This window comes from Paroedura picta, chromosome 2, assembly GCF_049243985.1.
Source record: "Paroedura picta isolate Pp20150507F chromosome 2, Ppicta_v3.0, whole genome shotgun sequence".
Lineage (NCBI taxonomy): Eukaryota > Metazoa > Chordata > Lepidosauria > Squamata > Gekkonidae > Paroedura > Paroedura picta.
Window position 1 is genome coordinate 164,661,797 of NC_135370.1, and position 60,948 is coordinate 164,722,744.

At 45.4% G+C, this 60,948-nt stretch overlaps 1 long non-coding RNA gene across 1 annotated transcript; it reads left to right on the plus strand.

The window, feature by feature from the left end:
* The first annotated feature begins 31,101 nt into the window (after nt 1-31,101).
* LOC143830729 (uncharacterized) lies at nt 31,102-41,931 on the plus strand. Its single transcript, XR_013228587.1, has 3 exons — nt 31,102-31,131; nt 33,044-33,263; nt 40,426-41,931. It is a non-coding gene; the product is annotated as an uncharacterized LOC143830729 (long non-coding RNA).
* The last annotated feature ends 19,017 nt before the right edge of the window (nt 41,932-60,948 follow it).

The following is a 60,948-nucleotide window of genomic DNA, read 5'->3' on the forward strand; positions in this document are numbered from 1 at the left end:
TCAGGTCTGCCTCTTGACCCACCATGCTGATCTTGCTCTTTTCTGCTGCTCCAGACAGACAAACGCTCTATCTCAGATTGTTGCGTAGATGAAATGGAAGAGGAGTGATGTCAGCCACTTTGGGACCTCTTGTAGAGAAGGGCTGCTCGCCCTGCCACGTCCCCTGTGAAACTGTTGTTCGACCCCCAAAGGGGTCCCGACCCCCAGGTTGAAATCCACTGGTGTAAAGTGATGTGAAGAGGCCTGGAAGCAAGGAACACTGATATTGTTTTAATGGGTGTATTGATGTTTTTCAAATAATCTCTTCCTGTGTCTTGATTGGCTCAACTGGGGGCTTCCTGCTCCTTTAGAGTGCACTTCCTCTCTGCTTGCCTCCAAAATGAACCCCGAGTCCGTTAGGGTTGTCTCTCTCCTCTTCTCTTTACAAAGTTGTTTCTGTTCTTTAAAAAATTCTTTATTCTTGAAGCAGCACCAGCACTGGACCTTCAAGACCAGCAAAGTTCACAAGTGCAGACTCAGCTAGATTAACAGCACTAGAATAATAGAATCATAGAATCATAGAATCATAGAGTTGGAAGGGGCCATACAGGCCATCTAGTCCAACCCCCTGCTCAACGCAGGATCAGCCCAAAGCATCCTAAAGCATCCAAGAAAAGTGTGTATCCAACCTTTGCTTGAAGACTGCCAGTGAGGGGGAGCTCACCACCTCCTTAGGCAGCCTATTCCACTGCTGAACTACTCTGACTACTAAAGGACACTACTAAAGGACAATAACCTGGAGAAATATTATGAACAGTGGACACCTTTCTGGAACTACACGAAGAAAATCTTTCCAGACTCTGCAAAATTTTCTAAAACATAAAGTGAAGCAGTAGGTAATTCTAATTATTTTTTCTTAGCACAGGAGGAGGGTTTATTTGCCCAGGAGGGTGAGCTGGGTGAAAAGTCAATTTTTAGGTTGTCATTGTGATGTTTGTGTTATTATTGTATGTGTTTTATGTTGTTCTTTTTGTTCAGTGGTGATGTTGTTATTTGTAGATGTTCATAAGCATAATAAAATGTAAAAAAAACCAAAAAAAAAAAAAAGACCAGCAAATTCAAGGGGGTCGCCGTGTTGTTCAGAAGTAGCACAACAAAATTAGAATCCAATAGCACCTTTAAGACCAGCAAAGATTTCTTCAAGGCATGAGTTTTCATGGACTCTAATTTTGTTGAGTAAAACTTTGTTGGCCTTAAAGATGCCACTGGACTCACACACTGTTCTGCTGCTTCAGACCAACATGGCTCCCCCACGTGAATCAATATTGTCGATAGGAAACATCTGCTGAGGGAGAATGGATGGCCTACATGAATTTGTGGCTGAAGCAAGACTCGAACCGGCTGCCTACAAGGTCACAACACCTCCTCTTACCTACCGTCCCAAACCATCTACTGACTTCCATGCAGCATGGGCGTCTCTTGGGGTTTCAGACCCTTGTTCCTAACATGGTTGCAGCAGGGCCTTGTGCCTTGGAACAGATTCTAGATGCTGCCTGATGCAGCCAACGCATCCGACAGCCCCCATTAAGACTTCTCAATCATCCTCGACTTGGGAAGCGTACATGAGCAACTATAAAAAGATAGCGTAACAAGCCAACTGTCCTATGAACCCTTGCAGTCAGATTGCAGATACTGACAACAGACTAGTCCTGTGATGAAAACAATGAAAAATTTGTAATGTATAAGCTGTCAAACACTTCAGGAATCTTAAAAACAGAGCCGGGGGGGGGGGGAATTGATAACTGTTTTTACTGTTGTCATTATTACATATTTTCTCAACATTCCAGCCCTTTTCAGATGTTACCATCCTGCATATTAGGGAGCCTGCCAACAATGCTCATTAGGAACTCATGCTACCCATAATCCTCCTAATAGGCACAGTGGCCATGTTGTCTGAAAGGAGCAACATGCAGATCTTGCATGCATCTGCCCAGGGTATATGCAGGCCTGCAAAATGGAGCTCTTCCATCAGTCTTTTGGTTGGGGTCAGTAAATCAGTGGTCCCCAACCCCTGGTCCGGGGACCGGGACCGGTCCGTAGATCAGTTGTTACTGGTCCGCAACTCCTCCTCATCCTCCTCCCCGGCTGCTGCCTCGGGGGTTGCCCTGCCACTCTGCCACCGACTCACCTTTGGTGCTCTCCGGTGGCTGCCATGGCTGGGGCTCCCCCTCGGTGTGGCACTGCACAGATGCTGCTGGCAGCACCCCCCAGCAGGTGGCGGGAAGTCAGGGGCGTCAGTGGGAAAACAAGTGGAGCAGGGGCTCAGGTGTTGGTGACACCCCTCGGCAAAAGACTACCCCCCCCTGGGGCCTCAGTAAAATTGCCAAACGTTGACCGGTCCCGGGTGATAAAAAGGTTGGGGACCACTGCAGTAAATGACTAGTGATACCATCAAACGGGCTATTCCCAAGACTTATCTCCATCCCAGGAGATTTGGGGGGGGGGGGCAGAAACTAATGGCTTTTAGCTGATGCAGGTTGATGTATTTTTAACTTGCTTTTAAAGGGTTAAATATTTAATTTATTGCTGATTTTAATGATTTAAACTGCCACAAGCAGGTATATACCAGGAGAGGCGGTATCTTTACAACGCTCCGCGGGAGCGGTATAAATAAAACAGTAAGGGGTGTGGGGGAGGGCTTGGTCCGGGATGGGGGGGGGGCAATGATTGGTCCCTTGACCCCAGACTTTCTTCCTACCCTCCCTCCCTCTCAGCAGGGCAAGGGGTCCAGGGAGGGGAACCTCCTGCGCCCACCCACTGCCCGCTAGCGCCCGCTGTATTTTTCAAGTGGGCTAAATTTCTAGTATAAATAAACAAAGTTTTTTGGGAAACAATAGGACTGAAACCTGGTACATTGGTAGGGGGGATTGTTATTTATCCTCTTCTTGGACAAAATGGAGAGGGTTTAGAGTAGAGGAATGAGAATGATCCGGGGCCTGAGGACCGAGCCCTATGAGGAAAGGCTGAGGGACTTGAAAATGTTCAGCCTGGAGAAGAGGAGTGGACATGATGGCTGTCTTTAAGTATTTGAAAGGGAGGAGGGCAGGGAGCAAATCCTGTTAGCAGCAGAGAAGACCCGCAGGAATGGATTTAACGTACGTGGAGGCCAATATCAGTTGGATATCAGGGGGGAGGGGGAATTCACAGTCAGAGTAGTTCAGGAGTGAAATCGACTTCCTAAGGAGGTGGGAAGCTCCCCCTCACTGGCGGTCTTCAAGCAGCAGCTGGACAGATCCTTCTCCTGGATGCTTAAGCTGATCCTGTATTGAGCAGGAGGGTTGGATTAGATGGACTGTCTGGCCCCTCCCAACTTGATGATTCTGATTCTTCAACTATGTGGCTTTTATTATTATGGTGATTTGTATTGAATAGTGCAGAGGTTTGGAGGAAGGACATGCAGATATGGCCATTCCCATTTTTTTGTGATACGCATGTTATCCTTGCCACTTATTTTGGTTCACATTATATTTTGTTGATGATGATTCTTTTTTCTCATGGGCAGCATTTCACACCACTGCTCTGCCTTTTCTACGCATCTATCATTTAAAAAAAATGTGTACATTTTTAACAGGGAAAAAAACTGACGCAAGGAAACCGAAAATGATTTCAAAACAAATGACTCACGGGCTCATTTCTCTCAAAAGCAAGGGAAAAACAGACGATATTTGACTTGAAGCTGCAAGCTTGCAAAATTCAATCTCATCTCTGCTCTGGATCTCTTTTGAAGTTTTCTACATTATGTACAAGGCTGAATGGCATATCCCCTTATATCTCCTTAATATTTCATATGCCTTTTGTCTATATATCTACTCCTGGCTTGGTATTGGTATTGACCTTCAAAGCCCTAAACCAGGGGTAGTCAAACTGCGGCCCTCCAGATGTCTATGGACTACAATTCCCATGGGAATTGTAGTCCACGGACATCTGGAAGGCTGCAGTTTGACTACCCCTGCCCTAAACGATCTGGAACCAGCATATTTGCCTCTCACATTACACCCCCCAAAGGGCCTTATACTCAATGGACCAGAATTTGCTTGGGGTCCCCGGCCCCAAGGAGGTGAAGCTGGCCTCAACCAGAGCCAGGGCTTTTTTTTGCCTGGTGGATTGCTCTGCCAACTGAGTTCTACAGACTATCACTTCTAGGGCTCTAAGCCCTCATTGCCTGACTGGGAAGCAATGAGTCCAGGCAAACCAAAGTCTATGAGAAAGCGGCAAAGAGTTACTTGGGAAGAGAGGAGGCTGGTTTTGCCAATCAGAGGCAGGCAGTGATGTCCAGTTTAATCTCAGCCTTGCCATATCCACTCCAGAGGTCTCTACCTAGGGTTGCCAGCATTGTTGAGAAAGACCTGAAACCACAGAGTTTTGTCCAAATTCTAGAGTATTGAGTATCATAACAATGACATGACATCACTTCCAGGTAGTCAAAGGAAGTGATGTTTCCCCTTTGGTGCAACACTGCTTTTTATAAATAATGGTCTCCTGCTGGCCCACAATGGGCTGGTGGGTGACCGAGAAGGCTGCCAGGCTGCAGGCTAGAGTTTGAGTTGGGGGAGGTTGCCCCGCCTCTTCCTGCTCCTGCACAGGGGAGTATTTGGCCTGGTGCACCTCATCCGCCCTGGATTTGTGCTCCCGCATGGGAGCCAGGGCAGCAAAGTTCCCAGAGCAGAAACGGTCCTGGAGTCCTACCTAATTACCCATCCCAGCCTTCCTCATTATAAGCAAGTATTATAGGAAGGTCACTTTAAAATTCCAGTTCATACCAGCTAGGACCAATGTATTCTCTTCTTATGGCAATAGGGTGCCGCTTTTTGCCTAACTGAGGAAACAAGTTTAATTCACTTCTATGGGGTTCCTGCAGGCATCTTGTACAGCATTAAGCCTTGCTCTGTTGACCTTTCGTGACAGACCCATGCAACAAATCTGCCAGCTCCATGGCTTCACTCAGAGGATCCTGGTTATTGTAGTTCGATGAGAATGCCAAGTGTTAGAAATTAGGGCTATCACAAGACTACAGTTCCCAAGCTCCCCTGGGGAGAGCGAATTAATGACTGGCTTAAATTCCTGGTGCAAATATGCTCTGGGTGTCTCCACACCACAATTAGAATGGGTGTAAAATCAGAAGGGAATTTAACCCCGACTCTGTTCAAGAATGCAAAATGGTGCCATGCAAATTGGTCTCACAGTCCATAATGCTTGGAGCTCCATGGCAGTGAAAGAAGTGACAAATGAAAAAGTGGGAGAAATATAAATAATAGAAATGACTAATTATAATGAGGGGAAGGGGAGGGGAAGAAAAGAGCCGAGAGAAAGAAAAGCTCGCAACAAAGACCTCTAATATTACTGGTTAAAAACCAATTGGACTGTAAACTTTAATTCATCTACTAAATGTCAGGCACGATTGGATGTAGCAGCGGTCGCCTCACCTCTCTACGTTATTAATACATGCTTAGCTACAGTGGAAATTAGAAGGTCGGTAATAATAGCCTTCCAAAAACACTTCAGATGGAAATTTCAGTTTGAAATTTGCCGAGAATTCTATGACTGTCGTAACGAGCTCTATAAAAGCTAAATGTTAGGATAGAAGGCCTTTCATTTAGATCAGCTTAGTTTGTGACATTATACGTTTGTGTTCCTTTTTTCCCCTTTCTTCCTTTCATGCTCCTTTCTTTCCCCCACCCCCCAGGAACACCGGAGACATTGAATTTCACCAGTACGCAGTCCAGTTTGACAAGAAACATTTAACCCAGGGGTCCCCTTTTCTTTGAAACCCGTTTCATTTCCTTAATCTACGGCAAGGAGCTGTTTGACATATGTGCCATACGGCTATGTAACAGCCACCTTTTGTGAAACATGAGCCAAACATTACTGTGGGTATATATATATATATTCTCGCCACTATATTCTCGATGTCCCCTCATCCCCCCCCCCCAAGCCCCCAAAAGGTAATTGAAAGCCACCTAAATTAGGATCGGTACATAAAATTCTCCGCAGTCTCCACAACGGCTTGGGTTTGGGTATCGTGGAAAAGAGGCAGAGACAAGGAAAGCTACGTGTTGATCCAGAATGGATAGCATGCCAAATAAAAATAGTTTCTACGACGTCAAGGTCCCCGTCAGGTTTTTAACCTACAACCTCACAGATTGAAAGAAGATGGTTGACGGAGGTCGGAGGAGGAGGGAAGGGGCCCCCTTACAGCCTCAGCCATAGAGCTGCTTAATCACATCGCAGTCATTGACAGATGGCTCCAGAAGAGAGGGAAATAATAAATAAAAATCCCCTAACTAGAGGAGAGGTAAACAGCATATTGTTTATGATAACTCAGGCATAAAGCAGACCAAAGGGAATATTTCAATTTCATATTGAGGACCGTGCGATGAAAAAAAAATAACCTCACCGTGAAGATCAAACCGGAACAGAAAGATGACTGGAGAGGTGAGCATTTCAATTTTGCACTGTGGGCATGCTTAGGGTTGCCAACCTCCAGACCGCACCCGGAGATCTCCCATGTTACAATTGAGCTCCAAACAACCAATCTGTACCCTTGGAAAAGATGGCTGTTTTGGAGGGTAGACTCCATAGCACTGTACCCTGCCAAGATCCCTCGCCTCCTCAGGATCCACCCTCAAAATCTCCATATATTTCCCAACCTAAAGCTGTCATCCCTGCATATTGGGGAGGTGGGTGATTTAGCACAAGACTACCCTAGGAGCTAGAAGGGGTAGCATTGGCTGTGGTGAGTAATTGCTGTGGTGGGCGATAATAAACCCATTCCTGTGGCTCATAAACTAGAAGAGAATCATGAGGCTGTTACTACCAAAGCAAAGAGCAGCTAGGAAGAGAGACACATCAGAACGAAGTCCCATGGAACCTCTAAGACCAACAATTACTGCTAATTTAATCTCTCCTCATATATGAAAAGGGTGGTTTTTTATACCCTGCTTTCCACTACCCGAAGGAGTCTCAAAGAAGCTTACAATCACCTTCTTTTCCTCTTGCCACAACAGACGCCCTGTGACATAGGTGGGGCTTTGAGAAAACTCTGATAGAACTTCTCTGTGAGAACAGCCCTATCAGGGCTGTGACTAGCCCTGGGGCAGCCAAACTGTGGCTCTCCAGATGTCCATGGACTACAATTCCCATGAAGAAGAGTTGGTTCTCTACCAGAAGGAGCCTCGAAGCGGCTTACAATTGCCTTTCCTTTCCCCACAACTGACACCATGTGAGGTAAGTGAGGCTGAGAGAGCCCTGCTTGGTCAGAACAGCTTTATCAGTACTGTGGCAGGCCCAAGGTCACCCAGCTGACTGCATGTGGGGAAGTGGGGAATCAAACCCAGTTAGCCAGATTATAAGCCACTGCTCCTAACCACTACACCAAGCTGGTTCTGCTAGCATGTGCTGGCAGGGGCTCATGGGAATTGTAGTCCATGTACATCTGGAGAGCCACAGTTTGGCCACCCCTGCACTAGGCCAAGGTCCCCCAGCTGGCTGCATGTGGAGAAGCGGGGAATCAAACCCAGTTCACCAGATTAGAAGCCACTGCTCTTAACCACTACACCAAGCTATGCAGTCTAGTGATTTCCATTTTAATTGTTTGAAGGAGTGTGCATGCACATGAAAGCTTACACTTTGAATAAAACTTTGTTGGTCCTAATGGTGCCATTGAATCCAGACATTGTTCTGCTGCTTCAGGCCAACATGGCAACTCACCTGAATCAATGAATGCATCACTCTGATAGTGGCAGTGATTTTTTTTCACTGAGTTGAGAACAAATGTATGGTTCTGGGGCAAGCTGTATTAAAAACACACACACACAATTATTTAGGCTTCCAATGCAGTAGAAACGGAGTAGGTCAAGTCTACCTGTGAAGAGCACCTCTTGGTTGGTGTCCGATGATGTCTCCCACCCGAGTTTGACTCAAGGGATTAGAGTGCCTGAGCCCCTGGAACTCACCTTGAACCAAGGTGTTATGGTGGCAGGACAATTTTGAGATGTGACAATGGGCATAAGCCACGTTCATTGCCTTGTCCTTTATATGCTGCCCACCACCCAGTTGTGCCTCCCCAAGCAGCCAGTTGGATCTTTTGTGCAGTGAACTTGCCATACCTGCCAGTCCGCTTGGTGTAGTGGTTAAAAGCAGTGGTCTCAAATCTGGAGAACCAGGTTTGATTCCCTACTCCTCCTGCACATCCAGCCACCTGGGTGACCTTGGGCCAGTCACATTTGTCTCCGAGCTTTCTCAGCACCACCTACATCACAGGGTCTCTGTTGTGGTGAAAGGAAGACCATAGTAAGGTGCTTTGGGACTCCTTCGGGTAGGGAAAAGCAGGTTTTGAAAGGATTGTCAGTATTTTGTTTGTTTGTTTGTTCGTTCATTCCTTCGTTCGTTTGTTTGTTAGATTTTTCTCCCACCATTCCTCGCACAGCTGGCTCACAACCCTAAGATCAATACAATCAATAAAAACTATTTCAAATAAAACAGTTCCAATAAAACATCTGTTTACATTTAAAAATATGACATTGGATTCTTAAATTAATAATATATACCATAGTCTCTAGAATCACCAATGATGTTTTGTAACAGGGGGTTGCCGTTATATAGCAAAGGGCCATTAAATGGTGACCCCATCCTGGTCTCAACAAAATGCCCAGCGGAAAAGCTCCATCTTCCAGGCCCTGTGGAACTCAGAGGGCATTTCCGCACAGTGGTCAAAATGGTGACAATAGCGTTATATTAAATCACGCTATCCCCTCCACACTTCAAAGTCTTCCTGACGCATCTTCCCCTCCCCACATGCTGCACAAACAGCAAATGAGTGAGCAACGCACTATTTCACTCACAGCTCCTTGGCCTGTCAATCAACAGGGCCAACCAATCAGTGGTTTGTTGGTCTCGCCCCCCCCTTTTTTTTACTTGAGACTTACATATAGCAATGCATATTTAATTCTATGAAAACACATTGCTGCGTTATTTAAAGCCCCCCCCCGCATGGGGGGAGGGGTGAGTTGGAGAAAGAAGGCATCTAAAGGCAGGAGTAGGTGTCCAGGCAAGATAGCTGTCTGGTCTTGTCTGTCCTCCTGTGATGCAAAAGGTGTGCAGTTTTATGAAAGATTCAAACCTGTTTTCTTTCAGGTGAAGGGAGAAACCCCGGAATGCCGTCGCAATTAGCAGTAGCGCTGAAATTGCATAAACCCTTGCAAGAAAGGCCATAAAACGAAAACCGCACTGACGTTCTGCTTTTAGGGAATAACACCAGCATGGGTTGCAATAATATTCGGGAGCCAGGACTATAATGGGCGATTACATAACGACCTGAAAGCAAGGACTATAGCGATCTGGAGATGAAGTTATGCTTTAGCCCTTCCTGGCCTTCCGAGGCACTGAGTTAATCACACCCACACACTCTTCTGGAGGCTGCATTCCTGCCACATGCTCTCCTTTTCAGAGGTCAACCCCCCAGCCTATAAACATGTGCCAGGAGCTGTAGCTTGGCACTCACAATACTAGCGCAAGAGATGGTTCAGATTATTTGGCAATATTTTTTTGAGGTTACAAGAGTAGCGGGGGGAAAAATGCAAAGCCTTGTGGTTTCACACTTTTAAAAACTGGTTTCGCGAGAAAAATTGCATTTAAAGCCATGTATGTATGGAGAGTGAGGAGGATGATCTGGGGCCAAGGGACCAAGCCCTATGAAGATAGGTTGAGGGACTTGGGAATGTTCAGCCTGGAGAAAAGGAGGTTGAGAGGGGACATGATAGCCCTCTTTAAGTATTTGAAAGGTTGTCACTTGGAGGAGGGCAGGATGTTGTTCCCGTTGGCTGCAGAGGAAAGGACACGCAGTAATGGGTTTAAACTACCAGTACAACGATATAGGCTAGATATCAGGAAAAAAATTTCACAGTCAGAGTAGTTCAGCAGTGGAATAGGCTGCCTAAGGAGGTAGTGAGCTCCCCCACACTGGCAGTCTTCAAGCAAAGGTTGGATACACACTTTTCTTGGATGCTTTAGGATGCTTTGGGCTGATCCTGCGTTGAGCAGGGGGTTGGACTAGATGGCCTGTATGTCCCCTTCCAACTCTATGATTCTATGATTCTATGTTCTCCTAATGTATTGTCTGGTTATTAAGGAGGCTGGATGGGGGAATGGGGAAAACCTGCGTCATTTGCGCCAGGTGCTCCTAAAGTCTCTCTGGTAGGAGTGGATTTTATGAGAAAAGCGGGGCTACCCCCAAAAAGGGTGGTCCTGTGTCATCACTCTCCCCTTCTCTGCTGGGATCAGAATTGCATTAGGCCGTCCACATCACCAGCCCCATTTCATATGATTTGTTCTTGATTGCAGGGGTGTGAAAATAGCCCAAATAATGATACCAAGACAAAAGGTCACCTGTACATAGGGCAATCCTATTTTATGCATTACAAAACTCTGTCCTCTCTGCCCCCATTTGTATTAGATTTCTACAATGCATTCTTAGTGGGGCTGCCCTCCAAAAGTATTGGGAAACTTCAATTTATACAGAATGAGGTCCTCAGGATGTTGAGGGGTAGGTAGTGAGGACCAGTCTTGGTCCCTCTATGGAGGTTCCCAGTTGGTTTCCAGGCCCAATTCAAGATGCTGGTGCTGACCCTTGGAAGTCCTATTCATCTTGGGACCTAGATAGACCATGGTAGCCCTATCTCATTAGAGCTCAAAAAGTGAGCAAGGTCAGACCTCGTTAGGGATAGGAGACTGCCAAGGACATCTAGGGTTGCTACACAGTGGCAACCAATGGAAAGCCACCTCTGTTCTTCTCTGCCCTGGCCTGGATAAGCCCAGGCTAGCCCAGTCTTATCAGATCTAAGAAGTTAAGCGGAGTCAGCCCAGGCTAGCAGTTGTATGGTAGACCACCGAGGAAGTCCATGGTTGCTTTGCAAAGGCAGGGAAACCAGTGTACCTTCAGGACCATCTATGCCCACATCAAGCAAACCAACCCCTATGGACATCTTCCAAGCCCATTCTTTGGGTGCTCCTCTTTTCTGAGCTTAGGCAGGTGGAAACCTGATAGAGGGCCTTCTCGGGTGTGACACCTGGAACTCCTTTCCCACAGGTCCAGTCATCCATGCCTTCTATCACTGTCTTCTGCCAGTGAGCAAACACATTGTTTCACCTGGCACGGCTTCAGCCACAGCAGTTTCAGAAGGCTTCATGGTATACTGCAGGTGAAATCCTCCCCTGAATTGCCTCCACCACAGGCACCACTCTCAAATCTCCCAGGCCAGAGTTGACATCCCTTTGACATAACCCAGTGATCTTTGAACCCAGGATGCTGCTATAATAATGCTCAGCAATGTCAGAAGTGGAAAAAGCTTTGGGATGTATAGCTGTGAGGACTTCAGGCATCCCAACGCTTGCCTACCTCCAGCTCCACTGGTCCAAGCGAAGGTCCCCAAGCTTACCTCAAAGTGGAAGAACACCAGGTTTAAATTATGTATTGACATCATCTAGAAGTGTTGTCAGCACATTGTGTGTGTGTGTGGGTGGGGGGGATGAAGCTCAGGTTTTGGGGCAAACTCTATGGTTAGAAGCAAATTCTACCACAGAGGTTTGCCCAAAAGCTAGAGCGTCAACTCTCAACATCTCCAATGTGCCAACATCACTGTTGGGTGATGTCGGCATAGCACACCATTCCCAGAAAGCTCCCCCCCATCCCCTTCTAGCAGTGTTGATGGACCTGCCAAACTTACCTCTGGAAGGGCTGAAGATCTGGAATTACAACTGATCTCCACACTACATATATACTTGCTTGTTTATTATTGATTGAAGCATTTACTCCTCTTCTTTTAGGGCAAATGACTAGTTTGGAGGGTGGACAGCCCTACTGAGACCCCTCCCCTCTCTAAACCCCATTCTCCCAAGCTCTATCCTCAACCCTAAAGGCATTCCAAACCCAGAGTTGGCAACTTTTAATATCCCTACCAAATTAATCTCTGTTGTATTCCTAATTACGTCCCTGGGAGCACTAGATAATGTCTAGATTTCAGAATGGCCTTGGATCTAATCTGTCTTAGTTTGCATTGGCAATGCCTGTTCTGAATCAGGCATTTGTCCATCACTAGTAAACCTTTTCAGATATTATGCTACAGCAGGGATCCAATTGTGAATACCGGAAGGGCACACTACCTGCAATGCTCCTGACGCACATGGTCACCCAAATATGGAAATCCGGGTTTGATATGTCCACATCTGTTCCCTGGGGGGAAGGGGGGAGGAATAAGGGTAGCTTATTCCAAAGTTTGAAAATATATGTTTCTACTGTCAAAATGGCAATTGAGTAGGGGCAGCTGGATCCCCCACAGATGTAACAACTGCAAAGGTCTACTGATGTAGAGAATAATCCCCAATTTGCACTGAGAACTGGAGAGCCATTTAAAGAAAGGACACACACAAATATACTTGACAACTGATATATTGCATGACCATTGTTCCAGACAATTAGATGGGCTTACATGATGCACGGGCTTGTCAAAGATGCAAATTCCTTTTGCTTAAAAATAAAGCCATGTCATAAACAGTACTGTAGTTTTTATAAGAAACAAAAGAGAATAACCAGGACTAGTGCAAGAAGAAGAAGAAGAAGAAGAAGAAGAAGAAGAAGAAGAAGAAGAAGAAGAAGAAGAAGAAGAAGAAGAAGATTAATAATGATAATGATAATGATAATGATGATGATGATGAAAGATGAAACATATTATTTATGTTCATTGCTTTTTTTATATATATCATAGAATCATAGAATCACAGGCCATCTAGTCCAACCCCCTGCTCAACGCAGGCTCAGGCCAAAGCATCCTAAAGCATCCAAGAAAAGTGTGTATCCAACCTTTGCTTGAAGCCTGCCAGTGATATATATATATGTTATATATATATATATATATATATATATATATATATATATATATATATATATATATATATATATATATATATATATATATATATATATATATGTTTTAAAATAATCTTGAATCTATCCACAAGTGTGCCCTTGCTGAGTATCTTAATCTCTGGCCATGTGCAGAAAACTTTTTAAAAAACCATCCTCCTGACTGAGAGATGGTAACAAGGGTCTCTTAGTGCATGAAAAGAGCTGCCGTGAATGGCACTATGCAGCAGCCTGCATCCGGTGATGTCTGCGTGCCCCGAGAATATTCTGGAAGCTCCTGTCATATAAATGATCTTCATTAACAAGCTGAGGTTGACACTCTGTCCCCGAATTCCACCTCCCTCCCTCCCTCCCTCCCTCCCGCCCGCCCGCCAAGTGAGCATTCTCTCACGCTTTTGTTCCGAAGGCAAAAATAAACAACGAAACATGTTAGTGTTTCTTGGCATTTCTCTCACTTGTAAAAATGATTTCAATTTATGGAAGGATTAAAAACAGATCCGCGAGTCTTCTTCTTCGGAGCCAAGGCGTTTGGCTTGCCCTTTTTGTTTGTTTCTTCCTTTCTTCTCCTCCGACCCCTTGTCTTCAATTATTACCCACACCACGAACAATAACCAATGAAGCAGCAGCAATTCAGTGCAATTGACTGGAAAGAGGCAGGCCGTACTTCGAAGGAGAGCAGGCCGCAGCGTCAACCACTGCACTGCAACTTTATCAACATTTGGAAAAGAAAAAACACACACACACACACACACACAGCCTCCCTGACCTGTCCTCTGGGAAAAGATGGTACGGCTTCCATGTCGTTTTAAAAAACGAGTGCGCGAATATATGTAAAGGTGAAGGCTGAAGAGAGACGGTGTTGAACATCTGGGTCACCTCTGCAAGCGAATGTTCTGTACCATCAGGGTTTGCCTTGTCTCAATTGTTCGAAGTGCGCAGATGCCGAAAGCAAGGCGTAACAAAAGCGGATTGATTTTTGTTTTTGAAAAATATATGTATACTAAAGATCTCAAAGGAAAACATGAGATCAATAGATTCACATCTAAAACGCCAAAGAAAACAACAGGCTAGCATTCCTGTTCTTTCTCCTTGTCTTCTTCCTCTTCCTCATCTACCTCCACCGGTCAATGTTCCTCATTAAGCATAATAATCCTGAGGGGAGAAAAGGTAAGGTTGTTTCGCTGAGGCACAATCTGTGTTTATGGGTCTGGCCAATCTGCGAAATGTCGGGACCTCTCGCTTCAGGATCCAATTGGTTTGCCAGCAAGCCATGCTGATGGTCTTTCCTAAGATTTTTCAGGGTCTCTTTGCACTGCAGCCTTCTAACAGTGGACAGTCAGGTCAAGTGAGTAATTGACATGAGGGGACTACAATTCCCACAAGGCTTTGGGAAGGGGGGATGTGCATATACAAAATAACCTTGATTAACACAAACTTAGATAGTACGATGTTTCTAAAAGACACAGGGTTTACAATCACTGGCTGGCTGGCTGACTGGTTTGCTCACTCTTTATTTAAATGAATGGCTACTGAATAGCAACCGGAAATAACAGCTAGGGATTCAGACTCCAACCTAATGTGAAAACATGCAGGCGTGGAGCACTGATAAGCAAGTCAGCCAGCCAAACAGGCTTCAGCTCCTCACAAACTGCCAAACCTCAACAAGAACCTGCTCCCTGGTTTGCTTCTGGTGAGCAGAAAGTGAGCTGAATTGACAAGTGTTTGGAAATTGTTAGTTGGCCACAGATTAGAGAAGGCGTTCTCAACCAGGGTTTTGTGAAACCCTGGGGTTTCTGGATACATGTATATAAAGGTAAAGGTATCCCCTGTGCAAGCACCGGGTCATGTCTGACCCTTGGGGTGACGCCCTCTAGCGTTTTCATGGCAGACTCAATACGGGGTGGTTTGCCAGTGCCTTCCCCAGTCATTACCGTTTACCCCCCCAGCAAGCTGGGTACTCATTTTACCAACCTTGGAAGGATGGAAGTCTGAGTCAACCTTGAGCTGGCTGCTGGGATAGAACTCCCAGCCTCATGGGCAGAGCTTCAGACTGCATGTCTGCTGCCTTATCACCGTGCGCCACAAGAGGCTCTTACATGTATATATGTATATGTATATGTGTGTGTTTATGTATATATGTATATGTATATGTGTGTATATATATATACATGTATATATGTATATGTATGTAGGTATGTAAGTAGGTAGGTAGGTAGGTACGTAGGTAGGTAGGTGGGTGGGTGGGTGGGTGGGTAGGTAGGTAGGTAGATAGGTAGGTAGGTAGGTAGGTAGGTAGGTAGGTAGGTGGGTGGGTGGGTGGGTAGGTAGGTAGGTAGGTAGGTAGGTAGGTAGATAGATAGATAGATAGATAGATAGATAGATAGATAGATAGATAGATAGATATGTATATGTATATGTGTGTATATATATATACATGTATATATGTATATGTATGTAGGTATGTAAGTAGGTAGGTAGGTAGGTACGTAGGTAGGTAGGTGGGTGGGTGGGTGGGTGGGTGGGTGGGTGGGTAGGTAGGTAGATAGGTAGGTAGGTAGGTAGGTAGGTAGGTAGGTAGGTAGGTAGGTAGATAGATAGATAGATAGATAGATAGATAGATAGATAGATAGATAGATAGATAGATAGATAGATAGATAGATAGATAGATAGATAGATAGATAGATAGATAGATAGATAGATAGATAGATAGATAGATAAAATGTATTACACATTTATTGGGTGATATGGCCATATATGGTCATGTCAACTTCCCCCTCCCAAAATGGCCAGTGTTGGGCCTGGAGGGGGTGGGAAGGCGAGGGGCATGTACACAGCCATACTTCCCAGCCATATTCTGCATCATCACACCACGTCTGGGATTTCTCAAAGCCTGAAGAATGTTTCAGGGGGTTTTCAGCAGTAAGAAAGTTGAGAAAGGCTGGATTAGAAAAACAGTCTGGACCTTGCTCTTGTGCTTATAACAGTGGCTTTGCAAGATTTGAGACCAGTCACACCTTAAAAGACCAACAAGATTCCCAAGGCATTTTGAGAGTAAAAGCTGCCTTCGTCAGATAAAAGTGAGCTTTAATTCTTGAAAGTTTAAACCATGGGAATCTTGTTGGTCTAAAGCAGTGGTTCTCAACCTTGGGGTTAGGACCCCTTTGGGGGGGTTGAATGACCCTTTCACAGGAGTTGCATCAGGGCAAGCAGCTTGGCCATGGGGGTGCCATCCACACAACAGCCTTGCGGGGTAGATCGAGATAAAGCGATCATCTGTCTGGAGCAGTGGAAAAGAGCAAGATCGGCATGCTGGGACAAGAGGCAGAACTGAATTGAGTAAAAATCGGGGGGGGGGGGAAACGATTTATATACAACCATGAACAATGGATCTTCACCCCATTGGTCAGTTTCGGTTTAATTTCTGCAAAAGAACACTTGCATAATTTTATGGTTGGGGGTTACCACAATATGAGAAACTGTATTAAAAGGTGACAGCATTAGGAAGGTTGAGAGCCACTGGTCTATCACTTGAACTTGTATCTTGCTCTTTGATCGCAGACCTGCAAAACAAACAGTGGTCTGATTCGGAATTATTGAATGTGTCTGTTCCTCCCACAGTGGTGACCCCTGTCACATATCAAGATTTTGGTATCGAGCTGACATTCAAGAGACAACTTGAGCAGCCCCCCCCCCAAAAAAAAAACAGTTAACAATGTCTCCCATTCTGCCGGTTTCATTTTTCATCTCTCGAAGCCAGAAAGCAACACCTTTGGCTGTCTCAGAAAACAGCCATAGCAAGATCTTTCTTAAAAACTCTATCTTTTTGACATTCTTCTTGCTTGTGCTTTTCAAAACAAGATTTTCCTCCTAATAAAGTCTTTTATTAGTATTATTCACCTGTCATTACACAGCATTAGACAATTACGCAACAGAGAATGAGTCCTAGAAGATGAAAAATTCCTTTTCTGTTCCTCTTCAGAAAAGGGGGGGGGGGGTAGATGTCAGGACAAAAGGAAAGCATATTTCATCCAAAACTATGGATGAATCTCTCTCTCTCTCTCTCTCTCTCTCTCTCTCTCTCTCTGTCTCTCTGTCTCTGTCTCTGTCTCTCTCTCTCTCTCTCAGAATTGCCAATGCTGCCACCTATGCTTTTAAAAAGTTTGCCATCCGAAGTCATTGGTGTGATCCAAAAAGAAGCAGGGCTGGGGGAAGGAAAGGAAATGGGCACGAAACAATCTCCCCTCCCGTTTTGATTGCCAGGCGATTGACAAAATAATTTGTACCCGTCGATTTTCATGAAGGATTTTTTTTTTACAATGGATTTGCCAAGCAGATTTTTAATTTTAATCGGTAATGAAAAAAATGACAACACGGATCACAACAAGGCATCAGCCGCTAAATGGGCTCCGGCAACTGCTGTCAGCAGCGCTCCATTAGGGAGCTGTACCTTTGCGGGCATCAATCACGTTCTTCAAACTCCCGTACATCTTCGAGATCTAATTAGACATTTAAGTTCTTTACTAGCAATTTGCAAAACTGTCACTTGCTAACGGTGCAAGGCACTAAAAGAAAATAGATACGTCTGTATGTTTCTTAAGAGCCCAGGGAGAGATTGTTTATCTCACTCCCCTGAAAGTTTTCTGAATTAGCATTAGCATTTACAAAGTACCTGACCAGCGATGGTGAAGATTACGTTTATTGTGCTTCTGCTTACTGAGGACTTTCCATGCTGATCTCTAGAGATCTGTGCAGAGATCTGGCTAACACAGGCTATTTCAACCAGGGTTTCCTGAATTTTAAAAATTTATTGGGGGGTATGGCCTCTTATATAGAGCCTCTTGTGGTGCAGGGTGGTAAGGCAGCAGAAAGGCTGGCTGAAGCTGTCTGCCCATGAGGCTGGGAGTTCGATCCCAGCAACCGGCTCAAGGTTTGACTCAGCCTTCCATCCTTCCGAGGTCGGTAAAATGAGTTCTCAGCTTGCTGGGGGGTAAACGGCAATGACTGGGGAAGGCACTGGCAAACCACCCTGTATTGAGTCTACCAAGAAAACGCTAGAGGGCGTCACCCCAAGGGTCAGACATGACCCGGTGCTTGCACAGGGGATACCTTTACTTTTACCTTATGGCCATATATGGTCATGTCGACCCACCCTCCCAAAATGGACAATGATGGGCCTGGAGGGAGTAGAAAGGGGAGGGGTCGTGGGTGGACGTGTACACGGCTATGCTTCCCAAACATACAATCACACCACCTGGGTTTTTCTCAAAGCCTGAAGAATGTTTCAGAGGTTTCTTAATGGTAAGAAAGTTGAGAAAGGCTGGGCTAAGAGGAAACACTGGGAATCAAGAATCTATGACTTACATTTTTATGCTGCTGTTCCTCTAAAGAGGTGGCCATTTGAAGTCAATAAGGCTGTAGGATGGAGCTTGGCCGTGGTAAGCCTTAGCTGTATGTCTAAGCAGGCATCTGAATGGGTCTCCAAGAACCATGGACACCCTAACCATTATACCGGTGGTCTTTTGACTTTCCAGACCCAGGACCCATCCTACATTGGATCCATTGAGATGACAGGATGTTACATGACTTCCTGGAACATCTGATCCATGAGAGAAGGAGGCAAGACACTAGAACTATGACCTCCGCAATGTCACAGGCCCCGAAACCACAGCCAGAGGCAGCAGGCATAGAGAGCTGTGGGCAGCACTGTGGTGAGGAACTAATTGACAAATTTCAGCGCATTTTGCTACTGGATTTTACAGTGTGGAATGCAAAATCCACTTGCAAACAGCCACTGAAGTGAATTAAAACTGCAGTATTTAACATGTGTGAAAGCGCCCATAGGAACGTTGAGGGACTATGCTCTGGTTTTGGGACAAAACTTTTATGGTAGAATTAGCATCTACCAAAAGGTTTTGCCCACCCCCCACCCCTACACACACACACACACACACATTCCTATATCAGTTTTGGGTCACATAGGCATGCCATGTTAATTTCCAGGGTTCCTCCCTTTTGGGAAGAAGCAACCCCTCCCTGCTGGCCAGCTGACTGGCAGTGGAGAGTTGGGGGCAGAAAGTGGGAGATCCCTACCCCCACTATGGAGATCTGGTCTCCCTAAACCCCACTCTCCTAAGGCTCCACCCCCCAAACCTCTAGATATTTTCTTACCAGGAGCCTAAATCTAACGATTAATGTTTGTTTCAGCTCTTGATGTCTTCTGCAGTGACCTAGTACAAGGTACTAGCTAGGGTAATTCTGTCGCTTACTGCCCTTGAGGGAGGGCGCCCAAACAATCAGAAACCAGCTGTGAGGATTCTGCAAGATGTTTCACAGATAAGGCCTCAATGCTCCACCACAACCTTCTCCCTATGCTTGATACAGTAATGGAACTGGAGGCCCCTTGGCTGTCACTGGGAGAGTATTTGATGGCTTCAGGCATCTTTCACTGGCTGAAGTGGATAGGTTATTAAATAGTTGAGGCTGACCACTTGTCCATTAGACGCCTGTCCCTTTTGGCTGCTCAAAATCAAGTGATGACAGGATAGGAGGCCCTCTCCAGGAGATAATCAATCTCTTCCTATCTACCTATCTGGGGTTTTTCCACCTGGTGGAATGAGCTTCCAGAAGGCCTCAGGCCCTGTCGGAACTGACTCAGTTCTGAGGGGCCTCCAAAATGGAACTCTTCTGCCAGGCATTTGGTTGGGGCCGATTAACTTCATTGATAATACCATCTAGAACTTTGCCTGGGTCCCCTCCACGTGGATACCCCCCGCCCCAAACCTGATACTTGAAATATGAGATCTGAAATAGAGAAACCATAATCAAAATTAGAACTATGCTGATAAACTGCAAACCAGCTAGGGCCATCAGCTGAGTTGATTGTTTTTACAGGCTTCAATATTACTTTAATACAATGCTGTTTTATTGTTTCCTGTTTCTATATAGATTGTATACACGAATGTTGGAAACCGCCCTGAGCTGGCTATGCTGGAAGGGTGGTGAACAAATCGCACCAAGAAACTGAATAAATATAATAAATCTATAATTCTCCGCCAGGTGCCGTAGCAATGTCTACTAGTTAGAAGCCTTTTGCAAAGTATTACGCAAATCTCCATGAAACGTCCTCCGGTATAGCATTGGCTCAGACCCTAATTCTGCACAAGCAAACATGGAAGTATAATTCATTTTCTTTTTATGGAACTTATTTCCAAATCAGTGTCCGTAAAAGTGTAGCTTGGCACTGTAATCATAAATGCAATTACTTGGAAGTAAGCTCAAAATTGTCGCTACGAGCCCCAAAGGAACAAGATCAGTTTCTAGCATATTTCATTTCAGAGTGTTCTAGAGACAAATTAATGACCATTTCTCAAGTGTTTAGGATAATTGTCTAGCACATTTAGTCAATCAATTTTCTGCTAGTGTAATAATTCTACATTGCTGTCTTCTTTGTACTTGATTTGTTCACGTCGTGATCTGGACACGGAAGATGACCCCATCGTTTCCAATTTCCTTTAGGCCCAAACTCAGCGTGAAGCTACCACATGTCCAACAACAACAGACAACAGCGGCAAACAGTGTCTGACTTCTCCCTTCCCTTTCCTAACTTCTGCAAGTAGACACGCGTATCACAACGTCTTGCCATTCCTTATATATGATATTAGAGCAGCCTTTTTCAAATTTTTAACCATGGAGGGGCCCCTGAAATAATTTCTCAAGCTTTGAGGAGCCCCGGAAGTGATGTCAGCTGACCACACCTCCCAGCTACACCTCCGGAAGTGACATCATCACCCACATTAACAGATTCAAGGAGGACTGAGTGGGGGAGAGTCAGGAGGCAATTTAAGATGGAGTAGGCATGTAGGCACGTAAACCATGAGAGAACTCACTTACGCTTAGGAGGGGATGCAATGGAAGCAGAGGACACGCAATAATGGGTTTAAACTACAAGTACAACGATATAGGCTAGATATCAGGAAAACATTTTCACAGTCAGAGTAGTTCAGCAGGCTGCCTAAGGAGGTTGTGAACTCCCCCTCACTGGCAGTCTTCAAGCAAAGATTGGATACACACTTTTCTTGGATGCTTTAGGATGCTTAGGGCTGATCCTGCGTTGAGCAGGGGGTTGGACTAGATGGCCTGTATGGCCCCTTCCAACTCTATGATTCTATGATTCTATGAGTCCTCTAGCTTGTGACTGAGTCCATTAAGGCAGAAGGGAAATGGCTGCAGACCCCCTCCAGAGCAACTGCGGACCCTTGGGTGGAAATCCCCGTATTAGAGTATTGTCATATCATAAATAAATCCTATTAGATGACACTAAAGAGGGGGGGGGTCCTCCCCATTGACCCCCCCTCCCAATTTTTAATGGCAGCCATGCAATTCTGTGCCACATCTAGTTTGAAATTAGGACTTTGCTGTAGGGCAGAAGTGTCCAAACTGTGGCTCTGCAGATGTTCATGGAATACAATTCTCATGAGGTCCTGTCAGCATGGCCAATTGGAATTGTAGCCTATGAACATATGGAGAACAACAGTTTGGCCACCCCTGCTGCAAGGGATGTATCTCTGACAGGCTTTAATACATGTTGTTCACTTTTTGGTACAACCAAGGTTTGGATCCAAGCAAGGGTTGCTGGTTCCATGTTCAGAAATACCTGGAGATTTGGCAGTGGAGCCTGAAGAGGGCAAGGTTTGGGGAATGAAGGGTATTCATTGAGTACAATGGCATAGAGGCCACCTTCCAAAGGAACCATTTTCTGCAGACTAAAGATCTGCTGTTGCCTAGAGATCTGCTATAATCTCAGGAGATCACCAGGCACCCCTTGAAGGCTGGCAACCCTAATCCTAACGACAGAAGACAGGGGGAGGTGATTTAACATTTCAGCTGCTGCTTGCTTTTGAGAATCAAAATTGGCCTTCTGATGCTTTCACAAGCATTTTAAGGGAGGGGGGGAGTGTACAAGGACAGTCCAGCAATACCAGTTCTAATCAATGAAACCAAATGGGTTTAAGACACTAAGCTGTCTTCTACTGCATCAAACCGTTGCTCTATCAAGGCTGTCTAGGGTCTCCGGTTGGGGTCCTTCTCATCATTTACTACCTGAGTCATTCAACTGGAGATAGCAGGGATTCATCTTGGTAATTTCTGTGTGCAAAGCAGAAGTTCTTTCCATGCCCATGCCCTGGTTGGTGCTGACTACATTTTGTCAATATAGATTAAATCAGGGGCAGTCAACCTGTGGTCCTCCAGATGTGCATGGACTACAATTCCCATGAACCCCTGTCAGCGTTTGCCACAGGTTGACTACCCCTGGATTAAATGGCTGGTCAAATGGTAATGTAGGTCCTGACTGTATATCCAGATCCAGACACCGCTATCCCTATCAACAATATTTCAAAAGGAATCGTGGTGACATGGTAACAAAGCTGTTTTACCATAGAGTTTTTGCCCAAGTACAAGTGCACTGCCCAGATGTCAATGGTGTGATGTCACTTCCTGTGCAATATCCACAATGAGGCCTCATTGTTCTGTTTCTAAAGCATATAGTACTAGATAAAGTATCGATGATCATTGCTGAAGAGCAACATTATTTTTAGGACAATCCAAAACAATACAAAGAGTAGGCAAGTTACAGAGTTCTCTGGAGTTCTTCATCAGGTGGGATGTTAAAAGGGGGAGAGCAACAAAAAAATATCAGCCTTGATGCTAAGGCCTGTTCCCTACAAATGATAAAAAAATGTCCTACAAATATGAATAGAATAGTGGCACTTGGGGATTCCAGACCCTCCTCAGAAAAGAGAGGAATGCTGGAAATTAAAGCGATGTGCATACATGACCTGGAAGTGATGTAGGCATGATATGGGTGACATTCTAGGTTTTGTACAAAAACTCTATAGTAGGAGCTAATTCACTTCCTGGTCACATAGGCACATTGCTCAAATGCTCGGCCTTCCTCCCTGCTTGTGGTAAACACACACACACACACACACACACCCTGCTGGCTAACCCTAGTGGCACTGGATGTAGCTGTTATCAAGCTGAACATCTAGGTTTCTGGGGAGAAGGCAAAATGGCAGCTTCCAATTAAAAGTATAAAACCCAGCCATTGAACAAATGCATCTCTTCTAGCACCAAATACAACATACAGATCCCTTAAGAAGGAGTTGCTTCTCTCACACTCTTTACCCTAATTGGAACAGCTGTTGTTCTTTAGATGCTTCTTTTTTCAGGGAAGTTTCTCAAATGCTACGGATGATAAGATCAAAATGAAGGAAGAGCATTGTTGTGGCTTGAGAAATTGATCAATATCTAGTGTAGGTTGAGAAAAGATGGGGTTAATAATACTCTTACACACTTCAGATTCAGTTCAAAGGGGCGTGCTCTTTTTATTTTTATTTTATTTTTGAAGTGACATTCGAGAAAAGGAGACTTGTAGTTCAGACCTTAAAGTATATGTTTTTTGTACTGAAGCATCAAAGCTCAGTTGTTGGCATCTCCAGTTAATCTCAGATAATGTTGTTGTTGTTGTTGTTGTTGTTGTTGTATTTATTGCCCGCCACTCCCAGAAAGGCTAGCTCTTGGCGAGTTACATACAAAGTTCAAAACAATAATACAATCCCCAATTAAAATCCCCATTAAAGCCTCATAAAATTACAAAAAATACAAAACCATCCAGAGGAAATATATAAGATCGGAGATTTGACTTGTGTATGATTCCAACAGCCACATTCCTGTACTGAATATGAAATTTCTCATCATCCCTAGCAAGCCTTAGGACATCTGCCCCAAGAGAGCTTCTACTAGTCAAAGCAGAACTTCCAGTGAAGGTCATATTGGCTCCTCCTACAAATGATTTGTTTCACAGCAGCCAGTTTGGTGTAGTGGTTAGGAGTGGGGACTTCTAATCTGGCATGCTGGGTTCGATTCTGCGCTCCCCCACATGCAACCAGCTGGGTGACCTTGGGCTCGCCACGGCACTGATAAAACTGTTCTGACCGAGCAGTGATATCAGGGCTCTCTCGGCCTCACCCACCTCACAAGATGTCTGTTGTAGGGAGAGGAAAGGAAAGGCGACTGTAAGCCACTTTGAACCTCCTTCAGGTAGAGAAAAGCGGCATATAAGAACCAACTCTTCTTCTTCATGTTTGCAGAATTAACCACCAAGAACTCTCAGCAAGACCATACTGGGAGAGTTGCCCACTCTAGGTTGGGAAAAACATGGAGACTGGGGAGCAGGGCCAGAGGGAGGTGAGGTTTGGAGATAGAAAGCAGGATATGATACCATGAAGTCTATCCTCCAAAGCAACTATTTTCTCCTAAGGAAGTTATCTCTTGTAGAATCATAGAATCCTAGAGTTGGAAGGGGCCATTCAGGCCATCTAGGGCAACCCCCTGCTCAACGCAGGATCAGCCCTAAGCATCCTAAAGCATCCAAGAAAAGTGTGTATCCAACCTTTGCTTGAAGACTGCCAGTGAGGACGAGTTCACCACCTCCTTAGGCAGCCTATTCCACTGCTGAACTACTCTGACTGTGATTTTTTTCCTGATATCTAGCCTATATAGTTGTACTTGTAGTTTAAACCCATTATTGTGTGTCCTTTCCTCTGCAGCCAATGGGAACAGCATCCTGCCCTCCTCCAAATGACAACCTTTCAAATACTTAAAGAGGGCTATCATGTCCCCTCTCAACCTCCTTTTCTCCAGGCTGAACATTCCCAAGTCCCTCAACCTATCTTCATAGGGATTGGTCCCTTGGCCCCAACCAAAAGCCTGGCAGAAGAGCTCTGTCTTACAGGTCCTGTGGAATTGCACTAACTCTGCCAGGGCCCTGATGTAGTCTGGGAGTCCATTCCACCAGGTGGGGGCCAGGACAAAAATGTCCTGGCCCCCACTGAAAGTCAGCTGTAATTCCAGGAGATCTTCAGGCCCATCAGAAAGCTGGCAGCCCTACATGCAGGGTTGTTAGTTTCCTTGAAATAGAAACTTAGAAAGATCCTCAAGGTTCCTCAAACAACTGATTCCCTAGTCTCCATGTGCTCTTATCCTGCTCTTATCCTTGCTCTCGAAACTATAACTGCTCCAGAACGCGGCAGCCAGGGTCCTCACAGGTACACCCTGGAAAACACATATTCAAGCCATGCTCCAACAGCTGCACTGGTTGCCAGTTGAATTCCGGGTCAAGTTTAAGCATTAATCCACAAGGTCAACCACAGTCCAGGTCCTGCATATCCGAGACATTGCCTCTCTACCCATAGCTCCTGAAGAATGCTTCGTTCTTCAAATATCAACCAATTGGTGGTCCCTGGCCCCATGAAGGTACATCTGACCTCAACCAGAGCCAGGACATTTTTTGTCCTGGCCCACACCTGGTGGAATGGACTCCCGGACTACATCAGGGCCCTGGCAGAGTTAGCCCAATTCCACAGGACCTGTAAGAACAGAGCTCTTCTGCCAGGCTTTTGGTTGGGGCCAAAGCTAACATCCATCTATCTATTTACCTATTTACAGCCCCACCCACGCATCGGTCCATCTACTCTTCACTGACCACTCCCAAATCACCTTGAATTTCTCAGAGGATTCAGTACTCGTTGTTGCTGTTTCAAACCTGTTCTAACTCGCTATTGTTTATTTAATTTTAAATCTAATTTTATTGTTGATATTGTATATTTTAGATCTGTGCACACCGCCCTGAGCCAGCTTGCTGGGAAGGTGGCCTAAAAATCTAATAAACATAAACGTGTGGTAACTTGCAGTCTTACACTGCATCACATGCAACTTAGGCCTACAGGCCTATGATCACTCCAGCAGCCATCTTATGACATCGACTCTGGGTACTTCCTCTCAGTCCCTTCTAGGGGGCAGGGCGTTTATTGACTCTATAGTCTGCTAGATGCTGTATATTTACCATGCCTAAGTAAAGCTCCTACGAGTCAAAGCAGGTGATATGCAGCTGGGGGGGGGGGGGGGGGACAATGGTCTGACTCGGGCAGGATGGGACAGCATCCCATGTCCCAAGGTCCCCATTGATCAAAACGGGGTCAAATGACAGCCAGGGAGACATGGAAAGAGAAAAGAAATTTGGCTTATCACCAAATCATTCCAATCCCGCAGCCTGTGTTTTAGGATAGATAACAACACAGATTGTAGCCTCACCAATTACTTTTGCCAGCGTTTCTCAGAATGGATCGTCTTCCCATCAGACGCATTTTCCAGGCAGCGAGGCCTCCAGCTATGAACACAATCCTTAATTAAGGCCTCTTCCTAAGCAACACATTCCAGTTTTACTGCTGTCCCTTCAGGACAGCCAAACGGCTTTCTGTATTGCAAAAACTAGGGAGGTTCTTCACTCAGCAATGAGTGGCACATGTAAGGGGCCCAAAGCCGTTGAGGAACATTTGCAGAAGAAGGACACAAAGAAGAGGCGCTGGTTTTTCGTACCCCACTTTTTACTACCCCAAGGAGTCTCAAAGTGGCTTACGATCGCCTACCTTTCCTCTCCCCACAACAGGCACTCTGCGAGGTAGGTGAGGCTGAGAGAGCTCTGAGAGAACAGTAACTGGCCTGAGGTCCCCCAGCTGGTGGCATGTAGAGAAGTGGGGGATCAAACCCCGTTCTCCAGGTTAGAGGCCGCTGCTCTTAACAACTACACCAAGCTGGCTCTCTCTTAATAAAGACATAAGCTTCTTATGTACCTGATATAACTGGCAGCATTTGCACTGTGTTGACAGTCAAAATAGAGGGAATAGTCAAGCGCTCAGGTGAAGAAAAGATCTAAATACATGGAATCCCCACCTACATGGTACGGTGTGAGTTATGCAATGTGTAATGATGGAAGTTAGAGCTGGGTCAATAGCCTTTCAAAATGAAACAGCCAAGAGCCAATCCAACTCAGAAGACAAGGTCAGCAAAATGGCATTTTGTATTGCTGAAGATGCCCAGTTTGGGATCACTGACATGCTGATTAATAAGCCGTGAAGTTTCTGCATCCCAGACATTGGTTGTTTATTAATCTTTATTAGGAAGTAAACACTTGGGATCTCTCAAGAATTAATAAAGATACACTGGCTAGGCTTGGCAACTGGCAGGACAGTTGGGGGCGGGGCCATGGTGGGGGCCAGCGTCACAACCATCATGATAGCATGCCAAGAAGCAACAGCAGCTGCTCTAGGAATTGCTGGGATCTCTATCATTTTACCAGAATTTCCAGCAATTCTCAGAGCTACTGCCACTGCTTCCAGATTCTCCCTGGAAGTGACATCATTATGCTCAGAAAACCAGTGAGCTTTCTACATCACACACACACACACACACACTGTTGCTTGGACCGGAAGTGGGTAACTGAAACTCGGGGCAAAGGATTCACCACTTCAACAAGGGAATTGCAGGACTGACCTTTTTAAAATGGTGTAAAACCACATGGCTAGCACTTAGATTATTAGCAACCTGTGTCATTCCTTTTCTCTAAAGTTTCTCTAAAGAGCCATATTTGGTTCCCTACTGAGCTACAATCGACTCTGGAGCCACCGAGTTGAGCTTTGAACTTAGGGTAGAGTTTGAACTTAGATGCAGGTAAAAAGTAGATTCAAATTCAATGCCAGAAAACTGACTTGATAAGCCTGGATCACTCACATCACAGTTTATATAAAGTGTTTTGTTTTAATCCTCTCTTCCCTTAGAATATCTCGCTTGCATGGCACTCCCTTCCACACCCATTTTATCTTTAGACTAACCCTATGATGTAGAATAGGCCGAGCAAGAGAATGACGGGTTTGAATCCAGCCTGTTAACTACTGCCACCAAAATGGCTCTCATCATGGATCGGCTGGGAGGATAATGGTGGTTGAGGTCTATGTCTACTGCCTGGGTCAAGAAACAACATAAATAAATGAAAGGCATAGAATGTCTGGCATATTATCTACATTTCTTTCATTTGGAACCCTGAAAGCATGACCAGCATTCCCTGGGCATACGGGAGAGGATCCCCATAAGGTACTAATGAGCCAACCTTACGGGGTCACTGTAAGAATGTGTGCGTCAAGTTGTGGAGACTTCAGCAAGAGGCTTTCAAGGCAAGCCAGGAGACAACTGAGAGGGGATCTGATAACCATCTTCAAGTATTTAAAAGGGTGCCATATGGAGGATGGAGCAGAATTGTTCTCACTTGCCCCAGAGGGACAGACCAGAATGAATGGGATGAAATTAATTCAAAAGAAATTCCATCTAAACATCCGGAAGAAGTTCCTGGCAGTTAGAGCGGTTTCTCAGTGGAACAAGCTTCCTCAGGAGGTGGTGAGTTCTCCATCTTTGGAGATTTTTAAACAGAGGCTAGATAGCCATCTGACGGAGAGGCTGATTCTGTGAAGGTTCAAGGAGGTGGCAGGTTACAGTAGATGAGTGATTGGGATGTGAGTGTCCTGCATAGTGCAGAGGGTTGGACTAGATGACCCATGAGGTCCCTTCCAACTTTATGATTCTATGATTCTATGAATCTATGATTCTAGAAGCAGAGGTGGTCTGCCATTGCCTTCCTCTGCAGATTGTTTCTTGGTGGCCTCCCTTCCAAAAATTGACCTGGCTTAGCTTCTGAGATCAGATGAGATCAGGCTATCCTGCACCACCTTCCACCGCTGTAAGGATTACAAGATAACATGCGTGAAAACAGTTGACATGCAAAGAGCACTGTATGAATGCCAAGTGTGACTAACCATCTCCTATCTCCAGGCTAGGCTGATCTCATCAGTCCTCGTTTCGTACTTGGATGGAAGGCCACCAAGGAATCGAGGGTTACTACACAGAAGCGGGGAATGGCAAATAACCTCTTCAAGTATTTAAAGGGTGCCATATGGAAGATGGAACAGAATTGTTCTCTCTTGCCCCAGAGGGACAGACCAGAACGAATGGGATGAAATTAATTCAAAAGAAATTCCATCTAAACATCCAGAAGAAGTTCCTGACAGTTAGAGTGGTTTCTCAGTGGAACAGGCTTCCTCAGGAGGTGGTGGGTTCCCCATCTTTGGAAATTTTTTAAACAGAGGCTAGATAGCCATCTGATGGAGAGGCTGATCCTGTGAAGGCAAAGGGGTGGCAGGTTACAGTAGATGAGCGATAGGGATGTTGATGTCCTGCATAGTGCAGGGGGTTGGACTAGATGACCCATGAGGTCCCTTCCAACTCTATGATTCTAGGATGTTTCTTGCCTCGGAAGCCCTATGGGCTTTCCACCAGAATTTCCAACAAGAGGCTTATCCATTGTCAATACTTGCTTCTGTATTGAAGGTATAGGAAGAAGCATGGCCAGCCCAAACTGGCCTTTCAAGAGACCGTGGGGAGATGGCTCAAATGCCAATGGTGTATGAAAATGACTTCAAACCAAAGTGCATTAGTCACTGTGGGAATGTCCCAATTCCATAAAGCCATGCTAATAGGTACATTCAGAGGGAAAGGTGATTCTCAACCCTTTCCAGACTCTCAGGCAGCTGGCGGAATGTCATGGCCTGATGCAATGGTGTGTCCACCCTTTGGGCCTTGTGCTTCCATGGCCAAATCCTGAAGTCCCAAGAAAAATTCCCCTTGAGTCAGTAGGAAGTTGGATCTGAATCACAGGCTGAATAAGGTTGTTGAGAAACCACCACACCTTTGGCTTAATAGACTGGTTGACCCTAGAAGGCCCTTCCTTCTTGGTTTTAGTGGGCCAGGGGAGGAGGGCTGGGAGAATAGGCTGGATTATTTGAAAGGCAAGATAGCAATCAAGGTGAGGTGCCTCTAGGCTCCAAGTCATTTGAACATCGTAATTTTTGTTTCTCCACCGGCACTGGGAGGGGCGCATTAGGAAGCAGCATTTTGTGTCATCTGAGAACAATTCCACTCAGCAACGTTTTCCTAACAGATGGCCATTGCTTCAGCCCACACAGATCCAGCTCGTTCTCTCTGTCAAGGCCGCAGGCAATTTTGGACAGCTTCCCTTCCCTGACATTGCAGTTGCACCTTCATTGCAAACTCGGTTGGATGCTTGTGATTCACCCAGGTCTTTCGGGAGCCAGCGTTCTGTCACCTGATTTCGGAACCCTGGAACAGGCTTGCTTGAATGGTTTAATGGTCAACTGGCCACAAGCAGTACCACATTGAAACAACCCTCCATTGTGCCTTTTTATATTTAATCACCGCCAAGAATTTTTTTCCCTACTGACAACATGATCCTGCTATCCGTATCTAAGAGTAACATCTGGATTAGGCTGCGAAGAAAGATAAAATGTTTAAGATAAGAACTGCCCTAAATATTTCTTCCTCAAATCCTCCCAGAAACAACAGAATAGCAACATAGAAGAAGAGTTGGTTATTATATGCTGCTTATATTCACCTTCCCTTTCTTCTCCCCACAACAGACACCCTGTTGAGCCTGAGAGAGCCCTGAGATTACTGAGGAAGAAGAAAGTTGGTTCTTATATGTCGCTTTTCTCTACCCAAAGGAGTCTCAAAGCGGCTTCCAATTGCCTTCCCTTTCCTCTCCCCATACCAGACACCCTGTGAGGGAGGTGAGGCTGAGAGAGCCCTGATATTACTAAAGAAGAAGAATTGGTTCTTATAGGCTGCTTTTCTCTACCAGAAAGAGTCTCAAAGTGGCTTCCCTTCCTCTCCCCACAACAGACACCCTGTCATGAAGGTGAGGCTGAGAGAGCCCTGATATTACTGCTCGGTCAGAACAGCTGTATCAGTGCTGTGGAGTCCCCAAGGTCACGCAGCTGGCTGGGGGAGTGCGTAATCAAACCCAGCTTGCCAGGTTAGAAGTCCGTACTCCTAACCACAACACCAAGCTGGCTCTCTCTGCACTCACACACTCCACACTCACATACAATCATCTCCACACTCACATCTATCTGAACACGAAATACCCGCATACCCACCTCGATGGAAAGGTGTTTAGCCTAGGCAGCATAAACACCCTTCTATAATGAGGCACCATTATGTAAAAAAAAAAATCCTTATCCATTGTTGTTCCTCTACATATTTATGAAACAGCCTAGGGGGTGGGACATGTCCAGCTGTCCAAGTTGGAATAGGGCCAATCAGGGTGCAGCCAGCTTTGCCCTGATTGGCCCTGTCCCTTCAGCTCCCGCCCTCTGTCCCTGGACTCTAGCCTCTTTGCTCTCAGACGCCTCAGTTCCTGGAGCCAATAACAGGTAAGGGGAGAGGGCCCTGGGCAAAGGGTCATGGTGGAGGGCTTGCTAATGAGTGCCTCCTGGCCTGCTAGGCTGGGCCTGTTGATGAGGGCCTCCCGGCCTGCTGACTGCCTGCTAAGGAGCTCGGCCCTGCTAAGGAGCTGCCCCCCCCCCGCCTGCCCAACTTGATTTGGCTGCGAGCTGCAGCCCAAAGCCACCTTAAGCTGCCTGGCCGGGGGCCTAGGGAGGGGGCCCTTTCAAGGCTCCTACTTAGGAACGGGCTTTGAAGCTAGTTTTGGAATAAAATTAAAAGAGATTAGCTCCTGTCTGGCTATTGGGCACACCGATCATGCTTTCTCCTGTGCACATCTAAACTCCAGGGATCTCACCACTAGCTTCACTGCACATTTGAAGACCGGCTGTTTAATGTGTGGACAAACATCATGGATCTCAATCAGTATGAAATTTAAAAAACTAAGCTGAATGCATGCACAGTTGTCATATGGATCAGGTTACATGGGAAGGGGGGACTGGATTGAAACTTTTTAGCCCCCACTTGGTCTCACTAATTAAACCAAACATTATGTGTTTTCTAGGTGGGAAAAAAGAACCTGTCCTTTTTTTTCCTGCAATAAAGTGCTGGGTTTGATTGGTGAAACCCAAGAGGGGATAAATCCTCTCCTTCCTGTGTGGCCCTGAAAGCATAACCTGCATGAACACAGAATACCTTCTCCAAACTGAAAGATACCCGTGGTCTTCATCATGTCTACTTGTGCCCGGGAAAGCAGAGCCTCTGATGAAAATCTCACATGTCTCCATGACAATCAGTTTACCACTTAATTTTGCAAGACCTCAAGTGAGGGATATGTTTTCTTCGACCATCCCATAACCTGGACACAGTATGTGTTCGGTGAAATGGTCCATCAGAGCATTCTACCACATGTTCCGATTTGCATGCACGATGCATTCTAGAACAGGGGTAGTCAACCTGTGGTCCTCCAGATGTCCATGGCCTACAATTCCCATGAGCCCCTGCCAGCAGTGTGGTCCTCCAGATGTCCATGGACCACAGGTTGACTACCCCTGTTCTAGAACACATCTTGAACACATCAGAGTTTCGGAGCACATTTAAGCCCTAGAGATCTATAGGGAGCCCCCACACATGCACACAAACAGATAAACCAGCATTGCACCTGAGAGTTGACACTAAAAAGGTACTCTCCCAACCCCCTTTTCTCCTGTAACATTCACGTATGCCATTTCACTCTCCCTATGAATAGTGGCCAGTGTGTTGAAGGACAGGCAGGGAAATGACTTGGCAAAATCAGGCAAGAGATTATGAGAAACTGCCCGGAACTTTATTCCCTCTGTAGCGGTGGGCAACGGGATCAGGGTGTGGAGAGGATATCTTGGCAGCCCTGATGCTTCCATACCTTCCTCATTCCCGTTCTGATTCTTTTCTGAAGTCTTGCTCTTCAGTCTTTGGTAGTACAGATCTTCAGCCACTCCTTTGGGGCAGGGGGGGGGACCTCAGTGGACTACAATGCTATGGAGTCTACCCCCCAAAGCAGCCATTTTCTCCAGGGGAACTGATCTCTTTAGTCTGGAGGTGAGCTATAATTCCAAGGAATCCCCATGTCCCACCTGGAGGTTGGCAACCCTATCAGCGTCAGGCCAGCCACTTGAGATGATACTGGCCCCATCTGCTCTGAAACTTCTATGCTAGCTAGTACCTGGAGCAGCCCTTGGGCTCTTGTCCTTCTCACCATAGCTGGAAGGTATCAGCTGAATCAAGCGATACCGTGTGTGCTGAATGCAGGCTCTTGCTGATCTCATGAGATAAAGCTCTGGGCCTTGATCAGGTGTTCAGGGAGAAGACAGGGCGGAAGACATTCATGTGCCTGAGACTTGACTCTAATCTCATCCCGCCTAGAGGTTCCCAGTGGTAGGTGGAGCAATGCCTGCACAAGTTCTGAAGGCCCTTGTTCCATCACACTGACCGTCTCCACGGCTTCCAAAGAAAAACCCCGGAGGAGATCCGGGAGGAGTGAGTTTGATGACAAAGATTGCTGTCACTGGAGTATGAGAGAGGTGAGCATGGTAGTAATAAGACATGCAGTCTCCATCGGTAGAGCAAGGCAGATTGTGTACAGGTGAGAACAAGTCATATCTCTGAGGGTGTAATTGCAAAATGTGAAAGAAAAAAAAAAACTTCCTATGTCAACTCAGACCGGTGACTAATAACAAAATAGCCCTAATGCTCTCCTGTCTGAAGTTTGATGCACCAGTTCTTTGTGCCAAAGGGCCTGTATGAAAGTTGAGAACCCCTCTCCTTTGCCTCGCCATGAAAGAGGGAAGGGGGAAATCGCTTCTAAAGGAAACCTTCAACTTGAAAATAACTCTGAGCAGTGCATCTTCGCCTCGGGCACATTTTTTCAGAGTTGAGTAATGGTGTTTCTCACAATCCACCTTTCATATTAATTTCTATACGGTTACACGGCATGCCAAAGTTCCCTTAAAGGAGACAACAGCCATTGTTCCCTGGAAATATTCTAAGCCGCAGAATAACCATTTCCTTAAATGCGTGAATTAGAAATGAGCCCCAGTGTTTCTGCGGCATTAAGGTCCAAGTCATATTTGTAGGATTTCAGTTACCACAGCCAACAAAGAGCTAAATCTGAGTCCAAGAAGCATCTTAGAGACGTACAAGATTTTTGGAGGATAAGCTTTTGAGACTCAAAGCACCCTTTCTCAGAAAGCTTTGACTCCAGGGCCAGAGCTTTCTCCGTCCTGCCCCTACCTGGTGGAACGAGCTCCTTGAAGAGACCAGGGCCCTTCCGGAACCCCTGCAATTCCTCAGGGCCTGTAAAAGTGAGCTCCTTCATTTGGTTGAGGCTGACCAACTCAGTAACATCCAATGGCCCCCCAGACACCTCCTCACAACCCGAATCCAGACCGGACCTCCCTATGGGTTCATGTTTAGAAAATAATGTGAATTGTTGTATTAAAGGTAAAGGTAAAGGTAAAGGTATCCCCTGTGCAAGCACCGAGTCCAGCGTTTTCATGGCAGACTCAATACGGGGTGGTTTGCCAGTACCTTCCCCAGTCATGACCGTTTACCCCCCAGCAAGCTGGGTACTCATTTTACCGACCTCGGAAGGATGGAAGGCTGAGTCAACCTTGAGCCGGCTGCTGGGATCGAACTCCCAGCCTCATGGGCAAAGCTTTCAGATGGCTGCCTTACCACTCTGCGCCACAAGAGGCTCTGAATTGTTGTATTACCATTATCCAATTTTGAATCCAATTGTCATGGTTGTTGTTATTATGATTATTCTGGTTCGATGATGTGTAAACCGCCCTGAGCCTTGTGGGAGGGCAGTGTAGAAATTAAATAAATAAATCGTACCTCTGAAAAATTGCTAGTCTCTAAATTGCTGCAGGGCTTGAATCAAGTTTTCGACTGCAGGATCACATGGCTACCCTTATGAAACACTCTTTGGGGGTGGGCCAAAAAATCACAATAAATATCATCATCGATCTCTGTCAGCCTTTAGTATTATTACTGTTATTATTATTAATAATAATAACTAGAATGATTGGCCACCCCTCCCTAAAATAGGCTCAATAAAATATATATACAAAATAAATAAGCTTTCAACAGTGGTTTTTAACCTTCTTAGCCTATAAACCCACCCCAGCTCAGACCAATCCAGTCAGAGTAAATCTAGCGCTGATTTTAAATCCAGTTTTCAGGATGGGGTGGGGGAGCTTAGTGAGGCGATATTGTGCTTACGTTCGCCTCAATTGTATGCCTGGTGGAAGAGTGCCATCTCCCAGGCCCTTCAGAACTTTGTCAGTCATTCAGGTGTAAGTTGGATCAGGGCCCCATGGGAAAGGGAGAGATGATCTAACCCAGGGGTAGTCAAACTGCGGCCCTCCAGATGTCCATGGACTACAATTCCCAGGAGCCCCCTGCCAGCATTTGCTGGCAGGGGGCTCCTGGGAATTGTAGTCCATGGACATCTGGAGGGCCGCAGTTTGACTACCCCTGAACCCCTCAAAAAAAATACACAAACAGAGAGCACATAGCTCAGTGGCGGAACATCTGCGTTCATATGCAAAAGGTCCTATGTTTAATCCACAGTATCTTCAATTGAAATGACCAGGTAGCAAATGATAGAAAGGATTTGTGCCTAACACCCAAGGGAAATGGGGGAAGGGGGTGTTTGAGGGAAAAGGGTGTAGGGTTTTTTTTTAATCACAGGTGATCTTTTGGAGGAATGGTTCCAATGCCAAAGAACACAACACTGATTTTAGTAGACCAATGAGCTGGTTCAATACAAGGTATTGTATTCAATATCAACCCATAAAGAGGTTTGTATAAGCCCATGGTAGGGCTGCCAATATATTTGAATCACTAACCACTTTTCCATTTAAAGTGTGTCATCTTGTGTGTGTGTGTGTGTGTGTGTGTGAGTGAGAGAGAGAGAGAGAGAGAGAGAGAGAGAGAGTATAAAGTACCATCAAGTTGCAGCAGACTTACAGTAGACCTAACAAAGCCTTTCAAAGCATAGTGGAGGTGGTTTACCATTGCCTTCCTCTGCAAAGTCTTCCTTGGTGGTCTGTCTCACAGCCCTGCTTAGCTTCCAAGATTTGATAAGATCACTGTCAGTCTTTAAGCAGCTACTTATCCTGGATGCCGATCCTGCACTGAGCAAGGGATTGGACTAGATGGACTGTATGGCCCCTTCCAACTCTATGGTTCTATGATTCTAAGGACATTCCCTCCTCTGGCATCACATACTCTGGTAAGAGTATAACTGGGGGAAGTTTTTTCTATTGCCAGTCACAAACTGTGCAAATCCTCTCCTTTAGATCTGAAGTTAAGAATCATAGAATCATAGAGTTGGAAGGAATCTCCAGGGTCATCTAGGCCAACCCCCAGCACAATGCAGGATCTCACACCTCCCTGCCCACCCACAGTGACCTGTAATTTCAAAGTTAGCAACATCCATGGAGACATCCCAGACTGGGTTTTTAAAAAAATACTCTTTTCTGGAAGGAATTCAGTTTGGATTAAGGTTGAAATATCTGGGGTTGTTTGTTTTTTTACTGATTTTGAACTGCTGGATTATTCCTGTGGTTTCACAAACTGGTTTTTGATTAATTTCATACGTAGTGTACAGATTTATACCAACTTTGCATGTAATGGGAAACTTACATTTCTATGCCAATTTGAGTGCCAGTTCTGCTCAAGCAAATCAAACAAAATAATCTAGATTAGTGATCACCCTATGTCAGGACCCACAATACACAAAACACCCTCTATCCATTTTTAGGGATTGAATGTGGTGAGCAAATAAACAATCCAATCATTTTAATAGCTCCTCACTTTTTACTCCTCTGACTGCCTTTCCCCCACCCCCATCCCAGCTACAAAAGATCCAGCTATTATATATGCAGAACCAGAACTTCTAGAAAATGAAGCACAAAGCAGAGCTGAATCTCTAAGGCCAATTACCACCCCTCTGATTCTAAAGGATTACAGTGAAGCTGACTTTGTGCAATAATTTCCAGACTAATTACAATTGAGGCAGCATCTTCATTGTTGTCAAAAAATGTTTAATGTGCCTTGGCATTAGCAAATAATCTAATTCATTTTTTATTATTATTTTATTTTACTTGGTCACACAGCATGATCACATACAATTCCCAGAGCTATTAAACAAGAGAGAACGTTTTCATTTGCAACTGTGATCTCCTGCCTTGTTCAGCGCCGGTAATCAAACGCGATTATGATTTTGCCGAACTTCGGCAAGTCCGCGTTCGCTAGCCCGCCGACGGGAGTGGACCAATCCCGTCATGAATTGAATCCAACCGGAGGGAAAGGGGGAAGGGGAGAAATGACCTGTCTTTAGTAAGGATTATTTGCCGTCTAATAGAGGTCAGCGCCCCAATATAGTTAAACAATATAACAGGAATGTACCTAAATGGATATGTCAGCTTTTACAGTATTAAATTATTTAGCAATAATTGCCCCAGCATGTTGGTACTATAAAATGTAGGTCTTAGGAGGATAAGAAAACAATCTGCTTTGTTCATTCAAATTGATGTTTGCCAACCCAGTTGTAAAAGGCAGTGAAAGACAGGAGGGACAGCCAGGCGACAGACCCGGACTCTCCATCTTAGCTTAAAAAAAAAAGCCCTAGAAACTTGGAGATATTTAAATTTAATTAGTGGAAGTCAAAATTATCAGTTCTCATTTCAGAATCTCAGAGTACACACAGCCCGCACAAATTCATCTAAACAGGTTTTTTTTTTTTAAAGGTGGCTTGTGTTACAACGTGACAACTCTCTGGCTCTTCTGGCAAGCCTCCCCCCCCCCCTTTACCCTGTACGCTTCTCAGAACTGTCAAGTAATTGGACAACCGTTGCCCTTTCTTCATGTTACAAGTTTGATTGAAATGGCACAGGCCAGACGCCCGGCTCCCTCATAGATTCTTTAATTAGAGGGTCTCCTGAACCTCCGAACCACTAGCATAAAAAAGAGCAATTAACACTTTTCCAGGGCCCCCTTCGTCCATCTGTCACAGCACAGGTGGGAAAAGAAAAAAAGATAATAGATCTTTTCTAAACAAAATGCTGGACTCCAAGTCTCTGTCCCCCCCCCCAAGCCCCCGCCTTCGTTCCTTTCATTCTTCCAACCGTCAATAGCACTCCTGCCTTCTCAAGATAGGGCATAAAAATTTGACACCATGCCCGTAGGTCCCCTAATATGCTAACTAAACTCAGTGTCATCTTTGGGAGAAACGTCTTGGGAAAGTAGAGCGTCCAGCACAAGTTTGTCCTCTGCCAGACAGGGGGAATCCCTACCCTGCTTGGAGAGATTTGATGTCTCAACATCTGCAGGCAGGCACTTGATGAAGAAGAAGAAGAGTTGGTTCTTATATGCCGCTTTTCCCTACCCGAAGGAGGCTCAAAGTGGCTTACAGTCACCCTCCCTTTCCTCTCCCAGATATCAGAGCCCTGATATCACTGCCCGGTCAGAACAGCTTTATCAGTGCCGTGGTGAGCCCAAGGTCGCCCAGCTGGCTGCATGTGGGGAAGTGCAGAATCGAACCTGGCATGCCAGATTAGAAGTCCACACTCCTAACCACTACACCAAACTGGCTCCTAACCACTATACCAAACTGATACCTCCTGCTCCCTTCTCTAGTCACAATGAGTGCCAGATGAGTTCATCAGCCTTAGCCAGATGATAACAAAATAATTTTGCAGGTCAACTGAGAGCAGCCATGGCAGTTCAATTAGATTAATATATTCTCCTGATCACAACACAAATGTATCGTCCCTGGCCCTTGTGAAGCCTGTGGACATTTCTTTTTCTGTTGGGATGTCTGACTCCAGGACACAAATCAATCGGTCAGTCAGAACCATCCTCAAAAAATGATGATAATAAAACAGTGATAAAGAAAGGACAACTATTTGGCTAGGATGCATAGACAAGTGGACGGTTGAAATTCAGACTGTGGATAAGTTGGTTCAAGCCATTCTCCTGGAAACATTGTATATAACCTTCCCAATATTCCCAATATTATTTATTATATATGTATATATCACCCTCCCCGAAGGCTCAGGGCGGTTCACATCAAACTGGAACAATACAAATAACTCAGCTTATAATAGGACAATAATAACAATAGCAACATTATGGAACAATAGAATACTGGGGAGACCAATAAGTCAACGCATACTGATGGCCCAGTGGGGTGGGTGAGTCTGTAGTGGTGGCATGGGGGTCATGGGAAGCAATGGTTCAGGTCGACCTCAACCAAATGCCTGGTGGAGGAGCTCCCTTTTGCAGGCCCTGCGGAATTGTTCAAGTTCCATCAGGGCCCTGATCTCCTCTGGGAGCTCATTTTACCAGGTGGGGGCCAGTACGGAGAAGGCTCTGGTCCTGGTTGAGGTCAGGCAGGCTTCCTTGAGGCTGGGGATCACCAGGAAGTTGGAAGTGATAGAAAGTAAGGCTCGTTGGGGGGTGTAGGCAGAGGCAGTGTACCCTGAGATACACTGACCCCAGACTGCTTGTGGCCTTAAAGAAGAAGAAGAGTAGAAGAAGAGTTGGTTCTTATATGCCGCTTTTCCCTACCCAAAGGAGGCTCAAAGCAGCTTACAGTCGCCTTCCCATTCCTCTCCCCACAACAGACACCCTGTGGGGTGGGTGAGGCTGAGAGAGCGCTGATATCACTGCTCGGTCAGAACAATTTTATCAGTGCCGTGGCGAGCCCAAGGTCACCCAGCTGGCTGCATGTGGGGGAGTGCAGAATCGAACCCGGCATGCCAGATTAGAAGTCCGCATTCCTAACCACTACATCAAACTGGCTTGAAACAAGCTTTTAAAATATGTAGTATAAAAATAATCCAAAACAATTAACACACATACAGAGTGAAAATGCATACACTATTAAAACATATGCACAGAAAGGAGGGTCACTGAACAAACACCAAATGAAACCATTTACCATTTACGCTTCATCCACTGGAAGAAGACAATGATAGAGGGGGACAGGTGGATGTCTCTGGGGAGGGGATTTTGGTGCCATTACATTTTGGAAGATCTTAATTATTGAGTAGTAGACAGCAGGAAAGCCCAAAGAAGGGACCTTGAAGGTGACCGCAGGAGTTCAGCAGGTTTATAAGACAGTAGGGGGGTCCTTAAGGCATGTTGGTCCCAAGTCACATAGGGCTTTCAAGACCAATGCCAACACGGCAGAGTGGCGATTCATAGAATCATAGAGTTGGAAGGGGCCATACAGACCATCTAGTCCAACCCCCTGCTCAACGCAGGATTAGCCCTAAGCATCCTAAAGCAACCTTGTTCAAACCTTGTTCTCATAAATCCTAGTCTAACCCTCTAGCTACTACATAACATAAACTTTCTGGAATAGGACTGAAACCAATACACCCTATCCATTGTTCAATCTTAGTCCATTGCTATCTTGGGTACCTTTTCTTAGAGCTTAAAGACTTCCGTGCTATAAAAGTACAGGATCGATGTGTAATGCAAATGTGATGATTAATGGAATCGGAAGACAACTCCATGGTTCGACAGGTCCAAGTCTTCCTGACAGAAGCATATCTTTGTCATAAGGTAAAAATTATAAAGCACCAAAACACTCCTCCAGCTAATATGGATTTCTCTATTCATACAGGCTTTGATCGGTAAATGTCACCTTAAGCCTCAACCTGGAAGATCTTAATTATCGAGTAGGAGATACAAGTACCTAACAATCTCTTAACAATTCTTTATTTTAGGGTTTCTTCCGTAACAGCCTTTCAAATCTCGTCATCTCAAAGGTTCCCCGCAGCCACTTGTAACCAGGTGGGATGAGGATGAGTGATCATCAGTAACCCTTGCCTCCATCCCTGCAATCGTCAACATCAAGCTTCACTCATAATTGAGGCCTTCCAGCATATCCTCCCAGAAATATCCCACAGAGAGCAGGATCCTTCAGCAGGCATCAGTAAGGGTTCTTCAGAAGCACATTTAGTCAACGGCACTCTACACTGTGTCAATCAGCTGACTTCCTTGATAATAAAGCCATATCTGTTTCCGTGACAGGGGACTGGATCATCATTGTGCTGTTTACTTATTCCTAGTTGGGGTCCATTTTGTTTTCTTCAATGCCACAGATCACCTGCCTGGGCATACTGAGTTGGAAGGAGGAGGAAGAAAGAAGCAAATCTTCACATTCAAGTTTAATCATTACGAGTCTTAATTTAAGAAGTAGATGATGGGGTAATCAGAAGAGGAAGTGGAGTCGCAGATGTCTCTTAAAAGAAGAAATCCTGCGATGACAAAAAAAAAAATTCAGCCCCCTTTAGTGTTTTGTGTCAGCCTAAAAGCCTGATCCTTGGATGTCACTGTGACTTCACATGTATGTTGTTGTTGTTGTTGTTGTTGTTGTTGTTGTTGTTATTATTATTATTTCGATTTATTTCCCGCCACTCCCAAATGGCTCGTGGCGGGTTACAGTGTCTTAAAACCCCATTAAAACTCCCATTAAAAGACTTTAAAATGTCCCAGCATGGCAGCACAATAATAAGATCCCCTCCCTACTCCCTTCCTAAAAAAGGGGGGGGTGGAGGAGAAGGAGGTCAACGATGTTCAAGAAGAAGCCCGGGGGCGAGCAGTTGATGTACCACAGCAGCCCCAGACTCAACCATAGACCTGGCGGAAGAGCTCCGTCTTGCAGGCCCTGCGGAACGTTGAAAGGTCCCGCAGGGCCCGCAGCTCTCCCGGAAGCTCATTCTACCAGGTGGGGGCCAGGACCAAAAAGGCCCTGGCCCTGGTTGAGGCTAGGCATGCTTCCCTAGGGCCGGGAACGACCTCAGACACAAATGTTCACCACTTCACCTCGGAATTAAATACTCCACTGAATTTGATCTGTTCCTCAACTGATACAACTGATACAGTGTGAGAAACTTCGATTTCTAAATAAGGAACCTGACAGAAAGAAAGTTTCTTTATTTCAGAACAATGGAATCATCTACAACAAAGGCATAGTCAGGATTGAGGTACAAAGCATAGAACAGGTAACGTAGGGGTTCATACCACCCTCCCCTGGGAATTCAAACCAGGCCCAGTTCAAAGGAGCCAAAATATAGAGATAACCATTTGGCCATTGGGAACACCGGGACCTACAGGACACTAAAAGAAGGGAGGGGAAGGAATGTGGAAGGAGGGTAAGGAGGCATAAAATATAGTGGCAGGAAATCAACCTTGGGCTGTCAAACTACAACATCTGTGTTACATCAGGGCAAAACCGATCACTCTAACAAGCAGCAGAAACAAACAGAATAAAATCATGGCATTTTAACCTGGGGATTCTGACATACAATCATATACATTTGTGTGCTGCAGTATATTCCCAACGGCTCAAATGAAGGGTCATATTCTTCAAATGTCTTCAAACCAACTCTATTGTGACTGTCAAATGGAAGAACTTTTCATTATCCCATGTTTTCTTTTACTGTCCAAAATATAAAGCAGAACACAGAGATCAGTTCCCTTGGAGAAAATGGCTGCTTCAGAGGGTGGACTCTATAGCATTCTACTCCACTGAGGTCCGCCCCTGCCCCAAATCCCACCCACTCCCAGAACTACCCCCAAAGTCTCCAGGTATTTCCCAACCCAGAGCTGGCAACTCTACTCCCAAATCCGGCAAGACCAGCTTCAAGGGTTATTATACACAGATCTAGACCTGTAAGATATATGTCCACCCCAGGGGTCCTCAAGTCCACAGCTGGATGCTGAAAAACAGTGAGCAGAGGCTACTGTTCTTCAGAAACAGCTGTCCAAACTCTTGGTATCTACACTTGGCCTAGGATTTCCAGCCTCAGGGTGATGGCTGGAGATCTCCTGGGATGTCAAATGATCTTCAGTTGAAGGAAATGGCTGCGTTGGAAGGTAGAGTCTACAGCATTATACCCCATTAAAGTTCCTCCCCTCCCCAAACCCCAGACTCCCTAGGCTCCACACACACACACACACACACGCACATCTCCAGGAATTTTCCAGTCTAGAGCTGGTTATGCTACATAAGTCTGAAGACTTCATACTTCTTGCCAGTTGCAGGGGCAATATGACAATTACTGTACTCCCTTCTGGACCGGAGGCCTACATATCACACAGTCCCTGAATTCACCAACACTTGGTGTCCTCTCCTTCTGTATGGATCTCCACCTGTTAAGCTATGATTGACAGTGAATTTCTAGCACAGCAATGCCAGAGATAACAGCCACTAGTTCAACAACAAGAGTTAGGTGGCAAAAACTTTAAAAACTTAACTGAGAATAAACACTAAAGGAAAAATGATTTGTGCACATACACGCTCAGTCTGGTTGTCCTTTTAGGAGTTATTTATAATTCCCCCTCCTCTGCCTAACCCCGCTTCTTATTTTTCCATCTGACACACAAATCCATGCTTTAGAAAACCACTTCAGATTGTTACAGGGCTTGGAGCTATGAGAACTGGGATGCGAAGAGTTCTATAAATGGCAGAAATGCTGATTGCTGATATCATGTGTTAATTGGTAATATCTGCATTCAGTAGGTTCCAGCAATATGTGTTATATCACATTAGCTAGCCACATGCCCATGATATCTGATATTAACTATTTGGGTGGGGGGGGATCAGTGTTCCTAAGAAGGTAGCATTTGGACCTGGGAGATTTGTTTAATTAGCCCTTATAAACTGTCAAAATGTGGGATGTGAAACAGCCTCCATCCAATGTGACAGACTGTCAAAAACAGGCAAAGCAAAAAATCCTCTTTCTCTCCTCTCAATCTTTCTTCAATAATATCCCCAAGAATCGTTCTTTTCCAACAAAGCTCTATCTTCAAGACCATCCGTCTCAAAGTTCTAACTCCAGGCTTGACCCAGACCTGATGGAACACTCTAGAACAGGGGTAGTCAAACTGCGGCCCTCCAGATGTCCATGGACTACAATTCCCATGAGCCCCTGCCAGCATTTGCTGGCAGGGGCTCAAGGGAATTGTAGTCCATGGACATCTGGAGGGCCGCAGTTTGACTACCCCTGCTGTAGAATCTTTATCAGAGCCTACCAACCCCATTCTCAAGAGCAAGCACTTCCTCGATGTCCTCTTCATTAGGCACAGCTGCCACATTATTTGAACAGGAGCAGTGCACATCTTCTCCTCGCACGTAAAGCTTTGAACTGAAATGTTGAACAATCCTGTGGTCAGGTTGTGCCGAGAGACTTCTGTGTAAAAACACACCTTGCCCCTGTTCACATAGCAACAAATTGGGAAGATCTATGCCCACTCAGTGAACTCCAGATTTGTATGATCGTAACATCTGCACAGAGCTTGGGTGGATCCCATTTGGGATCAGGTTCAGAAACAGATTGTTCTTCTACTACTACAAGTGATACTACAAGTACTTGTGGTAGTAGGGTAGTAGTAGTATTGCTCACTAATGAGAGAGAAGATAGGGCTTGTAGTGTCATCAGAAGTACACCCTTCGAATCCTATTGATTTTGATTCAATGGATGGAGAAGGGTATATTTCTGCTTAAGGTGGCACCATCCATGGTGGACTGGTGGACCTTTTCTTCAGCCATTTGGCTGGCCACAAGTTTTTGCCCTTAAGGCACTTGCTGAAAACATACTTCTTTATCCAGTCTTGCTCCTTCTGTTTGTAAAGTCACAGTCCCATTCTTTAATCTGATATTTCATAACTTTGTTTTATCTACTGAATGTCTTCTAACTTTGTTCTCAATATTTTATTAAGCTGATATAAGCTATATTAATATACATGATTATTTACTGCTGGGTTTAAGTGCATATTGGTTCAGCTGGTTATTGCAGTGGTCAGTACATTTGTACATTCCTGCTCTAGGGTTGTTTAAAAATTAGATTTGCTTTGTTAGCTGCCCCAAGAACCAGTTTTGGTTGAAGAACTAATACAGCAACCTGACGACTGTTTTAATAAAATCTTTTTAGGCTGCTGAATGCTGTTTTCTCCTGTTTGCATGTCCTGGCTTGTTTTCATGCTGTTGCTTTTATGCTTTTATTGTTTTTATCCTTGTGAGCAGCTTTGAGGATTTTGGAGAGGTAAAGTTTTTTCAACAAATAGAATATGCTTAAATTAATTAATTTTAAAAAACGTAAAATGAAACAGCATCCCCATTGGACCCAGCAAACAAATTAACAAAAAAAACTTATACAAATTCTCCACCTGGATTTGGGAGGAGAAAGAATAATACATGAAGCTTTTTTTTCCTTATCAAAGCAATTGTTCCCCAATGAATTTAGGAGAAGAGGCCATAACTGAGTGAAAGAGCATTTGCAGAAATATAGAAGGTACTTGGTGCAATGGTTAGAGGGGCAGTTTCTAATCTGGTGAGTTAGGTTTGATTCCCTGCTCCTCCACATGCAGCTTGGGCTTGGGTGACCTTGGGCTTGTCAACAGCTGTGATGATGCTGTTCTGACCAAGCTCTCTCAGCTTCACCTACCTCACAGGATGTCTGTTGTGGGGAGAGGAAGGAGAGGCAATTGTAAGCCACTTGGAGACTCCTTCAAGCAGTGAAAAGAGGGGTATAAAAAACAACTCCTCTTCTTCCTACTTGGGGCAGCCATTTTTTCTTGGTAGAGTCTCTTCTAAGTAAATACACCTCCACACTTTTAAGTAAATACACATCCCTTACTCAGAGTGAGTATCAAGAGCAGTTTTGACTGGTAATGGCTCTCCAAGATCTCAGGAAGAGATTGTACCACCATCGACCCAGGCCCATTAACTGGAGATTCCAGGGATGGAATCTGGAAACTTCTGCATGAAAAGCCACTGGCTCGGCCACTTCTCCACCCTGACAAGCCATGGTTGAATTATATTCCTGTAGCATCAAACCATGACTGATGCAAGAATTCATTGCCACCCTTCACTCTCTTGCATGGAAAATGAACATCCTTGAGGCATTGTTCCTTGCTGCCCTCCATACTCAGACAAAAACAGGAGTCAGAGATGGGGGGGGGGGATGTTAAAAACCTCACTGTCCTTGAGCTCAGCCCACCTCATTTTGGACACAGCTCTCTCTTCTCTGAATCTGTCATTCACTCAAGCACCTTTTGGGGAGTTGGGCAAGGAGGCCTAGCGAGTGAAAACTGCTTAGCACCTGCTGAACGTTCTCCAATTTTCCACTGTCTTTCAAATGTCTTTTGGTGTCAAAAGCAGACGCGCGAGGTTAAACCCTATCGAGCTCCGTGAGGGTATTAACATTTCATATAGCAGCTGTTTATTATGGGACTACAAAGGGGGGAGGGAAGAAAGGCAGACAGAACCTTGCGCCTTGCCAGCAAGAGTTAAGGTTTTACTCTGCGCATAAGCCTTATTTGCATAAGGACATGCTGTAGAGAAAGAACTCATATAACTACTCTTGTCATTCATCTTTCTATGGTTCAGCCCTCCCAGGTCTCTTTCTTCTTCCCCTCCCGGTGTCATTCCCCACCTCCATCAGCTCAAGCTGAACTAGAACTTCCACGTCCCTCTTCTCTGTTGTGATGCATGCCGCTTCCTTTGACTGTTGTCACACGAATTACCCTGCAAATCGCATCGTTCTATAACCATTTCCAATTACACATCGCTAATTCAGCTTTCCCCACGCTTTCCCTTTATTTTAAACGGCGCCAAATTAATTGTGTCTATTATCACTTAAAAAGATATTCACTTCCGTCTGCCAAGCTCACCAAATGTCTTTCAAAAAAAAAAAAAAAGTTAGCCGGATAATGTTATCAACATCTTAAAGTGTATTTAATACTTTGGAGGGGGGAGGGCAGAGGGAGAGACAACAAAAGTCAAAATAATTAATTGTGTGGCACAAATCTGTCTAATAAGGAGTTCAACTTTTCTAATAAGCTGATTTATTTGCCGCCTGATGGCTTTTGCACATCAGGGTATATCGTACAACAACAGTATTAGAAAACATTATTAAGAGCAGAACCGAAATCAAAGTGAAGCTTGCTGTAATGCCATTAACATCAATAATACTAATAACAGTGCTGTCCTAACCAGAGTTACAACCCTTCTAAGCCCGTTGACTTCAGTGGATTTAGAAGGGTATAACTCTGCTTAGGATAGCTCTGATGACTTATATGTTTCAGCATGTTCAAAACATCACACAGACATTGTCAAAATAGGTCTTGTAAGAGAGATTAGTCATTATTCTCCTGCCTGTTCTCCAAGCAACTTGGGAGTGGTATGTAGGGATTCCCCCTACAATGCCATCCTTACAACATGGATGTGTCAGGTGGATGACTTGGAGTCCTGACACATCCTTAGAACATAGATGGTGTATAGGGACCTCCCACACACCCAATGTCCAGTTCCGGGTGCTGCAGTTCAAGAAGGATATGGACAGCTTGGAACATAGAATCATAGAATCATAGAATCATAGAGTTGGAAGGGGCCATACAGGCCATCTAGTCCAACCCCCTGCTCAACGCAGGATCAACCCAAAGCATCCTAAAGCATCCAAGAAAAGTGTGTATCCAACCTTTGCTTGAAGACTGCCAGTGAGGGGGAGCTCACCACCTCCTTAGGCAGCCTATTCCACCGCTGAACTACTCTGACTGTGAAAAAATTTTCCCTGATATCTAGCCTGTATCGTTGTACTTGTAGTTTAAACCCATTACTGCGTGTCCTTTCCTCTGCAGCCAATGGGAACGGCATCCTGCCTTCCTCCAAGTGACAACCTTTCAAATCCTTGAAGAGGGCTATCATGTCCCCTCTCAACCTCCTTTTCTCCAGGCTGAACATTCCCAAGTCCCTCAACCTATCTTCATAGGGCTTGGTCCCTTGGCCCCAGAGAACATGTTCAGAGAAGGGCGACCAGGACGGCTGAGGGGTTGGAATCCATGCCTTGGGAACTAGGCAACTTCTTGTGGTTGCAACATCAACAACGGGCATTGGAGGAGGTGACTAGAGAGCTGACACATTAGTGCTGCCTGAGCCAATCGGTTCCAGTAATGCTGGAGGGTCTTGGCTCTGCTTGTTTGGCCTCCAGCAGCCCTCCAGGGCAGTGGCCCACCAGGAGTTTTCCTGGGAAGCTGAATGGTCCATTCATTCTGGATACAACCCACCAGGACCACTGCTTCCTGTCCCCTTAGCCTTGTCCCCAAGGACAGGCCTTTTAACTGGTGCGGTATAAGCCTTCCTCGGAAGAATGAAACATTGTTTTTAGAATAGGAAAAGCTCCTGTTAAAAATAATTGATGACAGCTGGCAGCGCCCAAAAATGGTAGTACGCCAAGCCACCCACCTGACACATCCAGTTCTACCCACTTGGAAATGTCTCTGGCTCAGATCGCGATTGCCCTTGTGATGAAGATCATTACAATGCTTATGACCCCACCCCCCACCCCTCCACACACATAAAAAATCATCACCGTTTGGCTGCTGTCTGTTGCAGGCCAGAATTCTTGAAGTGGGTGGCCACAATTTTGCCATGGAGCCAGACCCTTCCAGACCTTTATTTTATTTATTTTACCAGCTTCAAAGCCCGTTCCTAAGAACGGGCCTTGAAAGGGCCCCCTCCCCTGACCCCCGGCCAGGCAGCTTAAGGTGGCTTTGGGCGGCAGCTCACAGCCAAATCAAGTTGGGCAGGCGGGGGGGGCAGCTCCTTAGCAGGGCCGAGCTCCTTAGCAGGCAGTCAGCAGGCCGGGAGGCCCTCGTGAGCAGGCCCAGCCAAGCATGCCAACAGGCCCTCATTAGCAAGGCCTCCACCACAACCCTTTGCCCAGGGCGCTCTCCCCTTACCTGCTGCTGGCTCCAGGCACTGAGGCGTCTGAGAGCAAAGAGGCTAGAGTCCAGAGACGGAGAGCGGGAGATGCAGGGGTAGGGGCAATCAGGGCAAAACTGGCTGCACCCTGATTGGCCCTATTCCAACTTGGACAGCCGGACACGTCCCACCCCCTAGGCTATTTCAGAAATATATAGAGGAACAACAATGGATAAAGATGTTTCAATTTATTAGTCGCCGCTCTCAGTCAAGGCTGGCTTGCAGCGACTTACAATACAGAGAAATAGAGTAGAATATTATAATAAAAACCCCAATTAATAAAATTAGTAAAATCAAATGCCCCACAAGTAGCAACAGAATCACTACATCTCCCCCTCCCTCCCTGGTGATGGCTCCAAAAACATGGAGCTAGGCCTCTCCACCAGACCCCATGTATCAGGCGGATGAAAGATGTAATGTCAGATATTACATCATGTATGAGAGGGGGACCAAAAAGATCTTTCAGCCCCACCCTCAACCAAATGCCTGGTTGAGGGAGGGGGTCCTGGGCACACAATGAAAATCTTGCATTGTTCGAGGCCTATTTAACCTGTAACCTGTGTGAAATGGGAGCCTGATTATAAAGTGCTTCTGTGTATCTGCAGGCTCGCTGAGGCATATGTCTGCCTATTTGTTGCTCCAGGCAGTTTGCCTTAAAAAAAAGAAGAAATTCCCAACCCTGGGAAGAAGGGAGAGGGTAACAGGTGTGAGGGAGGGACATTGGAGGGAGGTGTAGCACTTTTTTGCCTCCGTACATTTCTTTTGTTGGAGGCCTGCTATCTGGCCAGACGTGGGAGGTTGGTGATGTCATGCAGACCGGCCACAATATAGCATCTTCATGAGGTAAGCATGATGCTACATTTATGGCATGCACAAAAGCCATGCATGTTGAATAGTACTAACCGAATATTGGGGGGGGGGGGTGGATTTCATAGTCATAGTAGTTCGGCAGTGGATCAGGCTGCTAAGGAGGTGGTGAGCTCCCCCTCACTGGTGATCTTTAAGCAGCGGCTGGACAGATACTTATCCTGGATGCTTTAGGCTGATCCTACATAAAACAGAGGGTTAGAACCAATCACTTGACTCCTTTATGCTGAGCTAGTGACCACCTTGCAATCTCTTAGGGTTAGGCTTACCTTTTGAGCTATATTCAGCATATCAGCACAGCCTGAATGGAGCTGGGTTTGCAAAGACTGGTCTCCTCATTCCTTCTCAGATCATTCTAAGAGTGAAGGCTGAGATGAACCGAAGCAAAACCAAGGAGTTGATTTCTGGACCACCTGATTTCTTCTCATGCTGCTCTGTAATCTCAGAACTGCAATGCATCAGGGACATGTTGCACCAGGCAATAATATATTGTTTGGCGCTTAACATTTATGAACTAACCAGAAGTAGGTGCACAGCTACACCGTGAACCATAATAATATATTCTTTCTCATTTTGTTTTTAATTAGAAAATGTATTTGTTGCATTTATTTTTATGTGTTTGTGTATTTTTTTATGGTCTTCCCTTTCGCCAGGGGAAATCAAGCTCTCAAACAAAGACTGATCCTGCACACTTCCTTATCGTGGGCTGGGGAATGAGTTGTGGAAGCGAAGCTGTAACAGTGATGAGGTTGTATGTACATGTTTCTTATGCCACCAACTTTCTTAAGAACTGTTATGGGTTCCCAGTCTATAAAGCGCCGTTGAGCTTGTCACATGGTGGTGGAAAGTGCCATCAAGTCTGATTTATGGAGATCCCATAAGGATTTCAAGACATGAGATGAACAGAGATGGTTTCTCACCGTCTGTGTGTAGCAACCCTGGACTTCCTCGGTGGTTTCCCATCCAAGTAATTATCAGGGCCAACCCTACAAAGTTTATGTGGCCTGGGTCATCCAGGTCAGGAAAAGACACTTGAGCAATAGCTGAATTGTTGGCAATCATAGGGCTTAGGTTGCTTCCAAATGGAGTTCTTGCCCCATGTCCATGTCCCCCTCTCCCGGGAAACAGCATTAGTTTCTTTTGGGGCTTCTTCATGATCATTCACTAGGTTTTCTACAGCTTTGCTCTGATGGTTTCTGAAATCTGCTTTAGACCCTTCCTGAAAGATCATGGCCAAAATGGGTTCAGGAGAAACTTGGTGGGAAGGTGCAGAATTTTTCAACTCCCAACCCACATGAGGTGCCTCACTGACCATTTCTCCATGCACCATCCACACCCATACCCAGGTTGAGCACCAGCTAGATTAAATTGTTAGTAAATATGCTGTTATTGTGTCCTAATGCTACAACAATATCTACAACAAATACAGGTGGTGCTGGGATGGCACATTCAAGGGGAAGGGGGGAATTCCCATGTGGAATTCATAGAACTGAGAGCCAGTGGAGGATCTCCCATTGCATTTTAGTCTTTATGTAATTGTTTAATGCAGCGATTCTCAGTGGCAGGGGCCTGGCACATTTGAAGGGGACCAGAAACTAAAAAATGTGAGAAGGGGAGCCCAAAGGATTTATGGGGGGCCCTGGTAACCGAAGTGAAAAAATATTTTTTTTGTTACATATGACATCATTAATTGCTAGAAAGTTCAACTTTCATCACGGGAAAGGAAACAAAATCATGCCATTCATTCCTTTGTGTGTGCTTGAATTAATGCATTTAAGAAAAAAAATGAATGCCTATGATTCTCTTGATCAAATGTTCTAGGAATCTGTCTCACATATAAATAAGACAAAGTAGCACCCTGGGTATAGTTAGCTCACTCTTAGCTTAGGCCTTTATTAGCCTCGCTCATTGTGCAAGTGGCCAGTCTACTGCAAGGGCCCTAGAACCTGAGAAGAGTTCCTAAAAGGGCCGTGGCCAAAAAAAAGGTTGAGAATGGCTGGTTTAGAGCGTTCAAAACATAAAGCTTGTCTTGCTCATAATAACTGTTTCTGCCATCTATCCTCCCTTATAATCAGACATTCGTAATTTGAAATGAGCGTTGTTGTTGTTGTTGTTGTTGTTGTTGTTGTTGTTGTTGTTGTTGTTAATTCGATTTATTACCTGCCACTCTCAGCAAGCCTGCTCGTGGTGGGTTATATGATAAAAAATCCATACATGAAACTCCCATTAAATTCCCATTAAAAAGCCCAATAAAATTATGAAACAACAGTAACAACATGGCGGTAAAAATAACCCAATCTCTACTCCAACCAACTCCCTGGCAGGCGCCACAGACAAAATGCTGGTGGATCAACAAGGCAGTATGTCTTCCTTTTGGCGAAACCTGTAGGGAATTTTTGGAGACTTAAACTGGGTAATGAAATAGTCTTACCTATTTTGCACCATCGGCCTTGGTCTGGTTTTTTCACACCCTATGACTGGTGCAACTCTTTATTTTCAAGATGCTGTTGCAGCCAAAGGGCCAAGCAGTCAAAGGGCCGGGTTGGGTCTAGGTTACCCAGGTTACCAAATTGGGTTTGTTTACCCAGACCCGGCCAGCATTCCTCGTAACCGTTTTTGCTCACAGAAACAGCACTGGGGTAAAGTTACTTCTCTCTTTTTGCTGCCCCGTGTGCACAAGTATTCCACATGGAACAGTAGAAATGAGAAAACTACCCCAATTCTCAGGTTGGGCAAGAGCTTCAGGGAGGGGCTAGAGCAGTGGTTCTCAACCTGGGGGTCGGGATCCCTTTGGGCAGGGGTAGTCAACCTGTGGTCCTCCAGATGTTCATGGACTACAATTCCCATGAGCCCCTGCCAGCAAGTGCTGGCAGGGGCTCATGGGAATTGTAGTCCATGAACATCTGGAGGACCACAGGTTGACTACCCCTGCCTTTGGGCATCGAATGACCTTTTCACAGGGGTCGCAGCAGGGCAAGCAGTTTGGCCCGAGGGGGGGGGCATCATCCACACAACAGCCTTGCAGGGTAGATCGAGATAGAGCGTTCATCTGTCTGGAGCAGTGGAAAAGAGCAAGATCGGCATGGTGGGATAAGAGTCTTTCCTTACCACAGTGGCATTCAGAGCCCATTTGTGTTTTGAAAGCTGCTGTGCGGCTTTTGGGACCTCAAGCTGTGTCTGAGACTCCACTTGTGAAAAACCCAAATATCTATAATCTCCCAAAGTTCATTTTGAATGGAAGTGTCTGCACATCACTGCTCCTCACGTCTTCTCTCAGTAAATCCCAGCAACATTTGTGTAAGTCAGCATTATGATCTCTATACTGCATTTGGGAAACGTCACCTGAGAAAATAATAGCTTATTTAAAGGCAGAAGGCAAATGTATAGAGGAGACGACATTCGAGCTGGGGAGCTCTGGGTTCATATCTCAGATGCATAGCCGTGCTTGTTTTTAAGAACAAATTAAAGTGCAGGAGTACGCTTAACCTTCGCACCATAGACCAATTTGAGCACACAATTCTTTAAGCCTCCTGTGTGAATATATACAAAATGTATATGCATAATACTAAGCAATTAGACACCCTGGGTGAATACAGCTGCCCCCTGCCTCTTCCAACAATGCCCGGGCTCAGATTGTTCCAGAAAGAACTCCGGGGAGCTGAATGCCTGGGCATATTGTTTTGCAGCTATAGATGCGCGGCGGATTGAATGGCAGTTCAAAAGCTTAAAGACACAGAGGGCCTTTTATCCCCGCATATCCAAGGTCAGAGCAGGGCTTTGCAACCACTCTTGGAGTGACAAAAAGCCCACCCATGGCCTTTGCACATTTGCATATGTAAATGCATGTTAACACGTATAGAGAGGTTTCAGAGCTTGCCGTCGAAACTAAGCTTAAGAGAGAGAGAAAACGTTGCAAAAACAGATGTGCATCTATCTAGCACAGCCTTTCTCCACCTCTTTTACCACTGAGAACCCTCTTCAGGCTTCAAGGAATCCCGGAAGTGGCACGATCCCGCAGAATATGGTTGGGAAGCCTAACTGTGTACATTGCCACCTGGGGGCACTTCCCGCACACCCACCCCCCCATGCCCATCATTGGCCATTTTGGGATGGGGGCTTGGCCATATATGGTCAGATCACCCGATGAATGTTTTGCCATTTTTAAATATGTGTATATAAACAGTTAATTAACTCCCACCCTTCAGGTCCGTCAGGACTAGACACGTGCACACACAAAAAGTCTTACCATTTCGGATTTAGTGTGAAAGTATTCAGGCCGAATCCGGAAAGTTTCAGGGTTTTGCATATGCATGCTTTCCCCGACTGCCTGAAAAGAAGAAGAGTTGGTTCTTATATGCCGCTTTTCTCTACCCCAAGGAGCCTCAAAGCTGCTTACAATCTCCTTCCCTTTCCTCTCCGCGCAACACACACCCTGTTGGGTGGGTGAGGCTGAGAGAGCCCTGATATTACTGAAGAAGAAGAAGAAGAGTTGGTTCTTATATGCCACTTTTCTCTACCCAAAGGTGTCTCAAAGCGGCTTACAATCACATTCCCTTTCCTCTCACCGCAACAGACACCCTGCAAGGTAGGTGAGGCTGAGAGAGCCCTGATATTACTGATTGGTCAGAACAGCTTGATCAGTGCTGCAGCAAGCCTAAGGTCACCCAGCTGGTTGCATGTGGGAGAGCACAGAATCTGACCCGGCTCGCCAGATTAGAAGCCGCCACTCCTAACCACTACACCAAGCTGGCTCCCCCCTGAGAAGGAGAAAGAGAAAGAGAAACTGTTGATAATAGCAGGCAATGGAACTGTCTAGTGCTTTCCCAACCAAATTCTTATAGTCAGAACTGAATTGTGGGCCAGACAGAGCTGGAGGAGACTATCGTGCATTGCCTCTTTAAGAGGCCATCTCAGAAAGCCTGAAGGCCAAGAAGGGGACTAGAAGAAAAAAAAACAGCAGTGCTTTGCTTTCTGGTAACCTTCAGGAGAGACAGTTCTGTGCAAAACTGTTCCAATGAATCCACGACAATCCTATTGAAAAAGAAAAAGAAAAGCTTTTAGTTAAGCATTGTTATTTTCTTTTCACGCCAAGTTGTTTTGCCCTGAAGTTTTCAGTGTTGTTAAAAATAAACCATTCTGTTAAGAAAGCTCATCGCTCCACTGTGGAATAAAAACAATGCCTCCTCTTCTCTATTTTAAGATGGGTACAGTACCAACCTCCAAAAGACTAGGGATGGGTAGGGTAGGCATTTCCTCCCTTTGCCCAGCTGAGCAGTGGCAGACAACAGAGTCAAGGTAGGGCTGCCGTTCCACTGTGGGAAACACCTGGAGATTTGGGGGGGTGGAGCTTAGGGGGGGGTAAGACTTCAATGGGATATAACATCATGGAGTCGATCTTCTACCGCAGGGGTAGTCAGCCTGTGGTCCTCCAGATGTTCATGAACTACAATTCCCATGAGCCCCTGCCAGCAAACGCAGGTTGACTACCCCTGTTCTACAGTAGCTATATTCTCCAGGAAAAAAATGATCTCTGTCACCAGGCGATCAGTTGTAATCCCAGGAGATTTTTCAGCCCCAACCTGGAGGTTAGCAACTGAGTGAGGGTCAGGGGAACCCCACCCCTAATGGGAAACTGAAAACCCTCCTGGCAAGACATACTCAAATAGCGATGACATGACATCACTTCCGGCTGTAGAAACAGGGGTCACATCATCATGTTGAGAGATTCTCTAGGATTCCCTGGAAACTCTAAGGCTTTTACCTTGGTGTAGTGGTTAAGAGTGCGGACTTCTAATCTGGCATGTGAGGTTCGATTCTGCACTCCCCCACATGCAGCCAGCTGGGTGACCTTGGGCTCGCCACGGCACTGATAAAGCTGTTCTGACCGAGCAGTGATATCAGGGCTCTCTCAGCCTCACCCACCCCACAGGGTGTCTGTTGTGGAGAGAGAAAAGGGAAGGCGACTGTAAGCCGCTTTGAGCCTCCTTCGGGTAGAGAAAAGCGGCATATAAGAACCAACTCTTCTTATTCTTCTTTTCCCCCTGTGGCTCAAAGAGGCATTTTCAAATGACCCTAGCCACATTCCGTATTCTTCTCCCTGCCCCTCTCCAGAACATCGATATTTTTGGCCCTGACTTCTTTGGGCCCTTAACGTCAGCATTTGTTTTGCATTGCTGCCATTTACTTACCGTAGATCATACATTGCTCTGCTTTTCAATGGCACCGTTTCAGCTCAGCCTAAATCACTTGAGATGTAATAGTTCAACCTTGCTGTTTATATTTCTTTAAGAAAATGGCTGAACCCGTTAAAAAGTTTATGACTCTCTCTACCGATCATAAACATTTCTAATGCCGCTCCAGCACTTCACATTTGGTTTAAACCACTTCAGTTTCAAAGTGATTAGAGGCTTGAAATGTGTAGTTTAAAATTTAAATTAACCAGCTTAAAATTACTAGAGCACTTCACACATCTTAAGCAAATAATTATAATTTTTTTAACAAACATCTCAGAAATCTCTGTATATATACATGTTTATTAACCATCTACTGGATAAAATATCCAGGAATGATATGCCAGAGCACTGAAGGGTATTATCTGGTAGAAAAAAAGTTCCTCAAGTTCTATTAGGGCAAAGATTGCCCCCCACCCGCCCCAAAAAAGAAAAAATGCCAGTAGATATGCAAAGATGAGATGCTACAGTTGCATAATTACCATGCATGGTTTAAGCTTCCATATTAAGATATTAATTTAACCTTCAGACTGTCAGCCCCCTTCCTTTAAAGATGTGTGAAGATTAGAGCAAAATGCATAAAGTCGCAAAAGGCCTGTGCATATATTATGATAAATGCAAGGAGGGGAGACCAGTGCCCATGGTCACTAATCCGTAGCTCCTCTCACTCAATTGGATGTCTGAATATTCAGGTATTAGCTATGTATGTGCCAGCATGGTGCAGGGGTTACAGAACAGCAACTTCTAAACTTGGTTTGATTCCCCATTCCTCCACCACATGCAGCCAGCTGGGTGACCTTGGGCTAGTCACAATCCTCTTGCAAAGCAGCTCTGTCAGAGCTCTCAGTCCCAATTACCGCGCAAGTTGTCTGCTGTGGGAGAGGGCGGAAAAAATGTTTGTAGTGAAAAGCAGGGTATTTTTTTTAAAGCTAGAATGATATGGTAGGTGAATTCCCTCCAGGCCAGGCTGAATTCTGGAGATTTTTTGGTGGGGCAATCACTTGGGCATGAAGTTGGGGTCACTAAGGGTGGGCAGGTACTTGTGAGTTCCTGCATTGTGTAGGGGGTTGGACTAGATGACCCTGGAGGCCTCTTCAAACTCTATGATTCTATATAATCAGAATTGGAAGGGACCTCCAGGGTCATCTAGGAAACTCACAACTCTTTTTCTTCTATGTGCATAAAGTTGCACATAAGACTACCTGGGAGTTTGGAACCGTATGCATAGCATAAACACTTTAGGATGCTTAGGGCTGATCCTGCATTCAGCAGGGGGTTGGACTAGATGGCCTGTATGGCCCCTTCCAACTCTATGATTCTATGATTCTATGATAACACCAATACCACTTCCTCAAACTGGTCAGTTCTGTGAGGCATTCGGGGCTTCCCAGGAGGAAAGAAGGCACTCCAGAACAGTCACAGCCAGGGTCATCTTTGCAACCTCGGATGACCCAAGAACACCAATTTTGATGACCAGAAGATCCTCAGGGGATGCCAGAAAACCACCTGAATCCATGAAACCTCCTGAGTCCATGAAACCTCTTGTAGAAGTGTCCCTGCACATGAATCAAACCTTGTAGGTCTTGATGTTGCCACTGGGCTTCAGCTTTGTTCTGCTGCTTCAGATCAATTCTCCTGCCCACCTGACTCTATAGGCAACTTTGGGAGGAGCTTTTCAGAAGTGGGTTTTTTTGTTGTTGTTTTATGACCCAAATCCCTGGCATACTTCTGTGCAGTAAGGGGGGGAAAGGCTATCAACACTTGGGGTCCCGTTTTTATGCTCTACCGTAACTTTTCTAATCAAGGTATGGCTTTGAGGAATATTTAATACTAGCCTTGAAAAAAAAAACCCTCCCCTGGCCATGCAGCTCGCTATCAGGGCCGAGACAGAGCTCCTTAGCAGGCAGTCAGCAACCGGGAGGCTCTCATCAGCAGGCCCAGCCTAGCAGGTCAAGATGCCCTCGTTAGCAAGCCCTCCACCATGACCCTTTGCCCAGGGCCCTCTCCCCATACCTGCTGCTGGCTCCAGGCACTGAGGCATCTGAGAGCAAAGAGGCTAGAGTCCAGGGATGGAGGGCGGGAACTGCAGGGGCAGGGGAGAATCAGGGCATAGCTGGCTGCACCCTGATTGGCCCTATTCCAACTTGGACAGCCAGACACGTCACACCCCCCAGGCTGTTGATAGATAGATAGATAGATAGATAGATAGATAGATAGATAGATAGATAGATAGATAGATAGATAGATAGATAGATAGATAGATAGATAGATAGATAGATAGATAGATAGATAGATAGATAGATAGATAGATGTAACAACTGTTTCTGTGTGTTTGTTTGTGATTGTGCTTGTATGTTTGTGTGTGTGTGTGTTGCGTGTCATCAAGTTGTTTCTGACTTTTGGTGGCCCTATGAACCGTTGACCCCCAAAGCATCCTGTTGTTAACAGCCTTGCTCAAGGCTTGCAAACCGAGGGCCGAGGCTTCCTTTTTGAGTCAATGCATCTCATGGCGGTTCTTCCTCTTTTCCTGCTGCCTTCAACATTTCCTAGCATTATTGTCTTTTCCAATGAGTCTTGTCCAGTGAGCGTTATCATCCCATAATATGACCAAAGTACTGTAGCCTCAGGTTGGTTAGGGAGAGTTCAAATAAAGTTTATTTGTGTTGCCTGTAAATTGTGTTCCCAGTTAACTCCCTAATTTGATTTTAAGGTGTACATTTCTCTCTTGTCAAAAACCCAAACTGACCCTATTGTGTCAAACTATTTCCCCCTCCCCGTCACTTTGATCCACAAGCCTTTCGTGTCTCAAGCACAATGCGATGCTCAAATGAAGCCACCATTCATTTTAAAACCTGAAAACTACCAGGTGACATTGCTTGGGTGTTTAGTGATACCTCTGATACCCAGCAAATGCTGGCAGGGGCTCATGGGAATTGTAGTCCATGGACATCTGGAGGACCACAGGTAGACTACCCCTGGTGTAGAGGTTAAACATAGGTGGACTCTAATCTGGAGAACTGGGTTTGATTCCCCACTTCTCCACATGCAGCCAACTAGGTGACCTTGGACCTCACAGTGCTTTTAGAGCTGTAATTGCAGAGCAGTTATCTTAGAACTCGCTCAGACTTACCTACCTTACAAGGTGTCTCTTGTGGGAAGAGGAGAGGGGAAGGCCGCTTTGAGGCTCCTAGTAGAGAAAAGTAGAGAAAAGCAGCATATAAAAACCAATTCTTCTTCATATCCTATGAGTACAAGCACATTTTGAAGCAATTCAGAACAATGTCCATAGGGACTCCAAAGAAAACCCAGAGTTCTGTCACCAAGGAACTGCACACTGCTTAAAAGCTCCACCCTAAAAACACAGACATTCAGAACAAATTATTATTGTTGTTATTGTTAGGTGCGCCCGACCCATCACGACCCCATGGACAATGATCCTCCAGGCCTTCCTGCCCTCTACCATTCCCCGGAGTCCATTTAAGTTTGCACCTATTGCTTCAGTGACTCCATCCAGCCACCTCATTCTCTGTCGTCCCCTTCTTCTTTTGTCCTCGATCGCTCCCAGCATTAGGCTCTTCTCCAGGGACTCCTTCCTTCTCATGAGGTGGCCAAAGTATTTGAGAAAACTCTATGGACATTTTCAAAAGGCAAATTATTATTAAAATCACATAAATCAATTTATGGGAAGGGACTGCATTCCTGTGCACAGTTAATTTCTGCTCTCTATGTTCAACTTGTAAAACACCTTTAGCTTCAGCAAATGATCTTCAGAGAACTGAAATACAGCTTTGACTTTTAATTAACAACACAAACTCTTTGTTTATGCCAGCCTCCTTCAATAGATTCCTCACCTTTGTAAAATGAAATGGAAATTGCTGGAAAGCCCTGAGGGTAGCCCCATATTTAACAGAACACCATCTTATGTGTTTTTAACAGATTCTTATGCCGTTTGTGATTTTGTTGCACTTTTACTAGATCCGTGCCTAATGCATTTGATACGCTGTTGTTAGCCACCCTGAGCCTCACTTAGGCAAAAGCAGCCCTAACACCAACTCCATGAAAAAAAATAATATATACTGTTTTCAGTGAAGAACTCATAGACCCATTCCACAGCAGAAAGGAACAGAGGCAGCAAGCAAGCAAAGCTATTTCCACAAGGAAACATAGGCCCTGCCTTTCCTCAGTGTTCCATTCCAGAAATGACATGGAATGATGACATAAATGAAAAGTAAAATAAAAGAGACACTTTCAGCCTCATTTAGAAGGAGAAGAAGAAGGAGAAGGAGAAGGGAGAAGGGAGAAGGGAGAAGGAGAAGAAGAAGGGAGAAGGGAGAAGGACAAGGACAAGAACAAGGACAAGGAGAAGGGAGAAGGGAGAAGGGAGAAGGAGAAGGGAGAAGGGAGAAGGGAGAAGGGAGAAGGGAGAAGGGAGAAGGACAAGAACAAGGACAAGGAGAAGGACAAGGAGAAGGAGAAGGAGAAGGGAGAAGGAGAAGGAGAAGGAGAAGGGAGAGGGAGAAGGGAGAAGGAGAAGGAGAAGGAGAAGGAGAAGGAGAAGGAGAAGGAGAAGGAGAAGGAGAAGGAGAAGGGAGAAGGAAAAGGAAAAGGAAAAGGAAAAGGAAAAGGAAAAGGAGAAGGAGAAGGAGAAGGAGAAGGAGAAGGGAGAAGGAGAAGGAGAAGGAGAAGGAGAAGGAGAAGGAGACGGAGGAGAAGAGTTGGTTATTATATGTCGCTTTTCTCTACCTGAAGGAGGCTCAAAGTGGCTTACAGTCACCTTCCCTTTCCTCTCCCCACCACAGACACCCTGTGAGGTGGGTGAGGCTGAGAGAGCCCTGATATTACTGCTCGGTCAGATCAGTTTTCTCAGTGCTGTGGTGAGTCCAAGGGAGCACAGATTCAAACCCAGCTCGCCAGATTAGAAGTCTGCACTCCTAACCACTATACCAAGCTGGCTCTTAAATTTAGATGGGGGGGGGTTATTCCCTTGAGTACTGACTGAGCTGCATAGGTTCAAGTGGGTAGCAGTATTGGTCTGAACTAGCACAACAAAAATTGAGTGCAACAGCACTTCGAGGCATTCAGGGCATGAGCTTTGTTGGCCTTAAAGGTGCTATTGGACCCAATTTCTGTTGAGCTACACAGGGTAAGTCAAGGGTGGCTAAACATACCCAATGTAAAAGCCAGCCACGTAGAATAAATTTCAGATCTTTGGAACCACAAGACATGAACAAGTGCACATATTTTTAATCAAAATAGAATCATAGAATCATAGAATCATAGAATCTGTACCCTTTCAATTTTATCTACGTCCTTCTTGAAATGAGGCCTCCAGAACTGCACACAGTACTCCAGGTGTGGTCTGCCCAGTGCCGTATACAATGGGA